General features: G+C 44.3%; 6 protein-coding genes and 1 pseudogene across 8 annotated transcripts; 2 read left to right on the top strand and 5 right to left on the bottom strand.

The window, feature by feature from the left end:
- Positions 1-9,985: 9,985 nt before the first annotated feature.
- On the bottom strand, positions 9,986-13,367 carry LOC136542698 (NADH dehydrogenase [ubiquinone] flavoprotein 1, mitochondrial). Its single transcript, XM_066535242.1, has 2 exons — positions 13,170-13,367; positions 9,986-11,668 (listed from the first exon to the last, which is right to left on the bottom strand). The coding sequence occupies exons 1-2, from the start codon at positions 13,221-13,223 to the stop codon at positions 10,223-10,225; spliced, it is 1,500 nt and encodes a 499-aa protein (XP_066391339.1). The 5' UTR covers positions 13,224-13,367; the 3' UTR covers positions 9,986-10,222.
- Positions 13,368-14,059: 692 nt separating this feature from the next.
- Positions 14,060-14,990, bottom strand: LOC136547358 (protein DMP2-like). Its single transcript, XM_066539317.1, has one exon. It carries the CDS (start codon positions 14,913-14,915, stop codon positions 14,247-14,249), a length of 669 nt encoding a protein of 222 aa, XP_066395414.1. The 5' UTR covers positions 14,916-14,990; the 3' UTR covers positions 14,060-14,246.
- A 3,890-nt stretch (positions 14,991-18,880) lies between these two features.
- LOC136542697 (uncharacterized) lies at positions 18,881-40,073 on the top strand. 2 transcript variants are annotated; one of them, XM_066535240.1, is made up of 36 exons: positions 18,881-19,260; positions 20,009-20,736; positions 20,809-20,937; positions 21,032-21,117; positions 21,871-21,979; positions 22,493-22,588; positions 22,751-22,813; positions 22,894-22,953; positions 23,572-23,640; positions 24,043-24,124; positions 24,223-24,275; positions 24,380-24,442; positions 24,517-25,746; positions 26,053-27,045; positions 27,124-27,459; positions 27,595-27,853; positions 28,162-28,384; positions 28,997-29,369; positions 29,977-30,126; positions 30,212-30,433; positions 30,520-30,741; positions 30,832-31,488; positions 31,879-32,142; positions 32,254-32,610; positions 32,875-33,278; positions 33,482-33,911; positions 34,025-35,335; positions 35,418-35,678; positions 35,766-36,056; positions 36,151-36,621; positions 37,223-37,654; positions 37,809-38,087; positions 38,214-38,616; positions 38,694-38,842; positions 39,184-39,390; positions 39,696-40,073. In XM_066535240.1, the coding sequence occupies exons 1-36, from the start codon at positions 19,188-19,190 to the stop codon at positions 39,813-39,815; spliced, it is 11,655 nt and encodes a 3,884-aa protein (XP_066391337.1). In that variant the 5' UTR covers positions 18,881-19,187; the 3' UTR covers positions 39,816-40,073. The 2 variants fall into 2 exon arrangements, with proteins under 2 accessions (XP_066391337.1, XP_066391338.1); XM_066535241.1 differs by having other exon boundaries at positions 18,882-19,251.
- A 1,048-nt stretch (positions 40,074-41,121) lies between these two features.
- Positions 41,122-42,684, top strand: LOC136542696 (uncharacterized GPI-anchored protein At5g19250-like). The gene is made up of 2 exons (XM_066535239.1): positions 41,122-41,324; positions 42,015-42,684. The coding sequence occupies exons 1-2, from the start codon at positions 41,252-41,254 to the stop codon at positions 42,524-42,526; spliced, it is 585 nt and encodes a 194-aa protein (XP_066391336.1). The 5' UTR covers positions 41,122-41,251; the 3' UTR covers positions 42,527-42,684.
- Positions 42,685-42,795: 111 nt separating this feature from the next.
- On the bottom strand, positions 42,796-47,129 carry LOC136544620 (uncharacterized; annotated as a pseudogene).
- Positions 47,130-49,191: 2,062 nt separating this feature from the next.
- On the bottom strand, positions 49,192-50,828 carry LOC136542695 (peptide deformylase 1A, chloroplastic-like). The gene is made up of 4 exons (XM_066535238.1): positions 50,064-50,828; positions 49,838-49,927; positions 49,682-49,749; positions 49,192-49,527 (listed from the first exon to the last, which is right to left on the bottom strand). Exons 1-4 carry the CDS (start codon positions 50,433-50,435, stop codon positions 49,287-49,289), a joined length of 771 nt encoding a protein of 256 aa, XP_066391335.1. The 5' UTR covers positions 50,436-50,828; the 3' UTR covers positions 49,192-49,286.
- Positions 50,829-51,025: 197 nt separating this feature from the next.
- Positions 51,026-55,699, bottom strand: LOC136542694 (uncharacterized). 2 transcript variants are annotated; one of them, XM_066535235.1, is made up of 7 exons: positions 55,266-55,699; positions 53,735-53,934; positions 52,943-53,569; positions 52,452-52,602; positions 52,103-52,252; positions 51,686-51,852; positions 51,026-51,503 (listed from the first exon to the last, which is right to left on the bottom strand). In XM_066535235.1, exons 1-7 carry the CDS (start codon positions 55,570-55,572, stop codon positions 51,399-51,401), a joined length of 1,707 nt encoding a protein of 568 aa, XP_066391332.1. In that variant the 5' UTR covers positions 55,573-55,699; the 3' UTR covers positions 51,026-51,398. The 2 variants fall into 2 exon arrangements, with proteins under 2 accessions (XP_066391332.1, XP_066391333.1); XM_066535236.1 differs by lacking the exon at positions 52,103-52,252 and having other exon boundaries at positions 55,266-55,697.
- Between the last annotated feature and the right edge of the window lie 5,484 nt (positions 55,700-61,183).

Below are 61,183 nucleotides of genomic sequence, written 5' to 3'. Positions count from 1 at the left end.
ATTTTCTCCCTTATGCTTATTTATTTTCTATAAGAATGCATAAAACAATAATTTTTTTGCACGAACCAAAAATGTACATCAGCAGTAGAAATGATACCTTGGATTTGCAAAACACAACAAATTGCTCCAACAAATTTATATTTGTAGTAGAAATGAAGGCCTAAAAATAGATGAACACATATAAATCAAAAAAATTATATAACTACTGCTAATGTACGACGCACACTTACAGGTTCATGTCCTTCATGACCATGTTCTGCACGAATACTTTCATCTACAATACAAAACATTTGCTCCTAGCAGCCATGATTACCTAAAAATGACAAAAAAATCAATATATACTATCAAAATTCTCTAACAGTAGCAAAACATGTCATCTACCTCTACATCCACCCAATAATCTGAGCCAAAACATCACCAAAAGAAAATGACAAAACAATGAATCAACTATACAGCCTACCATATTTGTAAAACAAAGCTCAAGAGAGCACACGTACACATGGAAAAAAAGAGCACAAGCGTACTTCTCCAGTTGACACTCACACGTACTTAGCATTAAATTCATCAAAAACGGAAGTGGAATGACTGTAGGGATTCGGATAACTCTCACATATAGCATTCAGGTATCAGGTATCTCAAACTTAACAATACATTAGATAACTAAAACTTAACAGTACATCAGATAGCATTCAGATGTCAGGTATCATATAACTGGAATTTAACTGAAACTAAAACAGATAAATGCAGTAACTAGTAGCATTCAAGTATCAGGTAGCATCACAAAAATCAGGTAGTTCACATTCAGAAAAAAAAAACTCTGAAATGAACACTATAATTGAAAATAAATGAGCACTGAAAAATTAACTAAAAATGAACAATGAAACTAAAATCACATAAAGGGATAAGTGGCAATTATCATCATAGAAAACAACATGCAGCTAAAAAATGTCTACTACAAAAATTATTCTGCAATGAGCATTACAGCGGGACACAAACTCATAATTAATTTTATAGAACCGAGCTCTTCTCACAAATTAAACTGTCTTAAAAATGAACACCACATTTCCACTATTCAAAAACAATTATAAATACCAATATGCATCGAAAAAACAAAGATACAATCAACAACAATAACGTATCATCTACCTCTGCATCCCTCAAACCATTCAAACCACAAATCATGTGAACAACAATCACAGGACAATGAACCAACAAACAATCGTCAACTCTTAAAAGCTATACAGACTACACTGCAGAGACAACACCATCCGCCAACGAATCAAAAAATGGGGCAAAAAACCTAAGCACAAACTGAAGAACACGGGAAACCGGATCCCGCATCACCTAAGGGGAAAACCCTAGACAACAAACATCACAACACAAAAATCGCATATGAGGGGACACACAAACCGGATCTGAAACGAGGACAAAGGCATTAAACATCAACACACAAATTGAATAAGGCAGCAAACAAACCCAAGCATCGATGGAACATATCGCAAAGAAGGGGGCAAGAAGAACTTAGCTCGCAAAACCCTAGAAACCGCAGCTCGCCATGCCGGGGAGCGACGCTAGGCCCTGAGCGCCCTATATAGGCGGTCGACGGCCATGAGGGAGCGCACGTCCTCCAAGTCCAGCCGGTCGCCCAGGTGGAACCGCCACACATGGATGAGCGCCAGGCCACCGTCGGGGCTTGCTAGGGCCACACCCACCCGCGTGAACCGGGCGCCCTCCACGTGGGCACGCGTGGCTTCATAGCGGGTGTCGAGCATGCCAGGAGTCAACGGGAGGAGGCTAAAATGAAATGAGAATGGGGAAAGGGGGAAACGGATGACACAAAATCAGGCACAGAGTCTAAAGAAACTCAAACAGTAGCACTGATAATCAGGACCCACAACACAGAGAAACAAATGGCGGTGGCAAGCACAAGCACACGATGTCCATCCAATGGACACAAAATTCATTGCCTACAAACAACAAAACACACGTGTGTCATATAGCATTTCTGAAAAAGAATGTATCAACCATGATAAAATGGAACATATTTTGCCCCCATCGCCATGTCAGAAATAGTTCTTACGGCTCATAATCGTAGGGAAACATGTCCAAGCCGAGTAGGGCCTAGCTTGTTTCCCAGGATCTGTCAGCATTCCCACAAAGCAGTTTCTTTCCAAATATATGCTAGCAAGAGTCCATATAGTTTTTTGTTTCCATTCTCGACAACTTAGATATCTAAATGAATCAAGAAAAGACTAATAGGTCTAACCAATAAACCCTACCCTAGTCGCCTATCTAATTGTCAGTGTTTTTGGACCACCGACGAGTAAATTTATATTTTCACGTCTAGCTCGGATGGTGTGTTCAGAAGACACAAGGGTTTATACTGGTTCGGGCGAAACGTCCCTACGTTCAGTTCACCGCTGCTCATGTTACCAGCACTTGGTTTATAGTAGGGGTTATAAATAGGCGAGAGAGGGAGAGGATCCCAAGTCTCTGGTGGAAGGGGTGAACGGGTGTTGAGAGCTCGCTTGCCGCTCAGCCATTTGCTCGTGTTGTGCTCTTGTATTTTGATCTCTTCCCACCAAGGGGTGCCCTGCTTCCCCTTTTATATGCGAAGGGAAAGCACGGGTTATAGAGGAGGAAAATGAGAAGAACGAGAGAGAGAAGGAGGCTTCCAGGGTTGCCTACTCCTTCTCCTTCATGGGGGTCCCACCAATCCTATAGATGTCAATAGGGACAGCTCCATGTCGTGGCCCTGTTCATCACAGGCACCATGCGCAGGCGTCATCTGTCGGTCATGTCATTCCACTCCATCTCTGCAGACATCGTGGTGAACTAACGCACCTGTCAACGTTCGTACGAGGGTTAGGCAGAACAGCACCGGCACGCTCGACACTTTTCTTGATGTGAATCCCTAGGTATGACCCATCATGGCCATGGGTTATATCGAGGCATGTCAGCCTCTTCCCTGGTGTCAGAGTTTTGTCCTAGTCCCACACGCTTGGATCTAGAGTGGTTGGTGGTGGTATGAGTCCCCATCGGATGAGACGGAACCCGTGTCCTCGATGTTAGACAAGACGGAGCCCACGACCTTGGGCGAGACGGAAACCACGCCCTTGGGGTCAGGTGAGATAGAGCCCACACCTAATGGGGTGGGCAAGATGGAGCCCGCGGCCTTGGGCAAGACGAACCCATGTCCATGGGGTCGGGCGAGATAGAGCCCGCACCCAAGGGGTCAGGCGAGACGGCGCCCGCGGCCTCGAGGTCGGACGAGATGGAGCCCACGGCCTTGGGGTTGGGCGAGACCTTTTAATACGTCTCGAGCCATCCGAGGAAGTTATCGTGGGCGCTAACTACCTTGCTTTGGGTATCCCTAATATCGATACCCGACAGTAGCCTCCGAGCCTACAGAGGAGTAGAATACTCCTTTGAAGGCTTTTCTAGATGGGAGGACTCTGAGGGCCTTGGCCTTCTTTTTTGTAGCCCACGACGTGTCCTGGTAGGGTGGTGATTCCCTTTTGTCATGATCGGTCTTCTTGGGGCATGTAATCGTAGGATTCAGGAGGTCAGAAAGATTTTTCTTGATTCCGGTCCCCTAGGATCCGATCGGTCTGCTATCGTACTATGACCACGCGTTCGGTCTCCTTATGAGTCCAACTTCCCTCAAGCCCCCACGCATAGCAAGGGTCTAGTCGAGGGTCAGGTCGTCTTTGTCATCATCATCCCTCAAATATTTTTTTCGATAAAACGGAGGAGCTGAGTTGTGCCACGTTTTTTCTTGATGGACAAAACATGGTGCTCGGTGAGCTATTAACGGGCTAGTCCGAGCGGGGCCCCGGCTTCTAGTTCATGGGGGTTCGGCATGGGTCAGCTAGTGATCGACTCTAGATTCTCAGTGGCCAATCCATATAGTTTTCAGGTCCGTTCGACCGTTCCAAAGGGCTCATTGCCTTTCTTCGAGGAAAAACCATGGACTGGGAACCGTCCAAGACTCGAACATGGGCTAGGATGCCCATGGCGCTAATGCACCTGAGTATTGGCCGCTAGTGGGCCTATCCTTTCCACCCCCTCACTCTAAGGGCGCCCCGGAGCGACTGTGAACCCGTCAGAGGGCCAGCCTTCGAACTCCTAGGCCTGAATGGGATGTAGGAGCATTTTTAGCTCCATATCCCTCCTTACTTGTGTCGATTCTCATGCCTATCTACACCGATGCCGAGCTGGACAACATCAAGAAGGAGATGGCCCATCTGGCATAGGACTTACCTACCGAGGTAGAGGATGAGATCATCCCCCCAAGAAATTAGTTTGGTAGATAAGTCAGGCGGCGAACTTGTAATAAGTGGACAAGCTCTTAAATTTCATTATGGCCAAATAGATTTTTAGCTCTTCTCTCCTTTTTGTATAAAAAGGTTAGTGCGTTCTGACCCTTTCCGTAATTAAGGCTATAAAGGTCGTGGTGCGGGTGAAAAAACTTTGATCACGCTGGTGAGCAAAAACGTCGTAGCCGCAGGGGCATAGGTTTCTTGTAGTCTGACCAGTTTTACTCAACGTTAGTTTCAGCAACCCTTGCTTCAAGATCATAATGTGAGAAAGGGTCAGGCATAGAGAATGTTTGCCGAGTAGATATACTCTTTAATGCGTTCCGACTCTTTCCATAGTTAAGGCTAAAAAGCTCGGGGTGTGGGCAAAAAACTCTGATCACGCTGGTGAGTAAAAACGACGTAGCCGCTGGGCGTAGGTTTCTTACGGTCCGACCAGTTTTACTCAGCGTTCATTTCCACAACCCTTGCTTCTAGATCTTAACATGAGAAAGGGTCGGGCATAGAGAATGGCTACCGATAGATATACTCTTTAACACGTTCTAATTCTTTCCGTAGTTAAGGCTAAAAAGCTCAGGGTGCGGGCAAAAAACTCTGATCACGCTAGTGAGCAAAAACGTCGTAGCCGCTAGGGCATAAGTTTATTACGGTCCGACCAGTTTTACTCAACATTTGTTTCCGCAACCCTTACTTCTACATCTTAACGTGAGAAAGGGTCGGGCATAGGGAATATCTACCGGATAGATATGCTCTTATCATTCCCTAAGTGAGGCCCAACCCCTTGCCGTTGCTAGGGTCGGGTGTCACTAAAGATCGAGGAGTCGATAGCAAAACTGATAAGAGAAAGCGTGCGTAGATTAAGGGTAAAAGTGGCATAGTTGTTCAATGTTTTAGGCGTTGATGAAGACTTCATCGTTGATGGCCTTGAGCTTATAGGTGCCTGATCGGAGCACCTCCACAATGACGTACAGTCCCTCCCACGGCAGAGAGAGTTTGTGGCTGTTCTTGTTGCTCTGGACGAGGCTAAAAAGATTAATGCATTCCGAACCTTTCCGTCATTAAGGCTGTAAAGCTCAGGGTGTGGGTGAAAAAACTCTGATCACGCTGGTGAGCAAAAACGTAATAGCCATAGGGGTGTAGGTTTCTTGTAGTCTGACCAGTTTTACTCAGCGTTCATTTTCGCAACCCATGCTTCTAGATCTTAATGGGAGAAATGGTAGGGCATAGAGAATGTCTAACAGAAAGATATACTCTTTAATGCATTCTGACTCTTTCCATAGTTAAGGCTAAAAACCTCGGGTGCGTGCAAAAAACTCTGATCACGCTGGTGAGCAAAAACACCGTAGCCGCTAGGGCATAGGTTTCTTGCGGTCCGACCAGTTTTACTCAGCGTTCATTTCTGCAACCCTTGGTTCTAGATCTTAATGTGAGAAAGGGTCGGGCATAGAGAATGTCTACCGGATAGATATACTCTTTAATGTTTTCTGACTCTTTCTGTAGTTAAGGCTAAAAAGCTCGAGGTGTGGGCAAAAAACTCTGATCATGCTGGTGAGCAAAAATGTTGTAGCCTCTAGGGCATAGGTTTCTTGCAGACCGACAAGTTTTACTTAGCGTTTGTTTCTGTAACCCTTGCTTCTAGATCTTAACATGAGAATGGGTCAGGCATAGAGAATGTCTACTGGATAGATATGCTCTTATCAGCCCCGAGTGAGGCCCGACCCCTTGCCGTTGCTGGGGTCAAGTGTCACTAAAGGTTAAGGAGTTGATAGCAAAACTGATAAGAGAAAGTGTGCGTAGATTAAGGGTAAAAGCGACATAGCTATTCGATGCTCTAGGCGTTGACGAAGACTTCACCGTCGGTGGAGCTTGAACTTATAGGTGCCTAGTCGAAGCACCTCCACGATGATGTATGGTCCCTTCCACGGCGGAGAGCGCTTGTGGTGGTTCTTGTTGCTCTGGATAAGGTGGAGCACCAGGTCTTTGATGTTGAAGGCCCGACCCCGCACTCGACGGTTGTGGTACTGGTGCAACGCTTGCTGGTACTTGGTTGAGCGAAGGTGGGCAACGTCACGTGCTTCATCTAGCTGGTCTATGGCATCCTCAAGGGATGCCTCAGCTCCCTGCTCGTCGTATGCCTTGACCCTCGGCGCTCCATAATCGAGGTCGGTTAGGAGGATAGACTTAGAACCATAGACTATGAAGAATGGCGTGTAGCCGGTGGCCCGGTTAGGGGTCATCCTCTGGCTCTAGAGCACCACTGCTTGTTCTTCTTCTTGTTGGGGCGGTTGGAGGCGCCTTCACTGGTGTCCTCGTCTCGCTTTACCTTGACCTTAGGGTTGTCGAAAATCACCCCAGCTGTCTCCTCACCCGAGGTGTGGCTGGTGGCGATGTCGATGAGCTCCTTGGTGGTTCGTGGGCCCTTACGACCCATCTTGTGAACTAGGGACTCACAGGTGGTCCCAGACAGGAAAGCTCCTATGACGTCGACGTCGGCGACGTCGGGCAGCTCATTGCACTGTCGGGAGAAGCGCTGGATGTACCCACGAAGAGTTTCCCTAGACTTCTGTTGGTAGTTTTTGAGATCCCATGGGTTCTCAGGACATGCGTATGTGCCCTGGAAGTTTCCCACGAAGATGTCTTTTAGGTCCGCCCAACTTTGGATTCGGTTGTACGGAAGGTGTTCCAACCACGTTCGCACCGAATCAGCCAGGAACAGTGGAAGATTACGGATAATGAAATTGTCACTATCCACTCCACCGTCTTGGCAAGCAAGCCGATAATCCTCGAGCCACAGTCCAGAGTTTGTTTCCCCAGAGTATTTTGGGATGTTGGTCGACAGTCGGTACCACGGGTGGGAAGACGACGTTGAGGATGTGTCGGCTAAAGGCCTGACGTCCCGGTAAGTTGGGGCTTAGGCTTTGATCCTTGCTGCTGTCGTATCGTCTGCCATGACGAGGGTGGTAGCCACGGCTAGCCTCCTCCCTCTCATCATCGCGGGCACGCCTACGGGCATCGAGAGCGTTGCGCGCGTCATGGTGGAGGCTAAGACGCTCATGCACCGGGGCCATGGCGCGTAGCCCACCGCCTTGCTGCGCCTGGTGGACTAACACGTCCCTGTCGGGTCGCTCTGAGGGCACACGCTGGCTGGTGTCGAGCTCATGTCGTTGGGACAACGAGCTCTCGGCCTACTGTACTGCCACACGCTTGAGTAGCATGCGAATCTCGCGATAGGCCCGACGATCCTCGGGTGTCGTGGGCTCTGAAAGCCCTCGGGGCAAGGCCACCACGACAGCGATGTTTTGGCTTGCCCGGGTGAAGTGTGGGAGGGCTTTGTCGTCCTCGATGATCCTTCGGTTCACGTCGCGAGCCACGGCGCGCGCACACCCACCGTCTCCATGGCACTCGATCTCTCGCTCGAGCTCCGCGCGTTCCTGCTCGAGCTAGAGTCATGCTTCTTCGAGCTCTTGGTGTCGCACCCTCAGCTGCTCTACCCGCGGGCGAGGTAGGGCCCCTGCATCCCCCTCAATCTCGTCATCGAGGTCGTCTGTTGGGGTAGCCCCTCCCTCATGGATGCTTTCAATATATTTCTCGGGGGTACCTACCATGAAACATTCTAGAGAGGGGTGATGGCTCCCCCTGCTGGAGTTAGAGTTAGAGGGCGACTTTGATTCTCCTACGAGAAGGTCATGGAAAGATTCTGCGATGTATTCGATCATCCACACGAACTCGTCATTTGTAGTAGATGGGGGCGTGCGTTGCGCCACAAGGTGGCCAACGGTCTCTGCAGCGTTGCGTAGACTGAACGAGAGCGCTGTCGGGGGGCTCTGGATGAGGTATTCCAGGGAGAACGGCTCTCCTCCGGCAAGCTGCGTCATGACATTGGCGAACGAGAAGGTGAGACGGCGCAGGTCCTCCTAGGACAGTCAGGGTCCCAGGAAGGCGCTGAGCTGGCGCTCTATCCTCTCGTAATCGAAGCCAAGGAGCTGGTCGCTCCCGGAGGCGCGGGCCTCCGGTGCGTGCAGCTGCGGCTCCTGTGGAGTGGAGAGGCTGGACGATGGCGGGAACCTGTGCCAACTCTCCCTCCGTCGTAACGATGAAGTCTAGGTTCCCGAAGCTCAGTGCGCGCCACGGGACCCACCTGATGCCGTGACTAGCCATCTGAGGCCTGATGTGGACGTCGAGACGCGCAAAAAGCTCCTACCAGTGCGTCAACTGTCGGTGTTTTTGGACCACCGACGAGTAAATTTGTATTTGCGCGTCGGGCTCGGATGCTGTATTCAGAGGACACAAGAGTTTATACTGGTTCGGACGGAATGTCCCTACGTCCAGTTCGATGCTGCTCGTGTTACCGACACTTGATTTGCAGTAGGGGTTACAAACTGGTGAGAGAGAGAACCCCAAGTCTTTGGTGGAAGGAATGAACGGGTGCTGAGAGCTCACTTGCCGCTCAGCCGTGTGCTCGTGTCGTGCTCTTGTGTTTTTATCCCCTTCCACCATGGGGCGCCCTGCTTTCCCTTTTATAGGCGAAGGGAAAGCACATGTTACAGAGGAGGAAAAGGAGAAGAACGAGAGAGGAGGAGGCTTCCAGGGTTGCCGGGTCCTTCTTCTTCATGCGGGTCCCGCTGGTCCTGTAGATGTCAACAGGGACGGCTCCATGTCGCGGCCGTGTTCGTCACTCGCACCGTAGTGAACTGACGCGCCCATCAGTGTCCGTACGAGGGTTAGGCAGAACAACACCGGCACGTCCGACACTGTTCTTGATGTGAATCCCCAGGTATGGCCCCATCATAACCACGGGTTATATCGAGGCGTGCAAGCATCTTCCCTGACGTCAGAGTTTTTACCCAGTCCCATACGCTTGGACCAGGAGTGGTTGGCGGCAGTATGGGTCCCTGTCGGACGAGACGGAACCCGCGTCCTCAAGGTCAGGCGAGACGGAGGCCGCGACCTTGGGCGAGACGAAAACCGCGCCCTTGGGGTCGGGCGAGACGGAGCCCGCACCCAAGGGGTCGGGCGAGACGGAACCTGCGTCCTTGGGCGAGACGGAACCTGCGTCCTTGAGGTCGGACGAGACGGAGCCCGCACCCAAGGGGTCGGACGAGACAGAGCACGCGGCCTCGAGGTCGGACAAGACGGATCCCGCGGCCTTGGGGTCGGGCTAGACCTTTTAATACGTCTCGAACCATCCGGGGAAGTTAGCGTGGGCGCTAACTACCTGCTTTGGGTATCCCTGATATCGATACCCGACACAACTTATTAATACGGTACACTGTACGAGCTAATGGACACACGCTACAGCCAACAGCACCATCAGCCTGTTCGGCTGGTGCTGATACAATCGTATACGATCGTGGATTATTACTGCTGGCTGGTTTGGTGTGAGAGAAAAATACTGTTCTGATTAAAAATTTACGATCATTTACGACCAAGCAAACATGCTGCACATAATATAACAAGGACAGAACAAGGAACATGCATGGCCGGGCCACTGGCCCTAGCAACCGAGGGGTACACACCACCTACATTCCAAATACTACCATACAGGTGATGCTGGTTACTATAAATGCAATGCAAGTTTAAGTCACAGATCTGGATTTCAAACACCTAACTCGAATTACCAGATCATTCAAGCCAAACCATAGCCCAGCATTAAAGAGACAAGCAGGTAGACATACACATCCACAATAATATTATGATGGATCATGTAGCATACACGGTACAACCCTCAAGTTTGTTTCTACTTTGAAAAGTTTATCTAGTCCATCAAAATTCATCAGCTGCTTGAGTGCATCAAATAAACATCCACATAAATGGTTTAAAGAAATCAGGAAGGCTGCATCAGTTTGTATTATTTCGGTAGGAAGAAATCAGAAAACTAGTACAGGGGCGACATGGCTGGCACATTATGCAGAAGCCGCCAACAGCTCCCTTTCAGCTCGCTCGCGGATCCTCCTCTCCAACTCTGGCCTGAAGTGCCTGATAAGTCCCTGCACGGGCCACGCCGCAGCATCCCCAAGGGCACAGATAGTATGACCTTCGATTTGCTTCGTGACCTCCTGAAGCATGTCAATTTCTTCTAGCTTTGCATTACCGACCTTGAGCCTCTCCATGATCATCCAGAGCCAGGGTGTACCCTCTCGGCAAGGTGTGCACTGCCCACAACTCTCATGCTTGTAGAAGTAGGACAGCCTAGCAATCGCGTCAACAACATCCGTAGATTTGTCCATCACAATAACAGCTGCAGTACCCAATCCAGACGTCACAGCCTTCAGTGCATCATAGTCCATCAAAACATCATCACATATGTGCTTTGGTAAAAGGGGAACAGATGAACCACCAGGAATTACTGCAAGCAGGTTGTCCCATCCTCCTCTCACACCTCCACAGTGCCTCTCGAGCAACTCCTTCAGAGGTATGCTCATTTCCTCTTCCACGGTGCAAGGTTTGTTCACATGCCCTGAGATACAGAAGAGTTTGGTTCCAGAGTTGTTCTTGCGCCCAAAGCTTGCAAACCATTCTGGACCACGCCTAAGAATTGTTGGGGATACAGCCACAGTTTCAACATTAGTCACAGTTGTGGGGCAGCCATAAAGCCCAGCATTGGCTGGGAAAGGTGGCTTTAGCCTAGGTTTGCCCTGCTTCCCTTCAAGGCTCTCTAGTAGGGCAGTCTCTTCACCACAGATGTACGCACCAGCACCAAAATGAATATGCACATCAAAATCATAGCCAGATCCACAAGCATTCTTACCAAGAAGTCCAGCTGCATATGCTTCCTGCCGAGCTTTCTCAAGGTTGAGACGCTCATTCACGTATTCACCTCTAATGTAGATGTAAGCAGCTGATGCCCTCATTCCAACTCCAGCAATAAGGCATCCTTCCAGAAGCTTGTGGGGGTCATGGCGCATGATTTCTCTATCTTTGCAAGTTCCAGGCTCACTCTCATCAGCATTAACAACAAGATAAGAAGGGCGTCCATCTGAAACCTTGGGCATAAAGGACCATTTGAGACCAGAGGGAAAACCTGCACCTCCACGACCCCGAAGACCTGATTTCTTCATTTCATTAACTATCCAGTCTGCCCCCTTAATCACCAAATCCTTGGTCCTATACCAGTCACCTCTCTTCATCGCACCTTTCAGAAAAGGGTCATGCAGACCATAGATGTTGGTGAAAATGCGATCCTCATCTTTGAGGCCACCGAAGTGAGTCTTCTCTGGAGGGGGTGGGGGAGGTGGAGGCTGTGGTGTGCTTGACGTAGTGGCAGCCTGGGTGCTAAATGATCTGCCAGCACCATTGAGAGAACGAGCAGGCTGTGCCCTTGATAAAGAATGGAAGTACTCAATTGCAGCCTGAAAAGTAAAAGTAAAAGTGAGGGGTATGCCAATGAATCATAATAGTCAGACAAATAACATGCTGCTAGAAAAAAAAGTGCTTATACACTCTTCACAAATTAATATATTGACTATCAGAAGAAAAGGGTGGAAAGGTTCATTTCCCAAGTGATTAAAGCGGTCTTGATATTTGATAAAATGGAATTCAAATACCATGACCAAGATGTGGCAATCAAATCACAGTTTTGATACTATTGCCTCCAGTTTATGTAGAAGCATGGAGTAAATTGAAAGAGAAAAGAGGGGGTGGTGCGGGGTTGGGGGGGTGATTAGAGGACCACAGCAAAGAAAATTACAGTTTTCTAAAAGGGCTGCCTGTAGCAGTAATATTACTGAATGAAACCAAGATAAGCATTGTACATGAATCCAGAGAAATCAGTAAAAAAAATTCATGGTACGATTCCAAGATCTCAGGTCAGTTCCTAGTTCGATACAAGAAATGAATGTGTAACCATGTCCCCGCATATCTGAAAAAATTCATATACCAGGTTGCGTATCAGCCTACCAGGTGACAATGAAGACATGACAACCAATTGAATAACATTTAAAATCTAATCTACAAATACAAAACTCAACTGTTCGGTCGGTAGCAAGTAAGCAATTTAGATTATCCAACTAGTTTATCACATAAGAGGCAACCTTCATTATCTGCTACATGACTTTTTCAGGCATAACCGAGAGTTATGAATGAAATATTAAGAATAAAATAGATGGAGTATTTAAGATGGTGAAAGTTATTTGTTGCCTAACCAGTTGCCTGTCCAAAGATGCAAAAATAACATCTTCAAGTTCAACTTAACAAGCCATTCTCACTTATTCCTAAAGGTCTACAGAAAGATTCTATACAAAGCCCCTCTTATTGCCTATTACCGAATACCTGACCAGGTTTACCAAATCAAAGAAGAAAAGTAGCAATTAACAGTGGAATGCACCCACAGGACATAAGCGTAGCCAGAAGAAGAAAGTTTATCTCTCGTTTGGATTTTGGACCAAGAGTAGCATTAGTATAAATTTTCTTCGGAGATGCTGTTGACAAATAATAGCACTCTCGGTCCACAATTGAACCTCACTGACATGTTCCAGTGGAAGCAACTTACAACAGGTACCGATTAATCATGCAGAAAGAGGGGAGCGGGAGCACTGTTCCACTCCAAGCGCATCTCCCCGCGAAACCCTGCCCCTGCCTCAGTCTTTCGCCCATTTCCAAACACTGCCAATCTAACATGCCGTTACGCCCGAAGAGATTCATTTCATCACCAGGCGAGCAAGACAACAACTGGAACCCGCGATCCGCCCCCTACCGCTACCCTCCATAGCTCGAACCCACAGGCCTCCCAGACTGCGGCTTCGACGCCCGCTTGCCAGGCCTAACTCTCGCGCGGGATTCCGAATCTCCCGACTAGTGGATCCAACCTATCGAAATGTTGAGGATGCAGAGGAGGAGGAAGAGGGGTCGGACCTTGCGATCGGGGGAGATCTCGACCGATCTGAGGAGCGCCCGTCGCAGCGCCATCTCCGCCTCCGCCTCCGCCTCGCCTGCTCCGCTCAAGTCGACGGTGCCTGCCGGTCTGGTCGGATTGGGGGAGATCGGGGAGGGGAAGGAACAGAGGGTGTGGGGGAGACACAGAGAGAGCAGCGGCTGCGTGGCGTGGGCGAGCTCCTGGCCAGAAGGGGATGCGCGGACCGAGGCCTGCACACGCACGCAGCAGACGCGAGGCGACGCCGCGTTATTGGGCCTGGGCCGAGTGGCGGATTGGTGTGCCCCGTTTTTGGACTGGGATCTATAGGCAGTTATAAAAAGCCCAACGGTTTATAATGGGTTAAGTTTCTAAAAAAAAGAAATATGTGGATTCTGATTTTGTTTAGAAAAAACTTTTGTACCGAAGTCTTACAAACTTTAGGGTAGAAGAATGATGCCGAAATTTACGTGTGATAGCTTTGTGTGTGTATTATTGGAAAAATAGTCATTTTTTCTACAAAATAGTGCAAGGCATGTTTGGGTCACCTAACAAGAAAAGTAAGAATGAGATCCAGACAACTAGATTCTAGAATGAGATTTCAGATTTCAATTATATCTACCTAAACCTTAATATTTAGATATATAAGTTATCCAAAGACAATAATTGCTATGACAATAAGATCTAAATCTTTATTTAAAATTCAGATTCTCTATATCACTATCTATCTTCATTGTGAGAATGAGATACAAACAAGGCCTAATTAAAACGCAGCAACACAGATGAAAAGCGATAAAATTCATACTAAACTGTATCAAGGCAAACCAGATGAAAGCTGGCTCTGGGCCAAAGGCGTTTTGGAGAAACAAATCAACAGAGAAAGGCTTCCATGTAGCAGGTGGGGAAAACACATCACATATACGTACTTGTATGTACACGCGAGCACGTACAAGTACAAACAACATACATGGCATGGCTAATTGGCTATACACTGTGAGTGTGACGCAATCGATCGTGCGACAGCTGCGGAGAAAGGGAAACCAAGGGAGCTCGATCGATACCAACTCGTCATCGGCGCCCTACTGCGACGCTAGCGCGCTCGTCCCGGGCTTGGACGGCGGGTACCCGATCCCGTGGCGCGTGGAGGGGAACACGACGAAGACGACGCTGGCGACGGCGCCGACGACGACGGGGAGCGCCATGACCACCTCCTTCTGCTTGTCCCTGAGCGACGGGTAGAAGCACGCCACCGTGTTGGCGTCGGCCAGCAGCGACACCGCCGCGAACACGGCGACGGCGAACGCCGCGTGCACGAAGTCCCCGAACCGCAGCCGGTACTTGGAGAAGTCCTTCCCGCTGGTTGCGGCGCCGCCGTCGGTGAAGGGGAGGAGACCCCGGGGCGTGACGAGGCCGTACTTGACCTTGCCGTCGTCGGCGCCCACGTAGCTGTCCGTGAAGGTGGAGAAGGCGCAGAAGAAGGCGGAGACGGCCAGGAGCACCCCCGTGGCGATCTTGTACCCGACGGCGCCGCAGTCGCCCGTGTTGGTCACGATCGGGTTCAGCACCTCGTACACGATCACCGTCGCCGTCGGCAGCAGCTTCAGCACGTCGCCGATGCTCTTGAACGTCACGTCCGCCATGCCCGACGACCCCGCGACGGCGCTCGTCGTCGTGCTCTTGTTCACCTCGCCGCCTGCTTCGGTGGTCGCCGCTGCTTTGTTTGGCCCCTCTTTGATGCCTTCTTCCATTAGCTGGCTCTTCTTCTTCTTGCTTATATGTACTGCCGTCTGCCGGCTAGGCTGCTGCTGGTATCTGTCTGCTTATTGCATCATCGTGCAGTATTTATAGACCACTTGGGTGTAAGGAAAACCTCAACCCATATTTCTTCAAAAATAAAAAACATATGGGATTAGGAAGTACTTAGCTTGATTTGGATGTAACGTGATATATAAATACATGCTATGATGATCGACGCGCCTACCGTGAAGGTGCATTTGAAGAAAAAGATTTGTTCCATACGATAAGCACGAAATTAATTATGGTCTTGACTCTTGACGGGGATAGATAGATAGATATAGATGCACGTATTTACAGTTTTCTACTTTCATGTGCCCATAGTTGTTGAGTGCCTTGCTTGTCCTTCACTGAACATTGCTATAAACTGGCTCAAGTCGTTGTAGCAACTTTGCTGAACTCAGTTGCTCCGGATTGGCCTGGAGTTCCTTGCGACAGTGGACGAGAGAAATGGTCGTGTTAGTTTATCGTCTGCTGGTCAGTGGTCACCGTAATGCTGTGATCGTTCAGTTGATGCGAACGCATGCTCTCTCCATTGCCAGCGGCTGAGTCTGCAGTAGTGTACTACTACGTAGTATCTTAACGACGGCGGTTTGGAAGCTGATCTGGCAATCATTGGGTGGTTGGTTGTCTGTAATTGCCGCTTGGGATTTCGGGAACACCTTCGCTTCTGATTTCTCAAGGATGCATTTTCTATTTCCCTGCTCGATTCCGGCGGCTATTTCTCAGTCATGCATTTTCTATTTCCCTGCCTGAATCCGTCGGCTACGTATACCAGCTGGAACAGAGAGGGGAAAAAATTGGGTGGAGCTGTGATCCTCGTTAATCTATGAAACAGTTTTTCTTTCCAACTGTAGCTCTAGATCTATAGTACGAAATAGTCTTCCGTGATTATTAGATGTTTATGTATGGACACGTATCCGTGACCGTGATAGATCCTCACGACGCCACTGTGGGCTGAGTCTACCTAATAACTCTTTTTCCCCAAACATCACATGCGTCTCTGGCTGCTAATGATAAGGATTTCGCCTCGCAAAGTCAGAGCTTGCATACACGTTTGTTAAATCCAGCGGATATAATCTTCGAGAGATCTATGTCCCGTCGTGTCCCAGTTGGTGCCTGAAATCGAACCGTGATTGTTAATTAAACAGAGAGTAGAGTGGGAGAAGCACGACGCAACAAGCAACCAGGCTTAATTTTGGCAATCTTGCAAGGAACTCCAGGCAGGGACGAGTGAGTGACCCGGGGACACGGCGATGGCCGTACCGTACCTGTCTGGACGATGTAGGCCGGCCGTTGTCTTTCGGCGTCACGTCCCGGCCGGTAGACGGAGCCCGTGTGTAGTTGGTTGAAAAGTTGATCGGTGGCAGTCAGCAACACGTGACGCACGTCAGGAGGATCAGGACCGCCGGGAGCTATTCGGTTTCCGTCCCCGCACCGGGCGGGGAGGGCCGGCGGGTGGTGACCGGCTTTGCCGTACCGGGTGGGGGAGACGTTGAAGCAACCACCAGCCTGCCTGCTGCCTGGAATGGAATGACCCAAGCTCTGCGACTGCGAGAGGGCAAGTTGCGACGGGAACGGCGGAGCTTTGGATCTTGAGCCCTTGGTTGAATGCATCAGGTCTGGCCGGCGGCGAGTCGGCAACGTCGTCGTCACACGCGGTGGGCCAAAGCCCATCTCGTGCAAGATGGGCGTGGGCCTCGGCGTGGACTTCATATGTGCTTACAGACCAGCAAAACGGAGGCGGGGCTGAGATTTCATGATTCCTGATCCACCCAGACGAGAAGGAATACCCTCAAGAAAAAGAAAACTAAAAAAAAAGCAGTGATGACTAAATATCTGTTTGTTTGGGCTTCCCGTGAGCTTTTGGATCTTCTTTTAGAAGTAAAAAAAACTCTCGAAAACCAAAAGCGAAAAGCTTGAGCTTTTGGACTTCTGGCTTAAAGGAGCTATTTGGTTTTTGAAAAATCCAAAATCTAGTCTAAAAGTGACCAAAAGCTCAAACAAACATGCCCTAATCTTTTCTTAGGGCTTTTCTAACATCCAAGTAGCCTTGGATTCAATGACTTGGAGGGGTGAGAAATAGGTTAAGTCGCTAACCATTTGTTCGCCGCTGGCTTAGAGAACTAGGTTAATTGCTTTGATCTTACTCCCTTCAACCAAGAATACTTGACATTCTTGACAGGATGAATGAATTAAGCCCAGCCCTTGTATGAATGTTACAATTTTTTAGGTTCAATGTAACATTATTGTTTCTATAGACATAGCTACATATATATTTATGCTTCCTACACCCTGAAATATACCATATCTTCTTTTATTCTAAGTCAACTCGACTTATGTTTGATTAAAATTATAGGAAAATATATTTCATTCTTCCACGTCAAAACGGCAAGTTATAAAAATACATTCCATAGTCTAGTGGTGGCTTTCTTCGTCAGTACAACAAAGTACAGTGGGACATGTGTGGAAGGTGTCTTATTTAGCTCTTTTATTTAAAACATAGACATTTCCAATTAATCACGCATACAAACATATAGCTAAGGAAAATTGATAAACAAAAACACTCAAATGCATGTGTCTAGCGCTCTAGGATAAGACGTCTCTATGTTAATCATTTATTTACTGTTTAGATGGTGTTTAAATAGAATTAAACAACATAAATTGTTTTGTAAGGTTTTTTCTGTAGAAGTCTAATATATTCAAAGATATACATATTAATGCATTAATGCACGCAAACGAAATTTTAGCAAATTTTTTGTAAGGAAACTAAGTCCCATTTCATTCCATATTTGTACAATGTAAATCCGCTAGGTGCCAATGTGATAGTTATAACTTATATCCTTCCATTGACCGAAAGGTGAACTAAATGATTGTTCAACATATTTAATCATGTTAAAATTGATTCTGTTTAGATGATTCTTGATGTTTTAAGCGGTTTTAAACGGACCAAGTGTTTAATCGACCGTCTTGAGTCTAAACTCCACAACCGTTTAGGCAAACAAAGCTACAATAACAAAACAATTAACAATAACGATGGCTAGTCTCTGGAAAAGCTATACTAAAGCTATAACAACGCTATAATAGATATTTAAAACCAAACTTATTTCTAACTAAACAACAAGTATTTTCTTTTTAGTCTTGCATAAAAAAGGCAAAGACTTAGCGCTGCACGCCCCACGGCCTCACGCACCCCCTCCCTCTCTCTCCCCGGCGACCGGCGAGCTCCTCCTCGATGACCTCTTCCCGGTGCCCACGCCCCACCACCTCCCCACCCCCCGCGTCGAGCTCCTCCTCGTCCCCACTTGCGCCGCCCATGGTGAATCCGGCGAGGCAGTCCTCTTTCTCCTCCTCCTTCTGGATCTTTGAGTTAGGGTTCTGGCGAGCTCTCTTCTCATCCCCTCTAACTCCGGTGGGCTTAGAAATGGAGGGTTTGGGGGAGGGGGGAGGAAGGCTGGCCAGACAATGTAGATGGTCGGAGGGCGGATTGGGGGCCGTGGCGGCAGTGGAGGCGGCCAGATCAGGTCGCGGCGGGGAGTTCCAGTGAGGGCGAGCTCCAGCGAGTGGGAGGGAAGGCGATCGCCGCGGCGCGCTACGGCTTGGCGGGAGGGGGCAGCAGCGGGGCGTGTGTCACCAGTGACGAAGAAGACACAGTCGAGGAAGAGGGGCTGCGCGAGGAGGAAGTGATTGCACGAGGTTGACTGTGCGTTAGCCACGTCCTATAAAAAAACGACACCTTCGGGCCAAAACGTCGCAGCAACCTAGCCACCGGACCCGTGCAGATTCAGCCAGTCACGGGCCCACGGCGTCACGCACCCAAACGCCCGTGGCGGAGTTCACCCGACTCAACCCAACCCACACTGGCAGTCTCAACTCCCCACGCACAAGCTGAACCGCCCTTGCATCGACCGACCGCTCCTCGGGTCCTCGTATAAGCTCGAGGCCCATAGCCCTCGTCTTCCTCCGAGTCCGTCCCCGTCTCTCCCCTCACCCCAAACCCTCGGCTCGCTCGCGAGCGCGAGAGAGATCCCTCCTCCTCCCCAACACGGGGGAGCCATTCGCGTCGGGGGAACCGAGCCTGCGCCTCCCGCCACCGCCACCGCACTCCTCCGTTCGGCCCTACGCTCCTCCGCCAGCTCGCGGAGCCCTTCCGGCGCCGATCTCCAAAACCCTAAGCCCTGACGCGGTAGGGTTGGAGCCGGACGCGCACGGGCGGGGCGCCCGCCATGGCGCCCATCAACAGCGGCAACATGGAGCAGCACTCGCAGCGGCTCCTCGAGCCCGATCTCCGTTCGTCCCGTGATTCCCTCCCCTGTCCCGATTTCCTTCCCGTTGCTTTTTTTTTGTTCTCGGCGTCAGCTTCGCCGGTGAATTCCCAGCTGTCTGATTTCCTTTCCATTGGGGTTTGTTTGAGCTCTTGAGAATTTTCTGTCGTTTGATTTGATGAGAAGGACATTAGATGCTTCTCGCTGTTTCCTCTTGTTACTATATCGCACAGTATTTAATTTCTGTCTGAATTTCACACCGGTGGAAGGACTGCGTCCAGGCATCTCTGTCCACTGACGTTGTGTTTTTCCGCGGCTGGTGTTTTTCCTTAACTGATGCCTGCAATGTATTGCTTCCTATTTGCACTGAATTTCAAATCCAGCTAACTACTTCCATTCACCTTTTCAAAGACATTTACTGTTGAATCCATTTAAATTGCGTAGCCTTCAACGTTATATTTCAAGCACAACTTTTTTTCGCCCACCCAATTTTGCATTTTTGTAGCGGGGCGACTTATGGAGTGTACCTGCTATTCTTTATGTTATCCGGGAAGGCGGGAATGAGCATACTTTTTATGCAGCAGTGTTCTGGCACCCCCTCCCCTTTCGAGCTCACTGCCTTACTTCCGCACTTTGTTTTGTGAATTTTGCTTAAACAATAAACCTCGTCTACCCCGTCTTGCAAAATAATCACTCACTCACTCACAATCTTTGCTTCTCAAACCATAATGCTTTATCTAGCTGAATGGTCTGATGTGATCGTTTGTTCTAATACTCTGCAGCTGTGCAAGTCCGACTGCAGCTTGCCATGGAAGTTCGGGACAGCCTGGAGATGACACACACTCCAGACTACCTCAACTTTCTTCGCTGCTACTTCAGAGCCTTCTCAGCAATTCTCACCACTTACACCAAGCCACAGGCCACAGAGAATGCTGAGCACAGGCTACGGAATGTTGTGATTGAGATACTCAACCGCCTTCCACACAGCGAGGTGCTCAGACCATTTGTGCAGGATTTGCTGAAGCTTTCTCTCCGTGTGCTGACACAGGACAATGAGGACAATGCTCTCCTTGCCATCCGAATTGTGTTTGACCTCCTCCGTAACTTCCGCCCTACTGTCGAGGCGGAGGTGCAGCCATTTCTTGACTTTGTGGTTAACATATACCATAAATTTCCCACAACTGTTAGCTACTTCTTCGAAAATCCCAACACAAGTGCCAGTATGGCTGCCTCCATGCCCATGCAGCATTTGGACCCCACTGCTGATGCTCCAGTCACGATGCAAGTGCCTGGTGGTGGTCAACTCAACCCGAGCACACGGTCCTTCAAGATAGTCACAGAGAGCCCTCTTGTTGTGATGTTTCTCTTCCAGTTGTATGCAAAGCTTGTGCAGACAAATATCCCGCACTTGTTGCCACTCATGGTGGCGGCCATCTCTATCAAGGGCCCCGACAAGGTGCCACCACACCTTAAGACACCCTTCAATGATTTAAAGGGTGCACAGGTCAAGGTAGGTCTTCAGATTTTGTTTTTGGTTGCCTTTTCTTTCAAGTTCATGATGGATTGATGATTTTTCTTGCAGACCTTGTCATTCCTGACGTACCTCCTGAAGAGCAATGCAGATTACATAAAGTCATACGAGGAAAGCATATGCAAGAGCATTGTGAACTTGCTTGTTACGTGTCCTCCTGATTCTGTCTCCATTAGAAAGGCAAGATTTGACCTGGTGCTTTGTTGAAATCATCTAACTATATGAGTGTTACTTTGGAAATGCTAATATCCTTATCTCTTACACTGAATTTCAGGAGCTATTAGTTGGTCTGAAACAAGTTCTAAACACCGAGTACAAGCGAGGGTTGTTCCCTTTGATTGACACACTTCTTGATGAAAGGTAAATCATTTTTCTTTTGCCAGCAATCATGTGATCAAGCTTATCTAGTTTATTTTCAAATGTGCTATTTCTGAGATCTCATTCAGATTAAGTTTGATATGTCCACATCTTGATTTCCTGATACCGTGTACTTATTTTGTGATGTGTAATTGATAAACTACTTTGCAAAGTGCTTCATTTTGACCAGTGATCAACTCATTTCATCCCCTTTCCCCTTCTTTTCATTGGGTTTCGATATTTTTTAGTTACTTTTGGTAGGCTGAATAATCCTAAGATAAAGAACGCCCAGAAAAGTTAATAAGGTTTTCTCTGTTGATCTAATGGGTATTACAAAGATGAACAACACATGATAATGAACCAGGTCTATTTTTTTGCCTGAAATATGATGAGTCCAATTTTCACCATCAACAATGAAATAAGTTGGCTTTCACACAATTAAAACCTGTTCAAATAACCCCCATACTTAAAACCACTTGTGTGACGATTCAAGGGGAGTAAATGAACTTGTTTAAAAACACAGCCTTTCCCTGATTTGTATCTATTTGAAATCAATCTGTTTTAGTTGTAGTTTTCAAAAACTTAATGGAATTATAATTAGCAAAAGAATTTATCCCTTCATGAGGCTCTGTCTTATCGTTTCCTTATGATAGTTATGTATTGTTTCGCTTTACTGGTCTTGTAGCATTTATTATTCTACATGTATTAACTCTTAGTTTCTAGTCATGTCTGACTCCTTACTTTTGGTGTTGTCAGGGTTTTGATAGGCACAGGTCGAGTTTGCATCGAAACTTTAAGACCTCTTGCTTACACCCTTCTTGCTGAATTGGTGCATTATGTTCGAGAAGATATTTCTCTTCCACAGGTTAAACTTGTCTCTTGTATCATTTATATTGCTTACAGATTTGGGGTAGCATTCTAGTTGTTGAATTTGCATGTACAGCTGTCACTTTTGTGTCCCCCTTCCCCTCCCCATATACCCAAACACATCCTATGGGAATTTTAAGATAGATGCATCACTTAACCTCGGCAAGCGAAGCTGTTATCTGATTTCTTCATTGCAGACACCAGACCATATCCAAATAGTATTATGGTTGCGACATGTATTAGGCATCTGATTTATTAGTAAAGCTAGGTGCCTTGTCAGATCTCCGCCTGTTGTTGAGCTACTATATGACTTTCATGGATACGATATGAGCTACTATATGATTTTCATGGATACAATATTATGCGACTAATTAGTCACTTCAATGATGCTGTGATCCTTAGAAGATAAATCTCTCTTTAAAGGCATACATAGTTCCACTTTGTCAGTATTATTTATGCCTTGGTGTTGATCATGTTGCTGCTGAACTAATGTAACTTTAACTTATTGCAGTTGTCACGGATCATCTATTTGTTCTCTCGGAATATGCATGATTCTTCTTTAACCCTTATAATTCATACAACATCTGCCCGCTTGATGCTGAACCTGGTATATTTGCTATTCTGAAATTCTTTATTAGTGAAAGTAGGATTAATTCATTTAGGTGCAGCTTATCAGTATATGAGTATGAAATCATCAAATATATATCTGTAAAACTAGGCGCTAGTGTTACCTAAATCAGTACTAGTAAGTCCCTACCTTTTGCTTTAGGTTGAGCCCATATATCAAAAAGGTGTTGACCAGCAAAGCATGGATGAAGCACGGGTTTTATTGGTAAGAAGTGACTTCCATAATAGTATGTCAGTAATTTTACTTTTTCCTAATCAACTATACTTATTACTCGAAATGATCAGGGGCGCATATTGGATGCATTCGTTGGGAAGTTCAGGACGTTGAAGCGAACAATCCCTCAGGTATACAACACGTTTTGTGATTCTTTCGGTCGATTAGGTTTTAAAACCTTTGCCTAATTTATCAGCTGAGGACATCGAAACATGGGCGCATGCGTTAGATGCTGCTACACTGCAGAATCTAATTTCAAAAATTACTGGTTGAAGAAATGTGGATTGAAAACATATAGAGAAACTGTTACATTGCAACTATAATACTCATTATAAGCTCAAGGAAATTGAATAGTCTCTCCGTCCCTTTATAACTGTCGTTCTCACTTCCCGAGAAGTCAAATGTACTTAACTTTGACCAAATATATAATAAAATTTAATATTTCTGTTACATAATTAGTAGCATTAGATAGATCATTGAATCTATTTTCATAATAAACTTATTTGAAGATATAAATGTTGCTAATATTTTATACATACCTAGTCAAAGTTAAGAAAGTTGGACCAGCACGAATATCATAGCGACACCTAAAAAGGGACAAAGGGAGTATGTGATAATCTTGCAATGAAGGGGCACATTATTGCCCTGTGCTCCTTAGGTTCTTCACTCCCAGTCCCCACAGAAACATCAGTGCTATCTCCTTACGTTTTCTTGCTGATATGGTCCACCTTACTCCTCTCACTATATAGTTGCTTGAAGAAGGCGAGGAAGGGAAGGAACAACCGAATCTGAGAATGAAGCTTGAAGTCCCATTACAGGTATGTACTATGTGAATGTTTCTTTCATGGAGGTAGCAATACCATTCTTTTTTTTTTCTGTGGCTAACTGCACTCCTCTTTCTTTAGAAAATCACAAAATTATGCTTGAATTGATTTTTTTGACCTTATGTAGCTGTCTAGATCAAATTTCTCCAGAGATAAAGGCACTGCAACTTATAAATAGCCTTGGTAGGTTATGAAAACCATAGCTAGTTTCTTAGTCATGGGCAGATAGATATTTTTTTTAGGCTTTGCGTGTTAACAAAATGTGTGAGGTGTTTAGTTGCATCCTACTTATAAAATGAATGTTTTTTTTTCTGAGATAGGTCAAATCTGATACAAATTGAAATTGTTTTTTTGACTGATGATTCAATGGCCTTTTCTTTTTGGCCAACTTTACAGACTGTGCTGAATTTGCAACAACCGTTGGAATATACTAAGGAAATCAACGATTACAAAAGTCTGATAAAGACTCTTGCTGTGGGTATGTATTAATTTTTGTAAAATTTCTGCCCTGTTCCATGTCTTTCAGCATCTTATTTCAGTTATTGCCTAAACTATTTCATACTGACCTTATACAAGGAATGAAGACAATAATATGGAGCATAACCCATGCTCACTGGCCACGCCCCCAGGTATTATAAACCTCCCAAATACATCGATATTTTTTGGCAGTTCTGATATTATACTTGAGCTCTAATTAACCCTTTGATGCTGACATTTCTATTTTGGTGAACAGCAACAAAATCAACAGTCTTCTAATTTGTCAGTTCAACCCTTCAGGGGGCTGAGGGAGGATGAGGTCCACCACCTTGAATCTTGCTTCCTCTTTATTTGATCTAACTGTTGCTAATCAGTTTTAATTATCTATTCTAGGTGCGGAAGACATCTGGTGTTCTGAAGTCTGGTGTTCACTGTCTGGCTCTGTTTAAGGAAAAAGACGATGATAGGGAAATTCTGCAATCATTTTCGCAGATGTTGGCTATAATGGAAGCTCGCGATATTATGGATATGTTCTCCTTTTGCATGCCTGACCTCTTTGATTCTATGATAACCAACAACCAGCTGTTGCACATATTTTCGACCCTTTTGCAAGCTCCCAAGGTTCTGCGGCCTTTCACAGATGTATTAATTAATTTTCTTGTTAGCTCAAAGCTTGAAGCCCTGAAGCAGCCAGATTCACCTGCAGCAAAGCTTGTTTTGCAACTTTTCCGGTTCTTGTTCATTGCTGCAGCCAAAGCTCCAGAAAGCTGTGAACGCACACTTCAGCCACACGTGCCGGTTATAATGGAAGTCTGCATGAAGAGTGCCACTGAAGTTGAGAAACCCCTAGGTTACATGCACCTTCTTCGTAACATGTTTCGTGCATTGAACAGTGCTAAATTTGATTCATTGATGCGTGATCTTATACCATCTCTTCAACCCTGCCTCAATATGTTACTCTCCATGCTTGATGGGCCAATAAGTGAAGATATGCGGGACTTGATTTTGGAGCTTTGCCTGATTTTACCTGCCCGCTTGAGTTCTTTATTACCCCACATACCTCGTCTAATGAAGCCTCTTGTTCTTGCTCTAAAAGGTAGTGATGACCTTGTGAGCTTAGCTCTACGCACACTCGAGTTTTGGATTGATAGTCTGAACCCTGATTTTTTGGAACCTAGCATGGCAAATTTAATGTCAGAAGTCATTCTTGCTTTATGGTCTCATTTAAGGCCTCCTCCTTACACATGGGGCACAAAGTCTCTGGAACTGTTAGGGAAGCTGGGGGGCCGAAATAGGCGATTTTTGCGGGAGCCTCTTGCACTTGAATGCAAGGAAAATCCGGAACATGGATTACGCTTAGTTCTGACTTTTGAGCCCGCGACACCTTTTTTGGTTCCTCTGGACAGATGCATACACCAAGCTGTTGGTGCAGTTATGCAAGGCAATGGTATGGAAGCTTTCTACAGGAAGCAGGCTCTTCAGTTCATTCGGGTGTGCCTGGATTCTTTGTTAAATCTGAGGGAAAATGTACCTGGCGAGGGTGTGAGCCCTGGTGTTCTTGGTACATTGCTAATCTCTTCCCTGGATCCCTCAAGACGTCACAATGATGCTTCAGATATGAAGGTTGGTAGAAGTGATCGACAATTAATGTTCTTTACATTACTTTTTACTGTAGTTTACTAACTCTTATCACAAATTGGAAGTTTGGCCTAAGTCAAACTTTTTATCTTTGACTGTTAATATAAAGTTTGTATGTAGATTGACAACACAAAATTGGCCTTACTAAAGAACATTGCTTTGCTTTGCATCAATTCTTGTCCGAGCAAAATGAACTCATAGATTGTTGAACTTACAGTTTTCTTTCTGGTGTTCTTGTGCTTTAGTTATCTTACCAACACCTTACTTTTTTTTACTTTGGTTTATTTATAGGGAGATTTAGGTGTGAAGACAAAAACACAACTACTGGCTGAGAAATCTGTTTTCAAGACTCTTCTTGTAGCTATCATTGCAGCTAATGCTGACACCAGTCTTCATGATGAGAAAGATGATTATGTTGTAGATATATGCCGGCATTTTGCTATGCTTTTCCATGTTGATTCACCATCCTCCAGTCAATCTGGATTTATGCATCCTATTGGTTCTTCACTCCCATCTAGCATCAACATGGGATCAAGATCAAGATGCAACACTTCATCTAATCTCCGGGAGCTGGACCCTTTGATATTTTTGGATGCTTTAGTTGAAGTGCTATCCAGTGAAAATCGCCAACATGCAAAAGCTGCCCTATCTGCTTTGAATATTTTTGCTGAGACATTAATCTTTCTTGCACGGATGAAACACACTGGTATGCTAAGGGGTGGTCCTAGCACCCCTATGCTAGTCTCCAGTCCATCTTTAAATCCGGTATATTCACCTCCCCCAAGTGTGCGGGTTGCTGTATTTGAGGAATTGTTACCTCGGCTATTGCATTGTTGCTACAGTAGCACATGGCAAGCTCAGATGGGTGGTGTAATGGGTCTCGGAGCATTGGTCGGTAAAGTGTCTGTGGATACCCTCTGCATCTTTCAGGTCAGAGTCGTGCGTGGTCTTCTTTTTGTTCTTAAGAGGTTACCAGTGCATGCAAACAAAGAGCAGGAGGAGACAAATCATGTCCTAACACAAGTTCTTAGGGTAGTAAACAATGCTGATGAAGCAAACAGTGAACCTCGACGGCAAAGTTTTCAGGGAGTTGTTGAGTTCCTTGCACAGGAGTTGTTTAACCCAAACGCTTCAATGGTTGTGAGAAAGAACGTGCAGGCTTGCTTATCACTGCTTGCAAGCAGAACTGGCAGTGAGGTCTCTGAATTGCTTGAGCCTCTCTATTTGCCATTGCTTCAGCCTCTGATTTCACGACCTCTTCGTTCGAAGAATATTGAGCAACAGGTACGTTAGATTCTTAGTTCTGAATCATTCAAACATGAAGTCCTTACCATTGACTGATTTTCCTCCCTTTTATGATAGGTGGGCACTGTTACTGCTTTGAACTTTTGTCTTGCACTCAGACCACCTCTTCTCAAGCTATCTCCTGAGCTTGTCAATTTTTTGCAAGAAGCACTGCAAATTGCCGAGGCTGATGAAACTGTGTGGGTCACCAGGATGATGAATGCAAAAGTAATTCTCACATGGAACAAACTCAGAACTGCATGTATTGAACTACTTTGTACTGCAATGGCATGGGGAGATCTAAAAGCTCAAAATCATACTGAATTGCGAGCAAAGATTATTTCTATGTTTTTCAAATCTCTAACATGCAGAACGACAGAGATTGTCAATGTTGCTAAGGAGGGACTTCGTCAGGTACTCTTTTAGCTGTACCACTTTGTATATTGACATGAAAATTTAATCGTTTTATTATCTTTTTACTTGGTTTCTGTACTTTGTTCTCACTATTCCGATCTTCTCATGTTCTAACTGATAACTTCATTTCTGTAGGTTGTTCAGCAGCAAAGGATGCCAAAGGATCTTCTACAGAGCAGCTTAAGGCCCATTCTAGTAAACTTAGCAAACACAAAGAGCCTTACCATGCCATTGCTACAGGGGTTGGCTCGTCTGCTTGAATTGCTATCAAACTGGTTTAATGTCACTTTAGGTGCCAAGCTATTGGATCACTTGAAAAAATGGCTGGAGCCAGAAAAGCTTGCCCAGACTCAAAAATCTTGGAAGGCTGGAGATGAACCAAAAATAGCAGCAGGTCTGCATTTCTTATATTGCTCTGCTGGCTTTACTTTTTTCATCAACATGAGTCTCAAAATAAATGCACATACCTGGAGCAAGCTATATGTTGGATTACTTACTACTTATTTATGGTTGTTGAATTACACTAGATTTGTGGAGTAGATGATTCTGGTCTGCTTTTAGAAACAATCATTACAAAACTACCAATCTCTTAACAAGATTGAAATTGACTACGTTGACCTTTTCTTGTAACTAACCTTGTCCTGTGTGCTCGAGTTGGAGTTATTCTTGTCTCTTGTCTGATTTTACTTTCTTTTTGGGCAGCTATGATCGAGCTGTTTCACCTTCTTCCCCCGGCAGCAAGCAAATTCTTGGATGACCTTGTTACCTTGGTAATTGATCTGGAAAGGGCACTTCCTGAAGATCAGTTTTACAGTGAGATCAACAGCCCATATCGTGCCCCACTTGCTAAATTTTTGAATCGTTATGCTGTGGATGCTGTTGACTATTTTCTTGCTCGATTAAGCCATCCAAAGTATTTCAGGAGGTAAACACTTGGCAAATTCAACTCTTCTTTTGATGTTGCACATATATTCTTCCCTATTTATCTGAAAACACTTTTGTACACGTTCAGTGCCACATACTGGTTGTTTTTATGTGAGCATTCTTTTGTTAAATGCTTTAGTTTTTTTCCTGTTCATTGATGTCATACCAAACTTGACAAGTTCAATTGTTTGAGCTGGCCTTATTCCAAAGAATTTTCGGGTTATACTGCCTGCATATATTTCGACATGCACCTTGTTGCTACCGCTTTTCTCTGCTATCGTGCTTATTTCTCGTTTTCCTTTATCCTTGTTCAATTTTTAGTTTGAACACCTGTGTTGTAATGAAGATGGTTGATAAACAAATTGAATGGTTGTTGCATAGCATTAAATTGTCGATCTGATTTGTATTGTGTGTCCTCATTTTCATTCTTTGGTTGTGTACTATAAGAAAAAAAAACACCTTACTGTTCTGGTTTACAAACATTTTATTTGACTACGTGAATAGCCTTTTGTTTTGTAGAAGATGATGCACTACCTATTCCTAGGTTTAGCATAATGATTTCATGGACTTATCATCTCAGGAAATTGTTTTGTATTATTTCTTGAAAATTCAGGTTTATGTACATAGTCTGCTCGGATACTGGGGACCTAAGGGACGAACTTGCAAGGTCACCTCAGAAAATACTTGCAAGTGCCTTTTCACAGTTTTACTCTCAAACTGAAGCATCTGCTGCTCAATTATCTTCTGTAAAGGATGAAGCCCTTACTGGGGCTATATCTGAGAGTTTTACAGTACAATCTTCATCCAACATGGTTACTACTTCTGAGAGTTACTTTAATGGATTAGAGCTTGTCTCAGCCCTTGTGAAATTGATGCCAGAGTGGCTCCGTAACAACCGGGTTGTCTTCGACACCTTGCTAATTGCTTGGAAATCACCTGCAAGACTTGCGAGGTTGCAGAACGAGCAGGATTTGAGTTTACCCCAGGTAGCCATAAAAATTGTTATATTAGTTTGTACAGTGCTCGGAAGCTGACATATCGGACTTATGCTTTACTAATTTAATACTAATATCAATTGTCTGTCTTCCGCTGTCAAATCTCTTCTGTCTGTTTCGAGGTTTATTTATTTTTTATTTCAATTTGCATAAATTGTTCAAGTTACTCAAGATGTCTTTCTTTATGTTTATTTTTTAGTGCTGGCTTCGTAAAACGAGAGTTATGCTTTATCTTAAAAAAATAGCGGATTGACCTTAAATTCTTAATAAGTAACAAGCTGCTTAGGAATGAAATGTGTTATATGTAACAGCTAAATAAAATGCTTTACAATTTGTTTCTATCATATGGAATTTACTTATATCGAAAGGATTATGTATCATTTGTAATTTAGTCCTTGTGTATGCAAAAGCCTAATACTCTGGCAATTGACTCCTGCATATTCAATATGTGCAAATGTGTCCTTCACTGTTCACTCATTTGAAGTTGGTTTTATTTAATTGCTATCATGGAAGTTTAGTGCTTTCATGCCAATATCTGCACTTGATTCCTTCAACATTCTAGTGCTTTTGGGTTTTGATGATCTTGCTTTCTTAACAGGTGATGGAAAGCAAGAGGCTTATCAAATGCTTCCTGAATTACTTAAGACACGATCGCACTGAAGTTGGTGCACTCTTTGATATGCTATCAATATTCTTGTACCGGAGTCGTATAGATTATAGCTTTCTTAAGGAATTTTATGTCATAGAGGTAATGCCATTTCTTGTTTCTAAATCATGAGGATTTTTGTGTGTATTTATTGACTTCCTATCTCATCTTTACATGTTCATTTTAGGTTGCCGAAGGATACTCCCCAAATTTGAAGAAAACTGTTCTTAACCACTTTCTGAACATTTTCCAGTCAAAACAATATGGGCAAGATCATTTAGTTGTTACCATGCAGATTCTTATACTTCCAATGCTAGCTCATTCTTTTCAAAATGGACAAAGTTGGGAAGTTGTTGATCCTACTATAATTAAAACTATTGTCGAGAAGCTTCTTGATCCTCCAGAAGAGGTAACGATATGAATCCTGGCTGCAGCCAAAATTATCTTCACTCTTAACACGTGGATGATGAATATTCATTTTCTTCATTTCTCTAGGTCAGCGCTGAATATGATGAGCCATTGAGGATAGAACTTCTTCAGCTAGCTACACTACTTTTGAAGTATCTACAGACTGATCTTGTTCACCATCGAAAGGAACTCATAAAGTTTGGTTGGAATCATCTCAAGCGTGAAGATAACTCCAGCAAACAGTGGGCCTTTGTGAATGTTTGTCATTTCTTAGAGGCCTATCAAGCTCCTGAAAAGATTATTTTACAGGTAATGTGACATAAATTTCTCTTAGATTGATGTTGCATCCTTATCATTTTCTTATATCCAGCTAAAAATGTGCGATATCATTTTTCTCAGGTCTTCATTGCTCTGCTACGGACATGCCAACCAGAAAACAAGCTGCTGGTGAAGCAAGCTCTCGATATCCTCATGCCTGCCCTACCTAGGAGACTTCCTCCTGAAAAAAACGATAGCCGCATGCCGATATGGATCAGATACACCAAGAAAGTCCTTGTGGAGGAAGGGCATTCAATTCCAAACATGATTCACATATTCCAGCTTGTTGTTCGCCATGCGGACCTCTTCTATAGTTGCAGAGCCCATTTTGTTCCTCAGATGGTCAACTCTCTTAGCCGCCTTGGATTGCCATACAACACAACAGCGGAAAATAGAAGGCTTGCAATTGAACTTGCTGGGTTGGTAGTGGCATGGGAAAGACAGAGGCAAAGTGAGATGAAAGTGGCGCAGGAAAATGAGAGTCAGAATCAATTAGGTGACATGCTTAATCCTTCTGTTATTGGTGGTGATCCAAAACGTTCCTCTGATGTTCCGTCGTTTGCTGATGATTTGAGTAAGAGGGTGAAAGTTGAGCCTGGCTTGCAACCTCTTTGTGTAATGTCTCCGGGTGGGGCATCTATACCTAATATTGAGACACCTGGATCTTCAGGGCAACCTGATGAGGAGTATAAACCTAATGCAGCAATGGAGGAGATGATCATTACCTTCCTTATCAGGGTGATTATCGTTTACCTTTTGTCCTGTAAATACATGCTGAACTGCATCCGTAGATTCCCCCTATTAACCATCTAGCTGAGAGGATTCTTTTGTTGTGTATTACGAACTTATGATGCTTGCTTGCTTTTGTGGTATATGTGATATATTCCAACTTGTGCTTGAGAAATTTTAGCATATTTCATTTATGGATAAAGGCATTTGTGTTCAATTGTCCATCAGTCTCATCTGAGTATTGGTCACATAGTGATCGCGTGAAACTACTTTCCACAGCTTTGCTACTATGTTCCACAATCAACATATGCACAGTTATAGTTTTAGCATTAAAATTGTTTTTTGTTTCTTGCATTGGAGTTGCATATATATTAATAAATTTGTTCATTTGGAGAACAGGTATCTCTTGTGATTGAGCCTAAGGATAAGGAGTCTAGCTCAATGTACAAGCAAGCTCTTGATCTACTGACTCAAGCTCTGGAAGTCTGGCCAAATGCCAATGTTAAATTCAATTATCTGGAGAAATTACTTGGGAATCTGTCACCCACTCCTCAGTCCAAGGACCCTGCGACAGCCCTTGCACAAGGCCTTGATGTTATGAACAAAGTCTTGGAGAAACAACCCCGTCTCTTCATCCGAAATAACATCAATCATATTTCTCAAGTAATTCCAGATTATCCTTGTTCTCTCGACATGGTCTTTGTTGTAATTTATGTTTTCATTGATCAGGACATTCTCATGCTTTGCTTTTGTTTTATGGGTCATTTTGGTTAGATACTGGATCCTTGCTTCGGCAACAAAATGCTGGATGCTGGAAAGTCACTTTGTTCCTTGCTCAAGATGGTGTTCAGTGTTTTTCCTCTTGAAGCAGCAACAACGCCACAAGATATAAAGTTGTTGCATCAAAGGGTTCAAGAACTCATTCACAAGAATCTTGCTGCTGTTACAACCCAACAGATAGCACTTGAGCCCAACAGTGCTAACTCAATCATTAGCTTTTCACTGTTCGTCCTCAATGCACTTGCAGAAGTACAGAAGAATTTCATTGACCCGTTCATTGGCTTGCTTTTCCGTGTACTGCAACGTCATGCACGTGACATGGGATCTTCTGCTGGTGGCCATATCCGACAAGTATGTTAAGTGTATTAATGTCTACTCGCAAACAATCTGGATTTCTCTTATATTCCACTTACCTTTTTTTTTTTTTGCAAAGCCTTTAGCTAACCTGAGTACTATTGATTGCTTTTTAGTTATTGGACACTTATTGCACACTATATGGTTTTTCTTTTTGGCCTCTTTTGCATGAAAATGTCTCTGAAATTTTGTTTAATCTTGTCTATAAGCTCTGTGTTCTGTTACCATTTCAAGGTGCCATTGACTTTTTGATAATTCCAGGGACAGAGGCCTGAACTGGATTCATCAGTTAACTCACGCCCTACCATAGATTCTACTGTCATATCTAACATGAAGACTGTCTTAAAACTTATAAGTGAGAGGGTGATGTCCTCTTCTGACCACAGAAAATCTATGGGCCAAATACTTCAAGCTCTTCTTTCAGAGAAAGGCACTGATTCCAGCATTCTTCTGTGCATACTAGACATGATAAAAACTTGGATTGAGGAGGATTATAGGCTTGCTTCATCAACTGGTTCTGTTGGTTCACTTAACTCAAAGGAAATACTAACCTATCTTCAGAAGTTATCATTAGTTGACAGAAAAAGCTTCCCTCCAGCTGCACAAGAAGAATGGGATGCAAAATACTTGCAGCTTCTTTATTCACTTTGTGCAGATTCAACCAAGTAAGGATATCTCTACAAAGCAAGCCTTTTTAGTCTTCTGTAATCTTTTCTTTAGGCCTCGTTCGGTTAGGGCATTTTGATGCCAGGAATCGTTCCGGATAACGAAAACTTATATAAATTAAGTAACGGTTCCGGCCGAGAATTATTCCCGGTGTCTATTCTCCGGGAAACGAACGGGGCCTTAATGGTTTCTATTCCTGCAGGTATCCATTGGCTTTTCGGCAAGATTTTTTCCATAAGATTGAGAGACAGTATATGCTTGGACTTAGAGCTAAAGATCCAGAAATGAGGAAGCGATTCTTCAAGCTTTACCATGATACAGTGGGAAAAACATTATTTTCTAGATTGCAATTTATAATACAGGTACAGGACTGGGAAGCAGTGAGTGATGTTTTCTGGTTGAAGCAAGGCCTTGATCTCATTTTGGCAATATTAGTAGAAAATGAACCAATTACACTTGCAGCAAATTCTGCTCGAGTACCAGCGCTTATGATAGCAGGGCCTGTTCCAGATCGCATCACCATGCCACAGCAGGTTCCTGATGCTCAGGAAAGCATGGATGGTACAGCACTATCGTTTGACTCTCTTGCCGCAAGGCATGCTCAGTTCTTAAATGATGCGAACAAGCTTGTGGTAATTTCTTGCGCTCTGAACAATGTGGTGCCCACGATACTTGTGTGGCTGCCTATTGTACATTTTAAATATTTTTGTTAGATTTGAATGTTTGTTGTTCTGAAATCATGTAGGTGGCAGATATCATGGCTCCATTGAAGGAACTTGCATTTGCTGATCCCAATGTTGCATATCATTTGTGGGTGCTTGTTTTCCCAATTGTTTGGGTCACCTTACATAAAGAGGAACAAGTTATCCTAGCTAAGCCAATAATTGCGCTTCTATCGAAAGATTACCACAAGAGGCAGCAGGGTTGCAGACCTAACGTTGCCCAGGCACTTCTTGAAGGTCTTCATTTGAGCCATCCTCAACCACGCATGCCTAGTGAGCTTATCAAATATATTGGAAAAACTTGCAATGTGTGGTATACTGCAATTGCCTTACTCGAGAGTCATATGGTGCTTATGAATGAGGCTAAGTGCTCCGAGTCGTTGGCTGAGTTATACAGACTTCTTAATGAAGATGACATGAGGTGTGGATTATGGAAGAGAAAATCAATCACTGCAGAAACAAGAGCTGGTCTTTCACTTGTCCAGCATGGTTACTGGCAACAGGCACAAAATCTATTTTACCAGGCTATGATTAAAGCTACTCAGGGAACATACAATAACACCGTCCCAAAGGCTGAAATGTGTCTTTGGGAAGAACAGTGGTTATCCTGTGCGTCTCAGTTAGGCCAGTGGGAAGTCTTAGCTGATTATGGAAAAGGGGTGGAGAATCATGAAATTCTTTTAGACTGCCTCTGGAAGAAGGTTCCTGATCCTGACTGGGCATATATGAAGGATAATGTAATTTCCAAAGCTCAGGTAGAAGAGACACCAAAGCTACGCCTTATTCAAGCATTTTTCACTCTCCATGACAAAGGTACTAATGGTGTTAGCGAAGCAGAGAACCTCATCAGCAAAGGTGCTGAACTCGCACTAGAACAGTGGTGGCAGTTGCCTGAAATGTCTGTACAGTCGCGAATGCCTCTGCTGCAGCAGTTTCAGCAGTTGGTTGAAGTAAAAGAATCATCCAAAATACTGCTTGACATCGCAAATGGTAACAAACCAGCTTCAGCAAGCTCTGGTGCCAATTCTAACCCAAATAACTCATTTGCTGATCTCAAGGATATTCTTGAAACTTGGAGACTTCGTACACCCAATGAATGGGATAATATGACTGTTTGGTATGATCTGCTCCAATGGAGGAATGAGATGTACAATTCAGTAATAGATGCATTCAAGGACTTTGTTCAAACAAATCCCCAGCTTCATCATCTTGGCTACCGAGACAAGGCTTGGAATGTGAATAAGCTCGCGCACATAGCTCGCAAGCAAAGTCTTCCTGAAGTTTGTGTAACTATACTTGACAAGATGTATGGTCATGCTACTATGGAAGTTCAGGTCTGTCCCTACCATCACCACGATAGTACTTCATATTGCAGTATCTTTTTATTTCGTTAGTTCACTATTGCTCTGGTTGCAGGAAGCATTTGTGAAGATATGTGAACAAGCTAAGGCTTACTTAGAAATGAAAGGTGAACTAGTCAGTGGTCTTAACTTAATCAATAATACCAATTTGGAATTTTTCCCTGTGAAGAACAAAGCAGAAATATTTCGTCTCAGAGGTGATTTCCTGCTAAAAATGAACGAATGCGATCCTGCAAATCAGTCTTATTCGAATGCTATAACTCTTTTTAAGCATTTGCCCAAAGGATGGATTAGCTGGGGAAATTACTGTGATATGGTATGCTGACCATCCTTTTATGTCGTCAATAGTAACCCTTCAAATTTCCACATTTGTTGACCTTAAGTTTGATTGTTCTCTTTGCAGGTTTTTAAAGAAACAAAAGATGAGGTTTGGCTTGAGTATGCAGTCAGTTGTTTTTTCCAGGGCATCAAATATGGAGTTTCAAACTCAAGGAGCCATCTAGCTCGAATTCTCTACCTTCTTAGCTTTGATGGACAAAATGAACCCGTTGGAAGGGCTTTGGATAAATATCTTGAGCAGCTGCCTCATTGGGTTTGGCTTTCATGGATACCTCAGTTGTTGTTGTCATTACAGAGAAGTGAAGCCCAGCACTGTAAATTGGTTTTGCTGAAGATAGCTCAAGTTTACCCACAGGTATAATCATTGTCAGCTGTGTTATTTGTATTTCTTGTAAAAATAGCATATTCCCTTTTTTTTGCATGTACATATCTGAGACATGCTGTTACAGGCATTGTATTATTGGCTTCGTACATACTTGATGGAACGCCGTGATGTTGCTACTAAAACTGAAATGGGAAGAAACATGTTAGCTCAGCAGCGCATGCAGCAAGCTATGATGGCAAACAATGCGGCCAATAACTTACCTGACGGGAGTGCAAGGGCATCTAATCATGCAGGTGGTAACATGACTTCTGACAACCAGTCTCATCAAGCTTCCCAATCAGTTGGTGCTGCAGGTTCTCATGATGGTGGTAACGTCCAAGGACATGATCCGGACAGATCTACTGCTGAAGGTGGCACAAATACTAGCCATGATCAAGGTCAACAGAGTTCTACAGGTGCTGAGGGCTCACAAGTTCCGCTAAGGCGTAATAGCGGACATGGGTGGGTAACTTCTGCAGCAAGTGCATTTGATGCTGCAAAAGACATAATGGAAGCTCTTAGAAGTAAACATACTAATCTAGCCAATGAGCTTGAGGTAAGAAATAATGACATTATGTTCTCTGAACTCATGTTAATGAGGATAACTGGATAAGCATTAGTTTATTTATTTTGCTAAATTTTTTTTTGGTTTTCTTTTACGGTATTAAGAAGGGCAGGCCTGGTGCAGTGGTGAGAGCTGTCTCACTGAGTCACCAGGTCGTGGGTTCGAAGCAGCCTCTCCATAGATTTTGCGGGGGAAAGGCTTGCCTCGGTTTATCCCTTCCCCAGACCCCACTCATGTGGGAGCCTCCGGCACTGGGTCTGTCCTTTCTTTTACGGTATTAGGCTGGGTGCTTGGTAATACTGAATTTCAAGGCTGATTTGTTTGCCTGTCTAGAAAAAACATAACAGAGTGGATAAGATTCTTACAGTACAAGCTATTTGTCTTAGTTTAGTTATACAATTAGTTTAGCAAAACCATGAAGCATTTAGAAAGGGCAGAGGGTGATGAATGGTTAATGCATAGAATAACCAATTTAGAAAGACAGAAGTGGTGAATATGTACTTGTGATTATAGAAGCTCATGAATTTTCCAAGAGTAATTTCATTATATGTGCTGATTGGTGGTTATCTAATGTTGTTTATTGCTGGTTCAGCTTTTACTGTCAGAAATTGGATCACGATTCGTTACTCTGCCTGAGGAAAGGCTTCTTGCTGTGGTTAATGCTCTGCTTCATCGCTGCTACAAGTATCCAACTGCAACCACTGGCGAGGTTCCACAATCTCTCAAGAAGGAACTCTCTGGTGTATGTAGAGCTTGCTTCTCACAAGATGCTGTTAACAAGCATGTTGATTTTGTGAAGGAGTACAAGCAAGATTTTGAACGTGATCTTGACCCAGAGAGTGCTACTACTTTTCCTGCAACCCTTGCTGAACTTACAGAGAGATTGAAACACTGGAAGAACATTCTTCAGAGTAATGTAGAGGACCGGTTCCCAGCAGTATTAAAGCTGGAGGAAGAAAGCAAAACACTTCGGGATTTTCATGTTGTTGATATTGAACTCCCAGGGCAGTACTTCACAGATCAGGTTGGTTGCATTTTTACTCTGTAGTAAACATATCACTTGCAGGCAGTGCATAATCAAATGGATACTTCAGTACATTGTTTTCAATGTAACATTGTTCTATTATGTGAAAATGCCACCAGCCTTTCTATGTTCTTATACTATCTATCTGCTGTAGGAAATCGCGCCTGACCACACTGTTAAGTTGGACAGAGTCGGACCTGACATTCCAATTGTCCGGAGGCATGGCAGTAGCTTTCGACGGTTGACACTCATTGGTTCTGATGGTTCACAGCGCCATTTTATTGTTCAAACATCACTGACTCCGAATGCTCGGAGTGATGAAAGGATGCTGCAGCTATTCCGTGTGCTAAATAAAATGTTTGACAAGCACAAAGAATCTAGGCGGCGGCATCTCACTATCCATACTCCTATAATTATTCCTGTTTGGTCTCAGGTGAAATATTCTTTTTCCCCCTTCTCTTACATAGTACTGCGGCAATAATTTATTATTGTGAACTTTTTTGCTTCCAAGTACCTAGTACATGGAGTTCTTGACGTGACACCATTTTTTTCTTTTTAGGTGCGGATGGTTGAGGATGATTTAATGTATAGCACTTTTCTTGAGGTGTATGAAATTAACTGTGCACGGCATAATAGAGAAGCTGACTCGCCTATTACAATTTTCAAAGAGCAGCTTAATCAAGCCGTTTCAGGGCAGCTCTCTCCTGAAGCAGTTGTGGAGCTACGTCTGCAAGCATACAATGAGATTACAAAAAATATCGTTAATGATAATATCTTCTCCCAATATATGCACAAGATTCTGCCAACTGGCAACTACCTCTGGACCTTCAAGAAACAATTTGCAATCCAAGTGGCTCTCTCCTGCTTCATGTCGTATATGCTGCAGATTGGTGGCAGGGCTCCTAACAAAATTCTGTTTGCTAAAAATACTGGGAAGATCTTCCAGACTGACTTCCATCCAGGTATTATTCATGATAGTAATCGATATTTCTGAATACACCCCAAGGAATATTCTGATTGTTCATTTATTCCTTTGTAGCTTATGATCCAAATGGAATGATCGAGTTCAACGAGCTTGTTCCATTTAGGCTGACACGCAACCTGCAAGCTTTCTTCTCGAATTTTGGTGTTGAAGGTCTCATTATGTCTGCCATGTGTTCTGCTGCCCAGTCAGTGGTTTCTCCTAAAGTGAGCATTCACACTCAGCATGCTTTTACATTTCGACATCAATAAATGGTTATTGTACGGTAGCCCACGACGGTTAATTAGAAATTATTTACCATGCTTTCATGGGGAGAGTCAGCGTATGCCACTGAATGATTTCCTTGTCTCACATTTGGGCTTGGACTCACCTTGTGAACAGCAAACAGGATTTCCAATTCCAATGTCATAAAAGTAATTTATCCCTATTTATTGTGGTTGTAGTGGACCTTGCATATTTTTTGTTTGATATGATTTTATGTTGATGTTTTCCCCCATGTACTTTCTTAGCTTGGAAATTCTGATTGGATTGTTTTCTTGTGTTTCAGCAAAGCCAGCACATTTGGCATCATTTGGCTATGTTTTTCCGTGATGAACTGTTATCTTGGTCATGGAGACGGCCTCTAGGCATTCCATCAGTCCCTGTCGCTGCTGGAATGATCAACCCATCGGATTTCCAACAGAAGGTGGTAAACAATGTGGATCATGTCATCAATCGTATCAAGTCAATATCACCACATTATCTGGCTGAGGAGGTGTGCTATTTCTTGTCTCTTGATTTGTGCCTTTCCAGATGAGATTATATATACTATGATACTTCTGATTGCCTTGTACAAAATAGAGAATAAAAAATGTTTTTGTGGGAGTATCAATATGGCAAAAGGGTCAGGTTATTTGGATGTAGTTCTAGTTTGGTATTTGGACATGGCTACATGGTTTTGAGATTATCAACTATTGTTACTAGTATCTGGGGCTTTGGTGTTTTGCCAATGATAACTCAGGTGCATATCGTTGATGCAAATGCTGCATCTGACTGACGATTCATCTCCTGTTGTACCAGGAGGAGAATGCGACCGAGCCACCACAGTCGGTACAAAGAGGCGTCACTGAGCTGGTGGAAGCGGCGTTGTCATCGAGGAACCTGTGCATGATGGATCCGACATGGCACCCATGGTTTTGAAGGCATCCAGCACCTTTCTGATGATTGTAGCCTGACCAAACAGCTGGCGTGTGCCTAGTAGTACCTGGTAGTCTTCTCGTAGATACATACTGTACATATTTCCTTGCCCGGCAACGCTGGTTGAGACTAGAAACTCCTTGTTATTTATCTAGATAAAGCCAGGGCTCCATCCTGCCCTGTGTTCGCTACTTCGCTGCTGTATTGGCGTAGCTTATCTTAATCTAATCTAAGGTTAATTAAGGAGAGATTGATCTAGCATTATTACTTGCCTTCTGTTAAGGATGCGAAGATAAAAATTGCTTCAAAAAAGAAGATAAAATCGTTTGGCAAGCAGGTTGAGGTTTGAAGTGACGTGCAGGTCGGGTCTTGAGTCTAGACGGGTTAATCTATATACCCCGTGTTATTATACTGAACGGTCGATCGTGGGTGGGTGTTGCGCTTGCACGGTTTTTTGACGTGCGGAGTGCGGAGCCAAGCACCCAGCGGTTCCAACATCAAGGTCGTGACTCGTGACGGTGCGCTGTCCCTCCCGACGGTAGTTACGCACCGACGTCCGTGCCGAACAGTGGCAGGAAAGGGAGAAACCAGGTGGAGAGTTTTATACGGAATGAAATGAAACTTGATGAAAACACCAATTCTTAATATAAAGTTTTACTCTAGAGTTTTATAGCATTTAATTCTAAGAATCATAGAGAGTTAGTAATTGTGTCTAGGTGGAGAGTTTTATATAGAATGAAATAAAACTTGGATGAAAAAACACACACTCTCAATACAAAGTTTCATTCTAGAGTTTTATAGACATTTAATTCTAAGACTCAGAGTTTTATAGGTATTTCTTCTCTCTCTTCGTTAAAACATAGTCATGTCATCAAAAAAAAAAATGCATATGTGGCAGGTTATTGAATGCAAATGAAACTCAAATGAGACTGGCCTAAAAACGTGTACTCAGCTGGAAGATGGAAAGAAATTGGGTGGAATACTCCATTTTCGTACACGGTTACAGTTGTTTGATCTGAAATTTTGTTAGCTTTCATGAAAATAACCCGGAAATATTTTCTGTATTAATTCCCCCCGTCTTACTGTTCTATACGAGTCCGGAAAGGAGACACTAAACGTAAGCACTGAATGAATCATTTAAATGTCCACAAAGCAGAACCGTAAAAGTGGCCTACAAAATCACTGCTTCGAAGTACCATTTATTCATCTACTCTGGATCAATTTATTGGCTTTGCAAAAAAAAAAAAAAAGGATCGCCTTTGGGACAGGCCGGAAGGATGCGTGAAGGGAATGGCGGTGGTTGGTGACAGCAACAGGCCTCCTTCCTCCTCGCGACGCTTCCGCCTATACCTGTCGCCTCTGCCTCCGTCTTCCTTCCACTAGTGGCAGGTCGAGCTGTTGCGGCAGGCAGGCAGGCAACGCCGTGGTGATCTGAGAGGATGGATTCCAGGGTCTCCCTCCTCTGCTCCCTCGTCCTCGCCTCCTCCCTCCTGCACTGCGCCAGATCCGACGGTAAGCTTCAGGCTTCTCCCCCCTCTGCCCCTGAGCCCCTCCCTTGTCGTGACGCTAGTCTCCGTTTCGGTCTCTCTGCTCGTGGTCGTGGATCTGGTGCGTTCTTTGCTTGGTTGCTTTAGTGCCAGCGATTCCATTCGTCCGTCCTCCCCTCTGCTGCAACCAGGCGAACGTAGTTTTGAGCCACGGTGATCTGGCAGTGTGCACGAGCTGTGACTTGGACGACTTGGTTAGTTGCTGAGAATTGTTTTAGCAGCCGCACGAGCTCAGGTTTCGTGGGTCTGTTTTATATAGGCTTGGCTTGAGCTGTCCGTAGCACATGTTTCATCGGTCACTCCCTGTTGCTACTAGTAGAGTTGGCGTCAAGCGCGATGCAGGCAAGTGGTGCAGTTTGAGTGACCGGCAATTTTAGTGTATTTACCTCAGATGTGGCTGACTGTCATTCCTCTTTAAAAACCATGTGTCAATTGAATGTTCATCAGGATGCATTCGGCTGGATGAATTATGGTTTTGCATATTATAATTGTCATGTCTTCTGAAGATGAATGACACGGGAAAAAAAAAACTACTTTGCACTGGCAACACTCTGATACATTCATTACACATGAAATTTAGCATTGTTCTGGTAGGAAATTGATGGAATGGAACTGTATCGATTCTGCATTGTTCTCTCATACTGAACCTTTTCAGGCAATGACGCTCAGCTTCTCAAGGGCATCAACAGCTACAGGTCCTCCCTCAAGGTCCCGGCGCTGACGGAGAACAAGAACGCGGCGTGCCTCGCCGAGCAGCTCGCGAAGCAGTTCAAGGGGCAGCAGTGCACCAACACCACGGGCGCCAACACCGTCATCGGCACCGAGCAGCAGTTCCCGGACTACCCAAAGTACCTGGACCACTGCCACCTCAATGCGTCGGTGACCGAGGACGGCCAGGTGATGCCGGCGTGTGTGCCGGGCCTTGTCCCCGCCGTCGTGCTCACCAACTACACCAAGTCGCAGTACAACCGGTTCCTGAATGACAGCCAGTTCTCCGGTGTCGGGATCGCTAATGAGGACGACTGGGTGGTGGTTGTCCTCAGCACCAGCACGGGCTCCGGTGACTACTCGCCGGCTCCGCCGGGCTCCAACTGGGCGGTTTCGGCTCAGCCCTTCAGCCAACTGGTTCTTTTGTTGATAGGATTTGTGATCTTGCTGATGAAGTGAGAGTTTGGTATGCATACACCACAGGGTGGAGCTTACATTTGTGTGGCTTATCCCGCTTATGTTTTAACATTCAGGCTACAACTGAACTTGGCAGGTCTCATTGACGTTGTTAAGCATTTTTCAGTTGAAAAGATCGGTTACGCTTGGACGACTGCAAAGTTAATACGGCACGTTTGCTTGTGGCAGAGCTAAGGTTGGCAAGATTGTGCGTGTTATTTTGCCTTTAGTTTGGGCGGGATTACCTGGGTTCGGGCGTCGCCGTCGAGACGAGGGATTGCTTGTGATGACAAAACTAAAATAATCTATTTTTCTAAAACCAATGATTATTTAACAAGATACACAGCTTAGAATCAAAAAATGAACGCGTATATATAAGTGAAATGTTTCATGAGGTACACGCCAAGAACATGTAGAATGTTTATTACAGCATCTTAGCTACCAAAAATTATTTGGGCTGAGGAGATTATGCCATCTGTAACCTGGGTGACTATGACACTTTGCTCGCTCTTATTCTTCGGGAACACATGACCCGTTGAAGAACATAATGGCCTGACCATGGCATCGCAGTCCTCGCATGGCTCCAAATCCTCTCTAAGAACCACCCTCTCTAAATTGGGTGCCCTCCCTAGTACAGCTCTGATAAATGCTATTTGTTGTTCTAGTGGTCTAAAGCCAACCACTTGGAGCTCCTTCAGTAGCAAGTTCTTCGCAGAGCTGTCCAACTTCAGTGCCCAGGAAGGGTTACTTCTTTCAGGGAAGGTAATCCGTCTCGCCTCATCATCCACTTCGCAAGCGTGTTCCCACACCTACATTTGCATGAGAAACTTTGTTATCCACTCTACAACTAGATTGGCCACAAGGAAATGTGTTTAAAAATTGCAAGAAAAAGCTCACATCAACATTAATTTAACGTTAGAAAATCACCTGAATATGTAATAGCTCGATGGACGGAGCCGCTTCAAGAAATGACATTGTTCATACAAGGTATAATCAACAAAGATACCGTGTATAGAAAGCTTCCGGAGCATCTTGAATGCAGTGCATAGTTGCTTTATTTCGGGGGTGCATCCAAAGCTGACAAGAAAAACAAACATAAGAATGAATCTTTTAACCAAATATTGAGATGGTGTATTATCATATCATAATGGTAAAAGTCTGGGAAATTAACCTCAGCTAAAATCAGGTCAATTTAACACACTAAGCTGCACTTATTTTGGGATGAAGTACAAAGAAGGCATAAAGAGTGCCACATCATCACGTTCTCTATGTTCCTAAATTCAGCTTGATGAACAAAAACTATCCAAAAGGAGGCTCAATATAGATCATACAATCTAGAACTCACTAGAACTATATTCGAAAAACCATAGTACAATTTAGAACAACCAATTTCTATGAACAAATAAACTAAATAGGCAATGTAACCAGTTCCAAAACAATTATTTTTTTCTACTTAGGTACAGTGCTCTAGATAAACGATTACCTTCAATCAATGATAATACCTAAATTTCTCGTTCGGAATTGCAAGAGAGTGAATGGAAGATTAATCCAGTTGTATATCAAAACAGGAGGGGATTTGCCACTTCCAAGAATAATGGTAAAGCAGAATGAACTAATAATTACCTTTTCTCCTTGGAAATCCAATGTGAGGGTATGTATGCCTGAGGTTCCACTTAGAAGCTCACTTAAATGAAACCCTTTATGATGATGTGTTGCACCACATAAGAGGTGTAGTTCCTTGAGGGATGGGACAAAACCAAATGACAAAGGGGAATGGTGAGATGTCCAAGTATCCCAATGAAGCATCTCCAGTTTCGGAAGACAGACAACCTCAAGTTTCTCAAAGCAACACGAATAGAACTCCAACACACTGACATTAGAGTTTGGTGCATCTATTTTCCATAGAGATCGATGACCAGCATCACAATGAAAGAAAGCTATATGCTTCAATTGCTTGCAGCAGTCAAATAAGACATGATGTATGTCCCATTTAGCAAAGCACACATTGTATAAAGAAAGCTTTGTGAGGCAAACAAGCACACTAGGGTAGGCAATAAAAAATCCATTCACATCCTGGGCCTTTTGTAGCATTTCCTCGTCAAGGCAGTCAGAAGGTTCCTTCTCATCCAGAATTACAAGATCAAGGCCTTTTAATATACCATTGTCAATTGCATTACTCAACAGGGAGTCAATTTCGCACGAGAAGCTGTTGAGCATGTAGATATTAAGATGCAGACTCGTAATAGCGGATTCATTTCGTGGTTTCGACAACAAACTCCTTGTTGCTTTGGTTATAGACGTCATCGCATGATCTATTTGACCCACCTCAATAGGATTTGGGCTTGGAATAGGTAGAAAATCCGTGACATCAATGCTGAGCTCAGGCAGCAACCAAGGCAAGTTTCTCCAACGAGTTGATAGTGCACTTGCCCTTGCAGTTGTAGTTATGTCAACTCTCAGCAAGATTGATACTAAAACATCGTCAGTCAACATGCTGAGCCTATCGTCCTCCCCGGATTGCTACAGACACGTATATTCATTTGCTTTAGCTCGTGCAGACAGAAACATGTCAAAATGGTAACGGCAAAGAGACTAAAACACGGGGAAAAAGACCATGGTAACCAATTGGACGTGAAATCTTATCTATGGAGAGTATGTGCAATGGGTCGACCTTAAAAAATACCTATCATCCACCGAGAACCTATTATATATTATAATGATTTTTTTTTTTTGTGTGTAGCTAGAGAATTGCTGATGCTCTAGTAGTTGTTTATGTAGCAGGCTAACTCCCAGCTTCTGCCAAATTGTTTGACAGTTTTGCATGCACTTGCTGCAATAAATCTCTAGCGTGATTCCTCAAAAAAATAAATCTCTAGCGTCATTCATGAATAACTTGGAAGATAAAAGTATTCCTCAAAATAGTGCTGTCTCAGTCACTAGGAATAGCATGAATGGAGTAACAATGCAATAGGCATGGACAGAAAAGAGCAGAGGAAGAAGGGTGAAGAATAAGACTTACAACACTGCGCCCGTTATTTCACACCATTGATAACCGGAATTATGTAGTAGTGGCCCCACCCGCTCGGCTCAGCCGTTACTCCATTAGCCTGTTTTCTTTGCTTATGTTGTTATGCGCCGTTTTGAGTCTTGTTGATTTTTCTATCTTTTTTCCTTCCTAACTTTTCAATCGATAAATTCTACATAGTATGTGTATTAGAATTGCTAATTGAGTAATATATATTGGGGTTGTCAATCGATATCTTATGTTGCTTTTTATAGAATTTTTTATGCTCAGCTATTGTGTTGTCAAATGTATTTTGTATACTATGGCTTAATTATAAGTACTTCCATTAATTTTGTTCACTACTTATGTACATATAGATTCAATTGACAAATGGCTCCCCCCCCCACCCCCCACACCCCACCCACCCCCATTTTACTTCGGGCTCCGCCACTGACCGGAATGGCTTGGCTTTTGCAGTTTCGACTAACTATGTCGACAACTGAGATGGAACCGTGTTGAGAAAAACTCAATAAGGTCATATATATATATATATATATATATATATATATATATATATATATATATATATATATATATATATATATATATATATAGAACTACTATCCTGTAGCTGGCTACAGAATAACTTATTCTGTAGCCACTTTGAGTTACGATAATTACTATGTTATTTTACGAGATTATAGTAACTCCTTACTAAGTGGTTTAATATAACGTTATGGTAAATATCCCCATGTGTTATAGTAACCCAACTATCGTAAATATGTATTTATATTATGGTAAATTAGTATATAAAATTATAGTAAATGGAGGTGGCTACAGAATAACTTATTTTGTAGCCGGCTACTGAATAGCCTCTCCCTATATATATATATATATATATATATATATATATATATATATATATATATATATATATAAAAGGGGGTGCATCAGCCCTCTAAACAGAAGAGAAGTCCTGCTCCGACTCGAACCGGGAGGCTCCGGTGTTCCAACAATCCCGAAATCGAGGCGAACCACCCAGAGATGTTGCTCTGCTTCCTTACGGCCTTACCGGCAGGGAAAGAAGAAATCGCCCGTCCAGTAGATAGAGTAAAGGGTAGGGGAAAGGGCAGAGACCCGGACGACCGCAAGAGAAACCGCCAGCGCCAGGTGAGGAGGCGCGGCGCCGGCCGGCGAGCGGAGACCGGAGGAGGGGCAGGGGTTGCGAGTGCCGACTGCCGAGTGGGGCGTGATGGCCTAGCCCATTCACAACCCAAACTAGCTCGAATGTTTACTACGTCCTAAAATCTCCTCAAACAAAAAAACTACGTCCTAAAAAAAAGATCGGCACTGCCAGCGTTTGAGCATCCGGATGGACGCTCGCGTCCGGACGAATGCGGTTGCAGTCGGTTTTGCCTCTGTTTCGTGCGTCCACGCGTGGGCTCGCGTTACTCGGACTTCGCTCGACCGCGCCTCCTTGCGCCGGCCCAGTGCTTCTCCTTGCGCCGGCGACGTCGTTAGGTGGGGCAGGCAGCGGAGCAGGAGCAAAGACACGAGCAGCAGGGCGAACGCGTGGAGCAACGGGGCGGGCACGCAGAGCATCGGCAGGAGGAGCGGGGCGGGCGGTGGAGTTGGAGGTGGACAGGTGATGATGAATCGACTGGATATTGTCACATGGCCCCACACCTCCGCATCCTTCCGATACTCGAGTAAAGGTCGGACGCTCGGATCAAAGAATTAAACGAAAAGGATATAAATTTTATGTTTGATACTAATTATTTCTTTTCAAGTTTGAAAAAATATCAACATTTACACCTCCAAATAAATTTACTAATATATATATATATATATATATATATATATATATATATATATATAGAACTACTATCCTATAGCTGGCTGCAGAATAACTTATTCTGTAGCCACTTTGAGTTACGATAATTACTATGTTAATTTACGAGATTTACAGTAACTCCTTACTAAGTGGTGGTTTACTATAACGTTATGGTAAATATCCCCATGTGTTATAGTAACCCAACTATCGTAAATATGTATTGACATTATGGTAAATTAGTATATAAAATTATAGTAAATGGAGGTGGCTACAGAATAACTTATTTTGTAGCCGGCTACTGAATAGCCTCTCCCTATATATATATATATATATATATATATATATATATATATATATATATATATATATATATATATATATATATATATATATATATATATAAGGGTAAAGTCCAATTTACAACCTTAAACTCTCGCCAAAGTACAGATTTCAACCTCGAACTCCAAAACCGGATAACTTTGGCCCTCAAACTTTTGAAACCGTTCAATTTTCATCCTTGGGCTGGTTTCTGGATGGTTTTTGTGTATAAACAGTAACTTTTGGTATTTTTCCAAGACTTTTTTAGAAATCCAACTTAAGAAACAAGGAAGGAGTACCTAGAGAGCTCTAAAAATCTTGATATTTTGTAGGTTGGTAGAGTGAATAGCAAGGATGATAATGGCATAGAACATGCTAAATTTTGTTAAGTAAAATTTGAATTATTGCATTTCAAAAATGGTCAAACTTATATATTCTATGAATTTTTAGGGGATTCAAATGACAATAAAAATCTCAAAAAATCATATTTGTGCATCATTTGAACTCTAGTTAATTTTGGTATCTTTGTTCAACACATGTTACATGGGCAAAAATTGAGTTGCTTTATAAATGTCAAATTTAAGCTAAATTTCAAATAATAACAATTTGTAAAGCAACTCAATTTTTGCCCATGTAACATGTGTTGAACAAAGATACCAAAATTAACTAGAGTTCAAATGATGCACAAATATGGATTTTTTTGAGATTTTTTATTGCCATTTGAATCCCCTAAAAATTCATAGAATATATAAGTTTGACCATTTTTGAAATGCAATAATTCAAACTTTACTTAACAAAATTTAGCATGTTCTATGCCATTATCATCCTTGTTATTCACTCTAGTCTACCAACCTACAAAATATCAAGATTTTTAGAGCTCTCTAGGTACCCCTTCCTTGCTTCTTAAGTTGGATTTCAAAAAAAGTTTTGAAAATATATCAAAAATTACTGTTCATACACCAAAACCATCCATAAACCAGCCCAAGGTTGAAAATTGAACGGTTTCAAGAGTTTGAGGGCCAAAGTTATCCAGTTTTGGAGTTCGAGGTTAAAATCCGGACTTTGGTGAGAGTTCAAGGTTGTAAATTGGACTTTACCTTATATATAATGGTACTTATTTAATATTACTATAGAAAAATGTTAGTATTTTTTCTATAGAGGTGGTTAAAGTTAAATTGTTCGATTCTTTGGAAAGTGAGAATTGTATTATTTTTTAGACAGGAGGGACTAGGTGAGATGCATGGTTGATGTTGTTAAATTCATCACAAAAATATGTTCACAACATGTAATTCTATTCATGAAAGGGTTCTTAGTTTTTTTTTTTTTGGGGGGGGGGGGGGGGGGGGGGGATCACTACTGATAGTGTCACCTTGTACATTGTGCAAATGCACAGTATCGGTTGGATCAGATGGTTAGGCAGCAATGATTCATATTTAAATATGAATTACTGTTGGTTGGATACCTAGATGTGAAGCAAAATGCAGTACTGTACAGGAAAAGTAAGTTTCTTGAGAGGGGGGGGGGGGGGGGGGGGGGGAGGGAGAGAGAGAGATATTACAAAGCAATCACATCTATTCGATGAGGAAAAAAATCGCAAGCTATCCACATTATCTTGCGCCTAGTTGAGGACATCCAATGGGAAGCGGCAAATCCAAGTTATCAACAATCCTGAATGTTCTTGGGACCATCTTGTCAATATACAGCGTGCCTTCAAGATGATCACACTCATGCTGGAGGATGCGTGCTTGCCATCCTGAAGCCTGTACCTTAATGGCGCTCCCATTTCGGTCCAGACCTGAAACCTCAACGTCTAGATGCCGCTCCACGACCGCCCTATATCCATCAACACTGGCATCCCGGGAAGACAAGTATGAGATCATACACAATACAATCTAGCACAATGCAATGCAGCTTCTGTATTCACAGAATAAAAGTATCATAATATATAAACTACCAGAGACAACTGTTAATATTGCACAAAGGAGCATTCTACTATGTGTACCTGAGACATCCCTCAAAGAACAGCGCAGTTCTTTTACTTGTGTTCTTAATCTTGGGATTGATAATGACCTGGGTTCAAGGAAAAGCACAGGGCATGAGAAAGTTCCAAATGTTCTATGGGCGCCGAATGCAACACAATGTGGCAAAATGTACCGACAAGAAGATCAAAAGGACGGCGATCTTGTGCTTCGATGTCCTTCTTGGGTGCATAGCTGATGTACTCTTGCGTATCCTCGAGAACAATAATCTGTAATTCGGTGATTAATTCTCAGAAACATCAGCACATTTGTAACAGGACAGCATCTTTGGCGACTAATTGGGTGCCCTTGATGATTGAACACCAGCAATCGAACTCCCAAGGCGAAGCGAAGAATCAGCCATACCCTGAGCGGGACGCCGATCTGCGGGGCGGCGAGGCCGACGCCTGGGGCCTTGCGCATGACGTCGACCATCCGGTCGATGACGCCCTGGACCTTCTCGGACCGCACGTCCCCCGGCGCCACCTCCTGCGAGGGCTCGTGCAGGACGGGGTCGCCGGCCTTCACGGTCCCCGGCGTCACCGCCATCGCCGTGGACGCGCCGCCGCCCTTGCCGCCCAGCAGCCCGGATAGCCAGTCCCCGCCGGCGTTCGCCCTCACGCTTCTCCACCGCCTACCGCCGACGGCATTAGCGGCGACTGCGGAACCAGTGAGCGGCGCGGCGGGGGCGAGGAGGAAGGTGGCGGCGGCTGAGAGAGGACGGAGGAGCGCAACCATCTTCTGGACCGCTGGATGGAGTGGGTCACTGGGTGGAGTTGGTGACTGTGACGTGGCAAGTGGGCTGGGCTTTTAAATATACTGGGGTTGAGGCCCAACTATATTCTGTCCATGGCCCAACTATATTGTTGCCCCTTCCCTAAAAAAAACTATATTGTTGCCCGTGAGCACGCCGATGGAGCTGGACTGCTGGAGGCGTCGCTGAGGATGAGGAGCGGCAACAGCTGAGAGACCCTCTGCAGTCAATTCATCGTTACCTTTGTCACTTACAGGTGGACCCGATGCTCATCAGACCTACCTGCCAGTGACAAATGCACCGTGCACCACCAACAAACCATGGGCCCTCAGCTTCCTCTTCCATGTGTAGTTGGATGCAGTCGGATTCACATCGATCTATATATTGGAGTGGATTGAAGTGGAACTTAAGACTAAATTCTACCCCAATCCATCCCAACATGTGGATGTGGATTGAGGCAACATCCAAAAAGGCCTCAAAGTTGACACCTCACGGAAGAAAGGCAAGCATGGTACTCCAACAGATATTTCACAAATTCTGGTCGAAGCAACAGCCTCACATGTTTATATGCAAGTAAGATACATACAATAAATATATATGTGTCGAGCGACATCATGCGTTGTACATTACATTCCCCACAGAGGGAGGAGAAAACCCCAACTGAAAAAACTACAGTCTGTTTATGCACATCAGCATACACCTCCTGTGATCTAACAGCCCCACGAGTGCTCCAAAAACCTGACAAAAACTAGATCCAACGAAGCACACAGGGTCTGTCAAAAATCCGGAGGAAAAAAACACTTCCACATTGCAAAGTATCGCCTGTACAAACTTCAGCGTGGGCCAAACGACGGTAGGAAAGTAAAGATCATATACTGGTGTAACACCAGTGAAAAACAATATAGTGAACGTAAATGTGCCAGATTTTCATTTGCCAAACTGTCCCTTCAGATCCTTCTTTTGGTGAGGATGATCTTAGGGTTTGGGAGATGAAGGTGGCTGCTGTCAACTGCTGTGTCCATTTCTTTAGACAAACTTGGATGAGGCTGTACCTGAGAGATCGAGTTCCAAATAATATCAGAAGCTTAAAAAGTTAAAACACAAATTATAATGAAAAGGGCAATCTGTAGCTAAACCCAAAACCTAGAAGGGAATAGCTAAAACTTTTTGAACTTCTCCTAAAGGAATCAATTAAGCCCATATTAAACACGAGGAAGCTATCAGTGCATCTAACCTCATAGCTGCGGAGGAGACTGGCAATCAACATCGATATTGCAAGAACCACAAACTTCTGCCCAACACATTCTCGACTCCCAGAACCAAATGGAAGAAATGATTCAGTCTTGGCACACTCGCTGAAAATATTTATCCTATTTGATCCTTTAGGTGCTCCTAATATTTCTGCAGTATATTAAGGAAACGATGCAAGAGATTAATCACCAAGAATCTTGCAAAAAGGGGGAAAATGGTAAAAGCCTAACAAATTTGTGACTAATCTATATGCAGACTGACAATAATGAAGTGATGGATAAAATCTTCAAAATGCTGTTACAAACGGCCTGCTTATACATTCAATAATACTTTTTCATGTCATAAATGAAATATCTCCCAACACAGAAAAGTGTAAAAAGAAGAGGGAGTGAGAGAAGACCTCCAATATCAACGTCCTTTTTAAGGAACCGATGAGGATTGAACTGGTCAGCATCATCACCCCAAACAGAAGCATCCATTTGCACGAGATGCAAAGGAACTACTAATATTGATCGAGCTGGCACAGTGATACCCGAGCCAAACCTCAAATCTGGACTCAAGGAAAATGAAATCCAAAGTGAGTCAGAATGGAAAACATGTGGTAATCAAAACTGGCCTACAGGTGACTTATGAGCTTCTCTTGTGGCTAGATGTACAGACCAATCAGTATCAAACTTCAAAACATGATGATCTCGACACAAAAAAAAAAGGATTGGCAAAGGCATTCAAAAGGTCTATAACATGCGTACCATGTTTCAAAGAACATCGCTGCAGAAGAGGTCCAGCAGGCAAAAGGCGAGCAGATTCACATAAAGTAGCAAGTAGGACTTGCATCCTAAGCAGATCGTCGACCTCCAGTTTAGATGATTCATTACAGACTGAAACAATCTCTGCGTGTAGCTGAAAATAGAAGTACCATGAGTGGAGAGGTGTAACTCACACATAAAATATGGGTGGATAATTGTGGTCCATCCCTTCTAATATATATAATGATTGAAGGGCCTTCTAGATTGTCCACACTATTGTAAGATGAGTGAAGTTACATTTTAGAAACCTTTCTACGCAGTCAATGCAACACAAAATGAGATTCTTTCTTATTTAAATAATTAACATGTAAAAAATCCATGAGAGCTGTATTCATTTGAATAAGAAAACACCAACAACCATTCATTAATGTTAATATCATAAGCGAGCAACTTAAATAGTTTGCAACAGAGAAAATAAAGGAGCCAATACATACCTGATCTTGCAATTCTGGGAACAAGACAAGCCTTGTCAAAATGTTACCAATCAAGTTAGCAGAAGCGGAAATACCATGCAACATCAAACCCATGATGTTTCCAAATATTTCCTCTTCTGAATTAAGTGGTCCTCCAGCAGCCCCATGGAGACAATGACTTGCCATTATGTTGTCTAAAACATGTGTATTTGGATTTGTCCCTTCACTTTTCAGACAAGATCTCTGATCAAAATGATTAAGTGAACTGTTTTGTCTTGATTTTCTGATGATGCTCTCTGTTAATATCTTCAGCTTAGCACATAGGGTCCGATACCTCCTATAACTAGGCCTCCAGAACGGTGGAATTGCATAAGAAGCCCAGAAGCAACCATCCTTTGCGACTAGCATAAGAAGTTCCTCATAAGCAGCAGCGTCAGACCAATCGAAGAAGGCATCACCCAAAAGAGTTGCACCAATGATATTGAATGCCATGTGCTGGGAGAACGATCTAGTGTCCATAAAATCCTTGTAGATAATAGTGTTGACTCTATTCAGGACAGCATCGATAATTTTGAATGAGCTTTGACCAGCACCAACTGTAAGTTTTTCATTCAAAAATATTTTGAGAGAATCTCTTGTACTTTTGACCTAAAGATGCAGAACAAAAGGATTACAAGAAGTAATAAAAAGGTCAAAAGTAATTGAGCATGCCCTCTGCCGATAAACAAGTGATAATGCATCAATACAGACTAGAAATAGGATAAATGTAATACTGTAGAGCCCACATGGATTTTGTTGCATGGAGGCGCATACCTTTTGGAATAAGGACACAAATAAGCCAAGTTTTCCACAAGCTAAATTATATGTCCTCCCAGTCAATGGTAACTTGTCTTCAGCCTTTGTTAGCACCTCCTTAACTAGAGTAGGATCTATAACTGATACAAGTAGCTGAGAGGGTCCTACCCACAGGCGAACAACTGGGCCATATCTCCCATGCAATTTTGACAGAAAACCTGCAAAATGAAATAGTTCAGAGGGGAAAGGACATCAGAATCGTTCAATGTGCTGTATACTGTTAAAGAACGACTCATCGTTGCCATAATAAGGCTCAAATGTCAAACAATTGTTTCCATCATTAGTAAAGACTCATAAAGTAGTAGATTGTTAGTTCACGATAGTAAATCTGCTAGCAATACAGAATATTTGATGGAACAAAGTAAGTTGAAGCTTTAATCGCATGGATTCTAAAGTGCTCAAGTGGGCCATCCTATGCCCATGCTCAAGAACAGCACTAACAATGCTGGATCACATGGGACCGAATATTATTCATCAACAAAATAATGCAGCAACCTATGTCTACCCATTTATGGCTGGTAGTATTTAAAACATGGCACCCTCAATGTTACGTCTACTTGCCTAGTAAGTTTTACACACACAAAAATGCACATTCCCAGGAAAACTAGCATATAAGTCCATATAACTTATAAGACATACAGTTTACAGAAATAAAATCCAACAGTGATGAGGAAGATTTGTCAATAATAAGAATTTGAAAAGTAACTTGATTTCCTCTTCTGCTTTTTTCCCACCAAAAAGAGCAGGATGAGGATGCATACTACAACTAGATCATGTCAAGAACAGAAAACCTAATTCACACTATGACCCTAAAGTATAAAATTGTATCAAAGATATAAATATTCTGATCAAAATTCAAACGGCAAGACAAGGTCAATCACAGATCATCAGCAAACCTGCAGAAATAAATCGCTATTTAAGGTAACTGTGATGACCAGTGCAGTTGCTGCGTGGACAAAGCATCAAAGCTCAGTGAAGCAATTTTGCGAAGTATTGAGCCAATTGTACAAATCACATTTGATATTACCAGTAGCAGCCAAACAAAAAAAAAAGAACATGGATCGCTAGCGCATAGGCCCCCACCTCAAATGGTCTAATCCCACCTAGTCAACTCCCACCCAGATCACACTATACTAAAGCGAAATTCCACATCAATCAATCCAAGCAATACGAAATCCCCAACAGATCAGGGTTAAAGTAGCTAGCTAGTGCCCAACATCTCAAGTAGGAAGGAGCTACAGAAATCTAGAATCGAATGTCTCCAATCTCCATCCAGTCACATCCAGTACCCAATCGAACAGTACCCAAATGGCACATAGGCGCCGAGCAACTGAAACATATTGTACGGAAATTTTTTACAAGTGCAGAGGTCGCACCCGCGCCAAATCCCAATCCCATACCAACCACCAAGCTAACTGAACCCAACCAACTGAACCGAATCCTGTTAAAATGAACAAGGAGTAAGGCGGAGAGAGGAACGGCCACCAACCGGTGATGTCTCCGCCGTCGCGCAAGACGGCGGCGAGTCCGGGGTCGGCGAGGAGCGCGCGGGGCCCCGGGATGCGGGAGCCAAGCGCCCAGAGGCGGAGCAGCGCGGCGACGCGGAGGAGCAGGACCCAAGTGACGGCGAGGAGGCCCGCCCACAGCAGCGCGTTGGTCCCGCGCCGCGCGTAGTCCCGGAGGAAGGCGCGGCCGCCGCCGACGCAGGCCGGCCAGGCGGCGGGGCCGGCGGTGATGAGCGCGCCCAGCAGGGTGAACGGCACGCCCGTGGCGTCGCAGGAGGAGGAGGAAGCCATGGCCTCGAGGGAGGCGAGGGGGAGGGGTGGGAAGTGCAGCTGCCAAGCTTGCGGAGCTGCGAGGAAGGCAGCGAGAGGAGCTCGAGCTCTCCCGGGAAGAAGAGAAGAAACGGGAGGACGACTGGACATTCGCCTACGGCTCCTCTATCTAGAAAAAGATCTACGCTATTCGGTCATTTGGCTGGTTCGTTTCTGGGCTGGTTTAGCTAGCTGGTGCTGATTTGTTGTATGAGAAAAATACTGTTGGCTGACTAGTTTAGACTGACTGAAACCAACAAACGAACAGGCTGATTGTCTTCTGTTTTGGTCCTCCTATACTCGAGGAATTCATAAGTACTCCTTTCGTCAAAAAAAAAAGTAATCCTAGGTTTCAAATCTTGTCTCAAAAAGAATGTAAATGTAGACTTCAAATCAACTTCTCTATTAGGATCCAGCTATTAAAAATACCACTACATGTCTAAAAACTATTATATTCTATTCATCCATAAGAAGAATATTATGGAATGTAACCATTATTTTTTAGTTTCTAGAATGATGGAGTATGGGTAAATGTGTAATTTGATATCTACATTAATCTTATCTCGAAAAGTGATATTTATATTCTTTCTGAGACGGAGGTAGTAGGTCCTTGACAAAAGTTTTTGGCAGAAAATGGTGTGTGAGGACAAGTGTTCTAAAGAAAGACATTAGCTTGTCTTTCCATAAAATAAATCAGAGATTAAACTATGGTGCTAACAATGTTCGTCTCAACTAAGTCTTCTTTGAAATATGGTGAAAAAAACTGGACATGCCAAGGTGAGACAATCTTCGAACATTGTTATAAGAATAAGACTTTCTCACATAGATCGATAAAATCTATGAACCTATATCTCATCGTACACAACGATACCATAGTTCATGTGAAAACAATCATGGTCTGAGTCTCTGAGATGGGCTCTAGACTTGTGATTTGGCGTGGAATAGATGAGAGAATTTACATGAGAGCTGCTAGAGCCACCTAACAAACTCAGGTAAAGACTCATTCGCAAATTCTTTCATGAATATTGTGTTTCTCCTGTAAATAAAATAAGTTAATTTTGATAAATTCTTATATGATTCTTATGAAATCCCTTTGTTCTAATCCTAAATTAGGAAAATTCTCTTCGGCTGAACAAGTCAGGCCATGATACAAACTCTGAACATCACGGAGAGCAGCAGAAACCACTGCGCTTTTTTCCCTCTCGCGAAAACGACAGGCACCGCACTACAAGCACAGGCCGATGTACGCTGTCAGTCAGATCAGATCAGGAAACGTATCCACGCGAAGTGCCCGGAGATCGGAGTGGCTTCAGGCTGTCCAATCGCTTGGCGCGGCGAAAAGAACACGGATCGTGCTGCGCCTCAGCGGCTGGTGTCACCGATTTTTGAAGCATTTTCGTGTGGTCGCCTACCTGTGCCTCGCACTCACAGTTCTGCCTTGTGACCCTCGCCTGCCGTTTCTTTATGGCTTTTTGCGTTGACTTCGCGGCGGGATGAGTGGCAGTTGCCCGCATCCGCCAACCCAACCTCCAGCGCAGGTCAACTGCTGGGACGCGGGCCCGTGTCTCGAGCTCTGGCTCCTCGCATTGGCGATTTGGCGTGGCGGCAAAGGCAGCGCCGGTTCCCTTTCGGCGAGATGAGCCCGTTTAAAATGGTTTTGACTTTGGCCTTGTTTGGTGCGCGAAAAATTTTGAAAAATGGTACTGTAACGTTTTCGTTGTTATTTGGTAATTAATGTCTAATCATAGTCTAATTAGGCTTAAAAGATTCGTCTCGTGAATTTCGTCTAAACCGTGTAATTAATTTTATTTTTTATTTATATTTAATGCTTTATACATGCGTCCAAAGATTCGATGTGACAGAAAATTTTGAAAAATTTTGTAAAATAAAGTGCAACTAAACAGCAACTTTGTGGAGCGCTGGGGCAGCGACCTTGGTGCGTGGGTGCGCACTGCGCAGGATTGTGTTGCACTGATTCCGAGGTTGATACGCTCAGCTCTTGCGCGTGATGCTGCGATGCGGCGGACCTGGCCGTGGGATGCAATCCTACGCTTGTTTAGATCGCTGCTAGGAATGTAGTACTTTCGTTTATATTTGATAATTATTGTTTAATTATGGTCTAACTAGGTTTAAAAGATTTGTCTCGTAATTTATAATTAAACTGTGTAATTAGTTATTTTTTTATCTACATTTAATACTCCATGCATGTGTCCAAAGATTTGATGTGATGGAGAGAGAGTGAAAAAACTTGGAATCTAAACAAGGCCCTATGTCACTTTTTTCACATGGGAGTACAAAGAAGGCCTTGTTCGGATCACCTCCAAATTTCAAGTTTTTTCACTCTCTCTCCATCACATCAATTTTTGGACGCATGCATGGAGCATTAAATATAGGTAAAAAATAACTAATTACACAATTTGGTTGTAAATCACGAGACGAATCTTTTGAGCCTAGTTAGTCCATGATCGGACAAAGTTTGTCAAATACAAACGAAACGTGCTACAGTGTCCAGATTGCAAAAATTTGCAATATAAACAAGGCCGAAGTTAAACATACTTAGCTTTAAATATATTTAAGAGATTACTAATACTTATGATGGGTAATAAGTATTATTAAATTCATTGAGTGTATTTTATAATACTCCCTCCGTTCCAAATTATAAGCCGCTTTGACTTTTTGGTTCATCCATTTTGCTATATATCTAAATATATAATTATATATCTAGATGCATAGTAAAATGGATGTACCAAAAAAATCAAAGCGACTTATAATTTGGAACGGATGGAGTACATTTAGCTGGAGATACAAATGTTACTAATATTAGCTATCTCCTCTGAAAGAATCAATTTCTGGAACAAAAATTTTAGAGCTAGAAATCTTACTACGTTGTTCCGAAATACGCATAATAAATGATGTTTAGGCCTTGGAGATGTTACACTGTTTCTTATCCTACAAACTTAAAAATCATATCTCATATATGACATATGGACCTCAGAGCACTGAAGAGTGGAGAGTGAAGAGAGAGATCCTTGCTAGAGGCCTGTGTCTCCGTGTCCATGTTCATGGTGTCCTGGTGAGTTGGTGACTGGTGAGAGAGATAGCACCGAAGATAAGCTCCTTACGTCACAGTATACGACAGGACGATTTGCCATTATCAAAAGGAAAAAACACACACAACATTGGCAGCTTCTCTTGCCTTCTCTTCACTCCGGTTTGGACTTTGGATACGGTATAGAATTAGCATGATGACGGTGTATGTTAGGTCATCAGTTGTGTCGGGTTCATAAACCCAGGTCCCTCGGGGACCGGCTTCCACGCCAGAGCTCGGCCCAAGAAAACGGCCTTTCTTTCTTCTACACCGGCCCAAAAGTCTAAAACCAACAGACCGGATCACTCGCTTCAGGCCCAGGCCGCCTTCGGCCCATCTCTCCGACCGGAGCACTAGCTCAGGCTCAGGCCAGCTCCGAACGGCCTCTCCTATCGGAGCGCTAGCGTTAGGCCCCGGCTGCCTCCACACGGCCTCCACTCGGAAAGCCTGATCCGAGGACCGCCTCCGACTCCGACCCTGTGTCTCTGACCGGGATTCATAGAAAAACACCACCATCACTATTCTTCGACTGGCGCGTCAGAACCGACTGGGGACCATCCGACCGGGGACGCCCGCTCGGAAAGAACTAGAAGGCGTGCGGAGAAAGGCAAGGCATGGCTCACAAGTCAACACCACTGTACCAGGGACCATACCCTGCACGAAGCAGTGCTCTGTAGCCACCCTGACACAAAGTATTATAGGGGCCGCTAGAAACTCTCATATGGTAAGCCCCCCCACGTGTCTCTAGACATCGATCGCAGTATGGGCTTCATGATCTGCCATATCGAGTGAAAATAGCGTGGCTCCTCACATGCCACCAGGCATCCAAAAGTATTTGTAGGTACCGGCGTCCATCCTTTCTGAAGAAGATATCTCGACCCCCGTGCACATCTGACATCCTACAGCAACATCGACAGTATTGGGAGGCTTCAACCATTATCCAGTTTTCATCACCGTAGGTAGCAAGACTTAGAAATATCTGTACTCTCACCTGTAAAGCCATCCCCTTCATCTATAAAAGGGGATGCGCTCCCTCCCTCGAAGGAGGATCGATTTCTTCAAGCCCAGACTCACTAGATCGACATCAACGCTCCCAACCACAGGACTGCCAAGTTCCGACCACGACCCTTCCGGTCGGAGCCGACCGAACCTCTTGTACACCCTCTTCTTCCTCCTTCTTGTTTGTACCCCCACTACAGACTTTGAGCACCTGGGCTCAGGAATAAAGTCGCCGCCCGACCCCGACTAGACGTAGGGCACGTTGTCTGAACCAGTATAAATCCTGTGTCATTGAGTGCTAGGCCACCTCCGATCACAACGTACAATAAAACTATAAATATTTACTAGTTGGTCACTTTCTGCACCGACAGTTGGCGCCGTCCGTGGGGAAGATGTTGTATGTTCAACACCTTTTGGTCATCGGATGGCCCATTTTTCCGCCACTCCTGCCATGGTGGGCTCCGACGATACGATTCGTTTTGGCTCACTGGAGTTCCCCACAGTCTCGCCCACCGGGATGCGGGTTCCACCCGTCTTCGAGCCATTCTAGGCCTTCCGCTTTGGGAGCCTAGACTTCATCGCCGACCAGCTCGGCGTACTCCACCTCCACGAGGAGGCTCGCGACCCGGCACCTATTGGAGGAACGTCCTCCATCGACTCTGGGACGCGCGACTTTGACGGCGCGGCATCTGCGCTTCATTCCGAGCAAACTCTCTGCTCAAACCCCACTGTAAGTAATATGCGTGCTACTCACTCTTTATTTGCTATCTCTCACTAGTCACCCAGAGGAAATGTACCGCCCACACCACAAACGCCATACGATCAGTTCCCCTATGGCCTTGCGTCCTCTGCGGATGTCTACGTTCAGGGGCTCCAAAGGATGCTGGCACCGTCCCCCCTCATGTCCGAGTTCTTGGGAGTAGTGGGCTTCGTTCCTGCCATTCCTCACAAACTTCCGGATGATGATGGCGAGAGCGACGGTTCAAGCATTAGTGATGTGGCACCCCACCACTGTTCGTCCCAGGAGTGCGCTATGGTTGACGCTCCGTGACAACCGCCGGTGGTTGCGAAGTCTGTGCAGACTCGCACCCCTCTAGACCCACGTGTGGGAGCCCTCACATCTGTGCAAGCACACGCTGAGGAATTACAACAACGATGGTAGAATCAGCCACCGTCTGCACTGGCGCCGTCGGTACAGCACGTTGCGCCCCACATGCCTGGCCTGGTGGGTGGCACCTGGGGTCGCGCTCGTCAGGTTCAGCACGACATCATGAGTGAAGGGAACGATGTCCCACAATTCACCCGGGTCGGCTAGAATATCGCTGCTGCAGCAATGCTTCTCTGCGGTGTTCCCGAGCCCATCGACCCTTAGGAGCGGGCAGTCTACTAGAACCTCCGGGTTCTAGTAGAGGCCGCCACCGTCCAACAGGCGGAAAGCTCTGCATCGTGACTCCGACCCTCGCCCTCTCTTCCCATCGAGGGGACAGGGACACACCAGTCGAATCG

Source organism: Miscanthus floridulus, chromosome 3 (genome assembly GCF_019320115.1).
Source record: "Miscanthus floridulus cultivar M001 chromosome 3, ASM1932011v1, whole genome shotgun sequence".
Lineage (NCBI taxonomy): Eukaryota > Viridiplantae > Streptophyta > Magnoliopsida > Poales > Poaceae > Miscanthus > Miscanthus floridulus.
Note: the sequence above shows the minus strand (reverse complement) of the source record. Positions and strands in the feature narration are given on the sequence as shown.

What these genes read in the sequence shown, in the direction of transcription:
- LOC136542697 (XM_066535240.1), top strand. Translation starts at nt 19,188, where the DNA reads ATGGCGCCCATCAACAGCGGCAACATGGAGCAGCACTCGCAGCGGCTC. An exon ending in TAAAGGGTGCACAGGTCAAG is followed by an intron (nt 20,737 to 20,808) that starts GTAGGTCTTCAG and finishes TTTTTCTTGCAG; the next exon opens with ACCTTGTCATTCCTGACGTA. An exon ending in AGGATTTGAGTTTACCCCAG is followed by an intron (nt 29,370 to 29,976) that starts GTAGCCATAAAA and finishes CTTTCTTAACAG; the next exon opens with GTGATGGAAAGCAAGAGGCT.
- LOC136547358 (XM_066539317.1), bottom strand. Translation starts at nt 14,915, where the DNA reads ATGGAAGAAGGCATCAAAGAGGGGCCAAACAAAGCAGCGGCGACCACC.
- LOC136542695 (XM_066535238.1), bottom strand. Translation starts at nt 50,435, where the DNA reads ATGGTTGCGCTCCTCCGTCCTCTCTCAGCCGCCGCCACCTTCCTCCTC. An exon ending in AGATCGGCGTCCCGCTCAGG is followed by an intron (nt 49,928 to 50,063) that starts GTATGGCTGATT and finishes ACCGAATTACAG; the next exon opens with ATTATTGTTCTCGAGGATAC. An exon ending in GCCGTCCTTTTGATCTTCTT is followed by an intron (nt 49,750 to 49,837) that starts GTCGGTACATTT and finishes CCTTGAACCCAG; the next exon opens with GTCATTATCAATCCCAAGAT.
- LOC136542698 (XM_066535242.1), bottom strand. Translation starts at nt 13,223, where the DNA reads ATGGCGCTGCGACGGGCGCTCCTCAGATCGGTCGAGATCTCCCCCGAT. An exon ending in AGATCTCCCCCGATCGCAAG is followed by an intron (nt 11,669 to 13,169) that starts GTCCGACCCCTC and finishes TTTACTTTTCAG; the next exon opens with GCTGCAATTGAGTACTTCCA.
- LOC136542694 (XM_066535235.1), bottom strand. Translation starts at nt 55,572, where the DNA reads ATGGCTTCCTCCTCCTCCTGCGACGCCACGGGCGTGCCGTTCACCCTG. An exon ending in TTGTGTCCTTATTCCAAAAG is followed by an intron (nt 53,570 to 53,734) that starts GTATGCGCCTCC and finishes CTGCATCTTTAG; the next exon opens with GTCAAAAGTACAAGAGATTC. An exon ending in AAAGGACGTTGATATTGGAG is followed by an intron (nt 51,853 to 52,102) that starts GTCTTCTCTCAC and finishes AATATACTGCAG; the next exon opens with AAATATTAGGAGCACCTAAA.
- LOC136542696 (XM_066535239.1), top strand. Translation starts at nt 41,252, where the DNA reads ATGGATTCCAGGGTCTCCCTCCTCTGCTCCCTCGTCCTCGCCTCCTCC. An exon ending in GCACTGCGCCAGATCCGACG is followed by an intron (nt 41,325 to 42,014) that starts GTAAGCTTCAGG and finishes GAACCTTTTCAG; the next exon opens with GCAATGACGCTCAGCTTCTC.